This window comes from Gorilla gorilla, chromosome 7, assembly GCF_029281585.2.
Source record: "Gorilla gorilla gorilla isolate KB3781 chromosome 7, NHGRI_mGorGor1-v2.1_pri, whole genome shotgun sequence".
Lineage (NCBI taxonomy): Eukaryota > Metazoa > Chordata > Mammalia > Primates > Hominidae > Gorilla > Gorilla gorilla.
In genome coordinates, this window is record NC_073231.2 from 87,222,278 (window position 1) to 87,294,366 (window position 72,089).

A 72,089-nucleotide genomic window follows, 5' to 3' on the forward strand; every position below is an offset into this window, starting at 1 on the left:
TCAAATAAGGCATTGGCTATCATGTCTGGTGATTAGATTAAAGAAATCTCAGAGCACCTCAAAGCAATTTATAGAAAAACACATTCATGTTTACCTGGGGAGAAGTGACCCAGGTTACAGCTTCCAGATTCCAGCCTTAGTGCCTTAAATTTAATTAATGGAGCATATTGCTTGGTATTAAGCTGCATCAAGCTAGGCTGTAATGAGATGTGCTATTGACAGTGACTTTTCTATTTCAGCAGAACAGTTCAGATGAAAGCACTTGTTTGAAAGGAAATGCACTTGGTCTGAATCCCCTTCTGCTCCCTTTCCTTGGAACCAGGTGTCTGTATTCTCAAGATCCACTTTCATTTTCTGTGTCCCTTCCCTTTGTCTTCATTGCCAAACAACTTTATAAGTGGGTACCAGTCCATCAGTCTAAGAGGGAAAGATCTCAGTCTGGATTCTGTTATTATTTTGAGGAGTCCCCTCTGATGTCTTAAACTCCATTTTTTAACAACCCCTCCAGCCTTTGCACTCCCACACTCAACAAAATAATAATAGCTGATACCTATTGGACATATTTTCAACCAGAATAAAATTGAGACCTTTATGTTTAGCATCTTTTATGCTTGTAAGACACCTTGATAGGATATAAGTCTCTTCATTATGCAAATGATAAAACAAAGGCCTGAGAAGTTAAATCATCTTGCCCAAGGTCAGATAGCTATTAAGTAATAGAGAGTGGCATTCAGGCTTTTTTTTTTTTTTCATTCAATGCAAAGTTGTTCAGGACCTACTAAGTGCTAAGAAGAGAAGCACTACATTAGGAGTAAGAAACACACCCATGAGAAAGATAGAGGTACCCTCGTGGAGATTTTGTTACAGTGAGGGAAAAAGGTAAATAAGGATTAAAATGTTGGCAAATTGTGATGTCATTAAATACAGAATAAAAGGAAGCCTCCAAAGAAGGTGGTCAGGAAAGGCTTTGCGCAGAGGGCACATACAGCCTGAGTCCTCAAAGACAGCCAGTCAGCTACAGGATGCGCTGGGGAGCAGCAGAGTGGAGCTGGTACTTAGGGGACGGGTGGTCCAAGCCCAAGTTCCTAATTATTGTGCAACAGCATTTACTGTTTGACCTTCTCCAGAACAATCTGAAGCATTCATTTCTCTCAGCTTATTCTAACCAACTCACTCACCTTCTACCACCATTTTAAATGTTGCTATATCTTCTCCCCACATTTAATTATTTTTAGTCTAAGGAAAAGAGGTGTCACTTACCCCTTTTCCAATTTGTTTCTCTAAACGATGCACATAGCCATGTGGCTTTCATGGAGCCTTGTTACTCTGGCTGATTTTCATCTTCTATATCTCCATCCTCTCCTTCCTCTTGATTCCTTTCTTGCAGTGCACAACATGCACATGTTTCTCAGACCTTAACACAGCTCTCAAACAGGCAACTCCTTCCAGCTCCAATCCTTGAAAACTATAATCTGTATTTTATCTTCCCATTTTCATTTTTCATTCACTCCATGGACCCTGTGAACTGTTTTAACCTCTTTCATTCCACTGAACAGAAGAGGTAGTGGAATGGAGATAACATGTTTTGAAGTCAAACAAATGGATTAGAGACCCAAGTCCATCTTTACTTGTGTGACTTTCGGGAAGATACTTGACTTCCTAAAATTGAGTTTATAGATCTATAAAATAAAGACAGTGATATTAATACAGTCTCATAGGTTATAGGTAATATTAAAATAAACAATCCATACAAAGAACAGCACAGCATAGAAACTCATCGAGAATTACATGAATGTTAGCCATTATTTAAACTGTACTAGCAAAATTCACTAAATGTTCAACTAATTGTTAAATCCAATGGAATGCTTTCAGACCTAGTCTCTACAGCTTCCTTTTGTTATCTGATGTTATTGAACATCTTAAACTTCCCTAAGCCTTGACCACCATAACACCACTTTATCCTGATTCTCATTCTACACCCTGACTATTCTTTCTTGGTATGCTGCATTGATACTTCTTCCTCTACTTCCTCTTGTTTCCTTGGACTACTTCCATTATCATTCTAGACCTCCCTTCTGGTCATTCACAGGGCCTCAGTTGCCATCTATATGTGAATGACTCTCAAACCTCACTTTCACCAGCCAGTTTCTCTGTGAGCTCTAGATGTATACACACATTCAACTGTCTGCAGGACTTCACCTCCGTGTTCCATGGGTACTTCAGTGTCAATATTGAGAAAACCTTTTCTCTTCCTTGGGTTGCCTGTCTCATATTCTATTACCAAGATGCACCATGTTTCCCAGTTAAAAAAATTGGAAATATCTTAGGTTACTTGCCTAGCAGATAGAGGACAAGTAGCCAGATCTCTTGCCTCCAAACCCAGGACTCTGACTCAGTGCACCATATTCAGCAGTGTACAGCATGTGCTTTCAATCAGTAATAGCTTAATATTATTATCCTGTGATGGTGAATTTATATGTCAATTTGGCTAGCACATAGTACCCAGTTTTTGGTCAAATGTTAATCTAGATGTTTCTGTGAAGGTATTTTATTTTTAGATGTGATTAACATTTAAATCAGTAGACTGAGTAGATTACTCTCCACAGTGTAGGTGGGCCTCATCCAATAAGTTGAAGGGATTAAGAGAAAGAGATGAGGCTCCCCAAGAAAGAAGGAATTCGCCTCTAGACTGTCTGCAGGATGAAGCTGCAATAGCAACTCTTCCCCAGGTGTCCAGCCTGCTGGTCGGCCCTGTAGATTTCAGACTTGCCAGTCCCCACAATCACAGAAGCCAATTCCTCAAATCAATCAATCAACTAATCAATGAAACTTTTTCTCTCTCTTCCTGTCTCCTATTGTTCTGTGTCTCTTCGGAATCATATTGGGTCTGTTTCTCTAGGGAAACATAGTCAATTGGTTTTGTTTCTCTGGGGAACCCTAATACATATCCTATACGTGTGTACTCTATCATTACAAACATATCATTAGCACTCCACGCACGTAACTTTCCTTTTGCATATCTGTATTATTTAATTTTGCATAAATAAACATCTCATACACAGTTGGTTGTCTACTTAGAGAAATAGTGTCTGGAAATATGCTAAATCTTGTGTACAGTAGGTTCTTAGTCTTTAGAAGAAAAGGTATCTTTCAGCTTTTCTCTCCCACTCACTTCTTCTCTTCATCAGCCTCCTAATGCACTAACCCTGCCAGCCTCCTACCCAACCCATCAACTAATGTCAGCTACATCACTCACCCTAGTGTTTGACAAAGATTTGCAAGCCACGTATTTTAGGCTCCTTGGATAGAAAAACAAACTCAATTGCTATCTTGAGATCCAGGTGGCAGAAAAAAATTCAAAGGTAATAAATCACAATTTTGTATCTTTTTTCCCTCTCATACTTCTACTTTATTATTATGTCCTAAATTGATTAATTTACCATGTATCATTGCTCTCAAGTGATAACTTAAGGATTGCAAGAGCTTAGCACGTCACCAGCACTTTGGCTTCTTAGAAACAAGGGACAAAAACCTGACTTGAGAAGAAATCTCTAAGGGATTAATTAACTCAGCAAAGGCATTTATAGCACTGGGTAAAGACTGGATGGTGAAATGAAGGTTGAGTTCATTCCCTATGTGCCACTGGCCAAAATATCTAGTTAACCTAGGATATTAGATAAATACTTTAGGATATAAAAAAGAAGGCAAAGATGTTGTATTTGTTGTTGTTGTTTTACCCTGAAAAAAAAAAATGATATCTCTCCTTTCTTTCTCTACCTGGAAAAGGTAATAGTTAAGAAGTGCCTGGCAAAGACCACAGTAGGGTTCATGTTAAGCTTGGGGCTTTAAGATGATGTTCAAGGATTCTACTCACACTTGCTGAACTGCCAGAAATTTTAATGAATACAAATGTTTTGGAATTCTAGTTTCTGGTTTAAATGGATTACAGTATTTACCTAAGTTAGCCAGGCGTCTGTCTCGAACAAGGCTCTACAACTATTTACTCAAGTAATCGATCTCAGGAGCTTTAACGTCTCCACAGATTCCATCCCCTGCTCCTTTGAATGTCCAAGCTGCTGGAATTGATATACAGAGGGGAACAGAAGAAATTTTTCATACAAAAAGGTAAATAATATATTATCAGTCATGTCTAGGGAGAAGAATATAAATTGGGTCCCCAAAAAGGCCAATTCTTTCCTGCTTCTTTATTGGTTTTTGTTTTTTTTAAGAGAATGCCTTTACTCATTATTTGATAAATGGTAAAATATTTTATTTTACCTCCTACCAATATCCCTTTTTTTTTATTTTGACAATTTATAAGATATCACAAATTTTTAAAGAGTAACATAAAATCTTTACACTTCTGAAATACCGAATGATTTAGTAAAATACATGTTTCCATAGTGCACACGCTGGCCATGGAGACTCATAATGTTAGATTAAAAAGTTCACTTATTTTTACAGAATAAATATCAATTAACTTTAAAAAAAATAATATGCACATATCTTTGTAAATAATGCATATCCTGAGAGGAAGAGGATGCATGAGGTTTCTTTAAAAATCGACTCTGGGTGTAGTATGTTCTATAGCCAGAGGAATGGATGAAATAATCTTTTAATCTACCTTTATCATGCTAGAATTTTAAAACAAAGGAAAATATATTCTGATGACAGAAATGACTTTTTTTTTTAGTATAATGCTCACCAAAGGGAAGAAAGACATGTTCCAAAGCTTTTTTTTTCTTTTGTCTGTTACTACTTTATATTTCCCTCTCCAACAAAATACTATCTCTGTGGATGACAGATCTTCAATATCTTGCTCTTACCTATCTTTTCTTTCCATAAGTTATTGGGGTACAGGTTGTATGTGGTTACATGAATTCTTCAGTGGTGATTTGTGAGATTTTGGTGCACCCATCACCTGAGCAGTATACACTGCACCCTATTTGTAGTGCTTTATCCCTCAGCCCCCTTCACTCTTCCCCCCAAGTCCCCAAAGTCCATTGTATAATTTTTAAGACTGCATCCTTGTAGCTTAACTCCCACATATCAGTGAGAACATACGATGTTTGGTTTTCCATTCTTGAGTTACTTCACTTAGAATAATAGTCTCCAAGCGCATCCAGGTCACTGCAAATGGTGTTAACTCATTCCTTTTTATGGCTGTGTGGTATTCCATCATGTATATATACCAGTTTCTTTATCCACTCATTGACTGATGGGCATTTGTGTTGGTTCCATGATTTTGCAATTGTGAATTGTGCTGCTATAAACATGAATGTGCAAGTATCTTTTTCTAAGAATGACTTATTTTCCACTGGGTAGATACCCAGTAGTGGGATCAAATGGTAGTTCTTCTTTTAGTTATTTAAGGAATCTCTATGCTGTTTTCCATAGTGGCTGTACTAGTATACATTCCCACCAGCAGTGTAGAAGTGTTCCCTGTTCATTGCATCCACGCCAACATCTACTGTTTTTTGATTTTTTTTTATTATGGCCTTTCTTGCATGAGTGAGGTGGTATCCCATTGTGGCTTTGACTTGCATTTCCCTGATCATTAGTGATGGTGAGCCATTTTTCATGTTTGTTGGCCATTTGTATATCTTCTTTTGAGAATTGTCTATTCATGTCCTTAGCCCACTTTTGGAAGGGATTGTTTTTTTCTTACTGTTTGAGTTCATTGCAGATTCTGAATATTAGTCCTTTGTCAGATGTATAGATTGTGAAGGTTTTCTCCCCCCTTTGCGGGTTGTCTGTTTACCCTGCCAACTGTTCCTTTTGCTGTGCAACAGCTCTTTAGTTTACTTAGGTCCCAGCTACTTATCTTTGTTTTTATTGCATTTGCTTTTGGGTTCTTGGTCATGAAATCCTTGCCTAAGCCAATGTCTAGAAGGGTATTTCCAATGTTGTCTTCTAGAATTTTTATATTCAGGTCTTAGATTTAAGTCCTTAATCCATCCTGAGCTGATTTTTCTATAAGGTGAGAGATGAGGATCCAGTTTCATTCTCCTACATGTGGCTCGCCAATTATCCTAGCACTATTTGTTGAAAAGAGTGTCCTTTCCCCACTTTATGTTTTTGTTTGCTTTGTCACAGATCAGTTGACTGTAAGTATTTGGGTTTATTTCTGTGTTCTCTATTCATTCCATTGGTCTATGCACCTCTCTTTGTACCAGTACAATGCTGTTTTGCTGACTATGGCCTTATAGTATAGTTTGAAATCAGGTAGTGCGATGCCTCCAGATTTATTCTTTTTGCTTAATCTTGCTTTGGCTATGCGGGTTCTCTTTTGATGTTATATGAATTTTAGAATTGTTTTTTCTAATTCTGTGAAAAATGATGGTGATATTTTGATGGGGATTGCAGTGAATTTGTAGATTGCTTTTTGCTGCATGGTCATTTTCACAATATTGATTCTACCCATCCATGAGCATGGGATGTGTTCCCATTTGTTCATGTCATCTATGATTTCTTTCAGCAGTGTTTTGTAGTTTCCCTTGTAGAGGTCTTTTGACTCCTCGGTTTATTGCTAAGTATTTTATTTTATTTTTTGCAGCTATTGTAAAAGGGGTTGGGTTCTTGATTTGATTCTCTGCTTGTTTGCTGCTGGTGTATAGAAGAGCTACTGATTTGTGCACATTAATCTTTTATCTGGAAACCTTGCTGAACACTTTTATCAGTTCTAGGATATTTCCGGAGGAATCCTATGGTTTTCAAAGCAAATGATCATATTGTGAGCAAACAGTGACAGTTTGACTTCCTTTTTGCTGATTTGGACACCCTTTATTTCTTTCTCTTCTCTGATTGCTCTGGCTAGGACTCCCCAGTATTATGTTGAAGAGGAGTGGTGAGAGTGGGCCTCCTTGTCTCATTCCAGTTCTCAGAGGAAATACTTTCAATTTTTCCCCATTCGGTATTATGTTGGCTGTAGGATTGCCATAGATGGCTTTTATTACATTAAGCTATGTCCCTTGTTTGCTGAGTTTGCTGAGAGTTTTAATCATAAAGGGATTCTGAATTTTGTTTCATGCTTTTTCTGCATCTATTGAAATGATCATGTGATTTTTAAAAAATTCTGTTTATGTGATGTATCACATTTACTGACTTGCATATATTAAAGAATCCCTGCATCCCTGGTATGAAAGCCACTTGATCATGGTGGATAATCTTTTTGATATGTTGTCGAATTCTGTTAGCTAGTATTTTGTTAAGGATTTTAGCATCTATGTTCATCAAGAATATTGGTATGTGGTTTTCTTTTTTGGTTATGTCCTTCCCTGGTTTTGGTATTCAGGTGATGCTGGCTTCATAGAATGAATTAGGAAGGGTCCCCTCTTTCTCTATCTTGTGGAATAGTGTCAAAAGTATTGGTACCAATTCTTCTTTGAATGTCTGGTAGAATTCTTCTATGAATTCATCTGATCCTGGCTTTTTTTTCCTGGTTATTTTTTAATTACCATTTCATTCTTGCTGCTTGTTATTGGTCTGTTCAGGGTATCTAATTCTTCCTGATTTAAGCTAGGAGGGTTGTATTTTTCCAGGAATTTGTCCATCTCTTCTAGATTTTCTAGTTTATGTGCGTAAAGGTGATCATAGTAGCCTGGAATGATCTTTGTATTACAGTGATGTCAGTTGCAATATCTCCTGTTTCGTTTCTTAGTGAGGTTATTTGGATTTTCTCTCTTCTTTTCTTGGTTAATCTTGCCAAAGGTCTATCAATTTTATTTAACTTTTTGAAGAACCAGCTTTTTGTTTCATTTATTTTTTGTAATTTTTTTTGTTTCAATCTTATTTAGTTCTGCTCTGATCTTGGTTATTTCCTTTCTTCTGCTGGGTTTGGGTTTGGTTTGCTCTTGTTTCTCTAGTTTCTTGAGGTGTGACCTTAGAGTGTCAGTTTGTGCACTTTCAGTCTTTTTTGATGTGGGTGTTTAGGGCTATGAATGTTCCTCTTAGTACCACCTTTGCTGTATCCCAGAGGTTTTGAAAAGTTGTGTCATTATTGTCATTCAGTTTGAATAATTTTTAAATTTTCATCTTGATTTTGTTTTTGATCCAATGCTCATTTAGGAGCAGGTTATTTAATTTCCATGTATTTACAGAGTTTTGAAGGTTCCTTTTGGAGTTGAGTTTCAGTTTTATTCTACTGTGGTCTGATAGAGTACTCGATATAATTTCAATTTTCTTAAATTTATTGAGGTTCGTTTCATGGTCTATCATATGGTCTATTTTGGAGAAAGTTCCATGTGTTCTTGGATAGAATGTGTATTCTGTGGTTGTTGGATGAAATGTTCTATATATATAAATATAAATCCATTTGTTCCAAGGTATAGTTTAAATCCATTGTTTCTTTGTTGACTTCCTATCTTGATGACCTAATACTGTCAGTGGAGTATTGAAGTCCCCCATTATTATCATGTTGCTGTCTATCTCATTTCTTAAGTCTATTAGTAATTGTTTTACAAATTTGGGAGCTCCAGTGATAGGTGCATATATGTTTAGGATTGTGATATTTTCCTGTTGGACAAAGCCTTTTACCATTACATAATGTCCCTCTTTGTCTCTTTTAACTGCTGTTTCTTTAAAGTTTGTTTTGTCTGATGTAAGAATAGCTACCTCTGCTCACTTTTGGTGTCCATTTGCATGAAATGCCTTTTTCCACCCCTTTACTTTAAGTTTATGTGAGTGCTTATGTGCTAGGTGAGTCTTCTAAAGGCAGCAGATAGATGGTTGGTGAGTTCTTATCCATTCTGCAGTCCTGTATCTTTTAAGTGGAGCATTTAGGCCATTAACATTCAATGTTAGTATTGAGATGTGAGGTGCCTTTGCATTCATTGTGCTATTTCTTGCCTGTGTACTTTGGGTTTTGTTTTTTTGTTTTTGCTTTTTACATTGTATTTTTGTTTTATAGGTCCTGTGTGATTTGTGCTTTAAAGAGGTTCTATTTTGATGTGTTTCCAGGATTTGTTTCAAGATTTAGAGCTCCTTTTAGCAGTCCTTGTAGTGGTGGCTTGGTAATGGTGAATTCTTTCAGCATTTGTTTGTCTGAAAAAGACTGTATTTTTCCTTCATATGTGATGCTTAGTTTCACTGGATACAAAAGTCTTGGCTGATGATTGTTTTATTTGAGAAGGCTGAAGATAGGGCCCCAGTCTCTTCTAGCTTGTAGAGTTTCTGCCGAGAAATCTGCTGTTAACCTGTTAGGTTTTCCTTTATAGGTTACCTGGTGCTTTTGTCTCACAGCTCTTAAGATTCTTTCCATTGACTTAATTTTGGATAACCTGATGACAATATGCCTAGGCAATTATCTTTTTTGCAATGAATTTCCCAGGTGTTCTTTGTGCTTCTTGTATTTGGATGTCTAGGTCTCTAGTGAGGCTGCAGAAATTCTCCTCAATTATTCTCCCAAATTTGTTTTCTAATGTTTTAGAATTCTCTTCTTACTCAGGAACACCAATTATTCTTAGGTTTGGTCATTTAACATAATCCCAGAAATCTTGGAGGCTTTGTTCATATTTTATTCTTTTTTGTCTTTGTTAGATTGGGTTAATTTGAAGACCTTGTCTTCGAGCTCTGAATTTCTTTCATCTACTTGTTCAATTCTAGTGCTGAGACTTTCAGAGCATTTTGCATTTCTAAAACTGTGTCCAAAGTTTCCTGAATTTTTATTGTTTTTTCTTTAAGCCATCCATTTTCTTGAATATTTCCTCCTTCACTTCTTGTATCACTTTTTGGATTTCCTTGCACTGGGCTTTGCCTTTCTCTGGTCCTTCCCTGATTAGCTTAATAACTAACCTCCTGAATTCTTTTTCAGGTAAATCAGGAATTTCTTCTTGGTTTGGATCCATTGCTGGTGAATTAGTGTGATTTTTTGGGAGTATTGATGAGCCTTGTTTTGTCATATTACCAGGGCTGGTTTTCTGTTTCCTTCTCATTTGGGTAGGCTCTGTCAGAGGGAAGGTCTAGGGCTGAAGGCTGTTATTCAGATTCTTTTGTCCCATGGGGTATTCCCTTGATGTAGTACTCTCCCCCTTTCCCTGTGGATGTGGCCTCCTGTGGCCAAACTGCAGTGATTGTTATCTCACTTCTAGGTCTAGCCACCCAGCGAGTCTACTCAGCTTTGGGCTGATACTGAGGGTTGTCTGCACAGAGTCCTGTGATGTGAACTGTCTATGGGTCTCAGCCATGGATACCAGTGCCTGTTCCAGTGGAGGTGGTGGGGTGGGTACAATGGACTCTGTGAAGGTTCCTAGCTTTGGTGGTTTAATGCTCTGTTTTTGTGCCGGTTGGCCTCCTGCCAGGAGGTGGCACTTTCCAGAGAGCATCAGCTGTGGTACTATGGGGAGGAATAAGTGGTGGGCGGGGCCTAGGACTCCCAAGATTATATGCCGTTTGTCTTCCACTACCAGGGTGAGTAGGGAAGGACCCTCAGGTGGGGGAGGGGCTAGGTGTGTCTGAGCTCAGACTCTACTTGGGTGGGACTTGCTGCGGCTGCTGTGGGGGTTGGGGGTGATAGTCTCAGGTCACTGGAGTTGTGTACCTAGGAGGATTATGGCTTCCTCTGCTGAGTCATGCTGGTTGTCAGGGAAGTAGGGGAAAGCCAGAAGTCACAGGTCTCACCCAGCTCCCACGGAAACCGAAGAGCCGGACTCGCTCCCACCATGACCCCTACAAAAGCCCCCAGCCCATTTCCAGGTGGAGAATGATAGGGGCTTGAAAATCTGCCCCAGGCTACCCACCTGACCTCCCAGCTGCAAAAGAAAAGGGCTTAGTTCTTCCCCCAGCTGTGCAGTCTGCACGCAGGCTTGGCAGCCTTCCCCAAGCTCTGGCCAGCAGGCTTCTCACCCTGTTCAAACTGTTACAAAGTTCAGCTAGAGATTTCCTTCTCCCTTTGGAGTTTTACTCCCTGCTCCTCTCCTGATAGATCCCTGTGGTGCCAGGCTGGAATGGTCTGCTTGGGGACCTAGCCAGCTCCCATGGCCTTTCTGCTGCTTCCTCTACCCCTGTATTTTGCTCAGCTCTCGAAATTGACTCAGCAGGTAAAGTCGGAAACTTCTCCTGCAAAGAGACCTTCAGGTTCTCCACAGCGGGGGGGTGCGTTTGGGAGAGGAGGGTCTCCTTTTTACTTCTGCAGTTGGGGCACTCACAATATTTGGGGTGTCTCCCAGGTCCTGCAGGAGCAGTCCACTTCCTTTAGAGGGTCTGTGGGTCCTCTCGGGATTGCTGGTTTGTTCTTGCAGTGGAGCTGGAGCTGCAATTCACAATATGAGTCCCTGCCAGCTTCTCTGTCCGGAGCTGCAATCTAGTCTTGATAATAACCACTTTTGATGATGGCTGCAGTGGTGAGACCCTAGAAACGAGACATGTTCCAACGTTGTTGCAATAAAATTAACATGTTTTGCTCTAACTTTAAAATCCTAATCTTTTATTAAAATTATGATTCAATTATTCATTAATTATAATACGCTTAACATTTCAATAATTAACTAGTGTTAACAATAAGAGAAAAATTTTAATTTATTTTCACCCTTTAAAATATTTCATTGTTCTTGCCATTTTCATCTACTTCCTAATGTCCCAGTGACTACAAAACATCAGAAATTATTTGAGTTTCAAGGTAAAGATTCCCTCTTCTTTCTTTTAACTAGTCCCTGAAGAACAATAAGAATTGTGTTTCTATTCATTCTCTCTGTCTCTGTCTCTCTTTGTTTTTCTGTCACTCTTTCTTTCTCCATCTCTCTTTCTCTCCAAAGAGTATTTAGGGCTTAGGAAGATTCAACATATTAAATATATTAAATAATATGATAATACCCAACACTAGTTAAAAAAAAAAACACATGTACATTTCCCTAACAGCTTTGATATGCATAAATAGCAAATTCATACATACAGAGACATACTGAAACAGTTTATGTCATCAAGTAATGCTACCTCAACAACTGGAAAAAGTTCTCTGAGCTGCTAAAAAGCTACTTTTAATAATAGAAGAAGTCTCTTGTGTATTTCTGTAGCTCACCCGGCCTTCAAGTGGAGCTCTCCATGGTAAATACGATTCCAAAGCTCAATCATTAATTCTATTTAGGCTTAATGGGTCATAAAGCTAAGGAAAGCAGGGCCACTTTTCTCTCTGCTGGGGCACAAAAAGTGTATTAACTATTCCAGCCAGTACTATAGATGATTTATTAATACAATTTTGGAAAGTGAGACTGTCAGATCATATAAGCACATATTATAAACAGATGATCTCTCTGAAAAGTTATCTTAGTCTTTCTCCTATTCCTTGTCTTAGCTAAATGACTGACAATGTACTTCACTGCTAAGATTCTTCTCTCTGTCTCTCTCTCTCTCTTTCCCTCTCCTTCTCCCTCTCTCTCTCTCTCCCTCCCGCCCCTAAACACACATTACTCAAATAAGCCAGGGATGGTCAACAACATTCTCTCACATTTGAGGCACTGGAACTGACTCTGAATATAAATTTGAAGCACCTGGAATAAAAGGGAGATGCTTTTCCAAACACAGACCTAAAAATTACTGAGCCAAGTGTGATATGGGGAAAAGAACATTGGTGTGGGAACCCAGTGAGCCAGATTCTAGATCAGGGTGCTCTGCAAAGCACAAATGACCTTAGGCAATTCACTTCACCTGTGTCCTTATCTTTACAGAGTGGTTGGGGGGAGGGCTAAGTGATCTCTAGGTTGTTTCCAACTCTAACCTTCTGTAAACTTATGTTGTAACAGGAATGAAACAGGATGAAATAACACTAGCCTAGGCTCAACTCAACAGCATAGTCTTCTCGATGTAAATTACATGGTACCTGAGAACATCGCGATAGTCAGTCAGTTTCTTCTGAATGATACATCATGAGGCAAATTTATATTTGTATTACCTAACCTTAAAATCCAGATACTGGGGCAATATCGGAAGGAGTGTGTGTGTGTGTGTGCACATGTGTGTATGTGTGTAACCTCCCAGCAAAAATGTTTGCCCAGGGCTCTGTAGTGTTCTGAAATCATTTTTAGTGTTGCTAGTGTTTTAGAATTCTGAATCCATTTGTATTACCTCTTTAAGACCTCCAATCCTTTCTTCAACTCCTTTTTACATACAGAGGAGCTGGGTGTTACTCCCACTGGAATTCTGGGAATTAAAATATAGAGACAATTTTAATCATGTGATGGTGATTCATTTCCTAAGATATTTCACATGTAATAAATATGAGTGAAATCAAAGGATAATTTTCAAGATCAGAGAGCTGTTTGTAATTGTGCATCATGCCAAAAGTACACTCACCTGTTTCCTCACCAAATTATGCTCAATGAGAAATGTTTATTCTTTGTTCCTGACTAGAACTTTTTGTAGGGAATATGCCCATTTATATCTCAGGCAAAAATCTCAGGTGTAAAGCAGTTAAAGTGAAAGTCAGGCAAGGAGTGGTGAAAAGGAAACGGCAGAACCAAACTTGATTTTATAAAAGTAGAAAAAGAGCACAAATTGTTTAATGTATTTTTAAAAGTTATTTATTTTTAGCAAAAGCTGTAATGCTGCTTTATGTGCAAGAGATATTTCAGTTATCAAATTATGTTCCGTGATACCACCTTGGGCACTCTTTATAGGTATCCTCAGAACTAGGTACATATTATATTATGTCCCAAATGTTCAAAATCAAACAAGATAGTCATTTTCAATATGTCTAGGACCTACTTCAATTATGACACAAGAACTACATTCAAATTTAGTTTTCTAAATTCAAATGCAAGTTTATGACTTTATTTTGTTCTTTAAAAAAAAAGGCTATATTTGTTTATTTTTGATGTTTGCACATCCATGCTTATTGCAGCATTATTCACAATAATCAAGAGATGGAAGCAACACAAATGTCTATCAACGGATGAACAGACCAAGAAAATGTGATACACGCACACGACGGGACACCATTCTGTCTTAAAAAGGTAGGAGAACCTGTCCTACACTGCAACATGGATGAACCTTGAGGACGCTAGACCAAGTGAATTAAGCCAATCGCAAAAAGACAAATACTGGGCTGGGCACAGTGGCTCATGCCATGTAATCCCAGTACTTTGGGAGGCTGAGGCAGGCAGATCACCTGAGGTCGTGTGTTTGAGACCAGCCTGGCCAACATGGTGAAACCCCATCTCTACTAAAAATACAACAATGAGCCAGGCATGGTGGCACACACCTGTAATACCAGCTACTCAGGAGGCTGAGGCAGGAGAATTTCTTAAACCCGGGAGGTGGAGGTTGCAGTGAGCTGAGATCGTGCCACTGCACTCCAGCCTGGCCTGGGCGATAGAGACTCTGTCTAGAAACACAAAAACAAAAAAAAACAAAACAACAACAACAACAAAAACAAGTAAAAAGACAAATACCGTATGATTACACCTATACCAGGTATCTAAAATAGTCAGACTCAGTAACAGTAACAGTAATAGAATGTGGTCACTAGGGGATGGGGGAAATAGGGTCAATCAGTAGTTGTTGTTCAATGTCTATAGAGTTTCAGTTTTGCAAGGGGAAAAATTTCTGGAGATCTGTTGTGCAACAACGCACATATAGTTTAACACTCCTGTACTGTACACTTAAAATGATTAAGACAGTAATTTTATGAGTTTTTAACACAATTTTTAAAATGTCATAGGAGGGAAACATTAGCACAGTAATTATGAGCACAGGTTTTGGATTCTGACAAACATGGCTTAAGTCTGAATTCAGTCTCATACTAGCCATGAGGGCCGAGAAAGTTACCTAACCTCTCAGCCAGGTTTCCCATTTGGCAAAATGGAGATAAGAACTGTTTCTATCTCATGTAATTATTATAACATGTTATGTAAGTGTGAAACATGAAGCTCATGGCTAGGCACTTGGTTAGCACTCAATCAACAGTAGCTATAATGTGATGAGTAGGCCGGGAAGGTGAAGTATAGCTGAAGGATTGGGGATGAAGTCTGATAGCTTCCTGAAAGCTTAAGGGATCGTGGGCATGATGAGTATTTGAAAACTAGTTATATTTACATTATTGTTACACCTAGACCTTGGAGTGAACACCTTAACCTAATGTCAGGTAGAGAGCCAGCAGTGCTGCCCACATCCACCTATGTTTCACTATTCAAGGTTAAAGGCTATATTTAAATTACTTATTACATTCATGCCTGGTGTGGAATGAATTATAAACTTCCTGAAATTAAAATGTTAAAAGTCCTAAACACCAGTACCTGTGAATATGACTTTATTTGGAAATAGAGCCTTTGCAGATGATATAGTTAAAAAGAGGTTAGAATGGCTGCCAGTCCAACATGACCGAGCCCTTATAATAGGAGAAATGTGGACAGAGAGACAGACAGACCCATAGGAAGAATGCCACATGAGGATGAAAGCAGAGATAGGCAATAGATCGATAGCCAAAGAATGATAAAGAGTGCCAGCAAACCATAAGAAGCTAAGGGAGAGGCACGGAACAGATTTTTCTCACCACCCTCAAAATGAACCTGTCAACGCATTCATCTTGGACTTCCAGCCCCTAGAACTGTGATCCAATAAATTATTGTTGTGTAAGTCACTCGTTATATTTGTGCTGTTGTGGTACTTTGTCATGGCAGCCCTAGGAAACAAAAGCAATGCCTGCATTTATTGTTTGCATGTTTTTTTTTGTTGTTGTTGTTTACTCAAACATGAGAATGTGTCAAATGCTCAAAACAAAGCACAGAGCTGAGGGAGACTGATTTCACTAATTGGCTGAGCTTCAGTTGAAATGGAGGGATGTTCACTCTGTTGTCTGCGACTTTTGCTGTTGTCCCTGTTGCTTTGGGTTCAGCCTATTAATTTGAGATGATAGCATTGTGTCCTTGGGCTTTAACAAAGAAATCTGAATTAACTGCCAGTTAGACAATAAATAGATACCCCTCCCTGCCCATTTGCTATTCCCTCTTTCTCCCCTTCTCCCATTCTCTCTCCCTTTTGCAGTTTACCCTTCAAATTTCTTTCTACATCAACAAGATTTTGGCAATGTGCTTCAGGAGAACTCAGCCCCAGTGTCTCCAAGGCAGCTGGTCAGTTTCTCAGACAGGCCGCCATTCTTTCCAAGGCCTCACGTGAAGAATACAAAATGGGGTTATCAGAGCGGGCAGGAGGGGTGATGAAACTGATTCCAACTCTTAAGTCTTCTGAAATATGGAGGATGGGCTTCCTGAACCCCTCATATCTTTCTTCCTGTTTCATAGAGTATAAGATGACAAGCCCCCAGGTCACCCATATTGTGCTCTCTGTCATTTCCTCAAAGGCCTGATGGGTGATTCTGTAGTAAGACCACTGCAGAGACTTCTCTAATCCCAAGGCAGAAAGTAAATAATTAAATGCATGTTTCTATCATTCTTTATTTATACGAGGTTGTGAATAGTGAATTAATAGCTCCAAAGATCCCACTCATAATGAAGTAAAACTGGATAACAATTGATTTGTATCTACTGCTATTGTGCTTAAATCACTGTGTTTCTCTATTTGCTTTTCAGTCTCAGACAGGAGTAGTCCAGGAAACATAAAAATAAAAAATTTTAAAATGAGAAGGATTTTCCCCCCCAATGTCTTTGTTTACAGGACATTTTCACATTGATACATCATTGTGAACAGATTTTGATGGGTTTTCAGAGCCTCCTTCACAATCAGTCCTCTGTCCCCCCAAACAAAGAAAAATGTCACAAACCAATAATACAGTTCAATTCTCATCTAAACCTACTGGGTCAGCTAAATTGAACTGTAAATTTCCCTAAAACTACTTCTTCGGAGATTTCTAGTATTTCTGAATGGGCCAGAAATCAGTGAAAATGGCCCCTCTCTCACCATGTTTTGGCATTTGGACTATAAGAAAAAGAAAAAGACACAGATTTATTGGCACTTTTCCCACCATCCTTCATCAAGTGCACTTGGCTCAGCACCTGATCACATGGGGGCTCTGGGGCTCTGCCTTCACACTTGTGAACCAATAGCAAGCTAAGGGAACTGAGCTTTATTTTCCCCGAGTTCTTACAGCAACAGTGGACAGTGGAGGTAAATGTTCTCTCCTAAGAATAGGTGGACAGGAGAGTTACTGTGTCTCTTCTAAGATTTTTCATCCCTTAAGAATCTTACTGGAATCACTTTCATGAAAAGAATAAGTGACCATGGTTAAGTTGCTCATTGGTATTTACTCTCTGCAGACTAGAGAGATGGAGTAGGAGGGAGAATGTTTTCATAGCACATCTATGGACTCCTTCCTCATCCGCACCATAAGGCACGTGGGAAAATGTTTTAGTGTGGGTCGCTTGTCTGTAGAACGATGTTACTCTCTCCAAATCACTGTTTCAGCACCTTTCTGTTGGTGCTTTATCTGGAGAAAGAAATTAGGTACCTGCAGAGAGAATGATGGGTTGGGAGGCCACCCTCCAGGAAGTGACATGGTTGCCCAATTTCCAGGGCTTCTCCAAGCATCTAGTTGAGTCCACAGGTGGGTGGAGTATTGGAGAAAGAGCTTATGCTCACATACTTTGCCTGGAAGGCACTGCTGTACTAACAGTCGAAGCCTTGGCAGGGAGTCTTAGAAAATTACTAGAAATCTCTCCAAAAAGTGGGAGGGAGTGGGGGCCCACACATAGACTGGTATCTGGGCCTTGTTTGCCTGCACCTATAGGATACTCTTTTGGGCCAATCTATTAATGAAGTTTGATTCAAATGTGTGATGAGAGAATTTTACCAGTTGAGTTCAACTGATATTTAATCGCCATCATACAACAGTGAAAAAGAGAAAAAATCACTTTTATTTTATTAAAATACAATGTGAGTGTTGTTCAAATATTTAAGTGTCTATGCTTTTGTACACATGCATATGCTAGTCTATTGCTTGAGAAAATAACTACCTGCATAAATGTATATGATTGGGCAATTTGTAATATGTGTTTCACAAAGTAGAAATGAAATCACTGCATCATTTCAAATATTTGAACAACATATGTTGATGTGTAAAGTGTGGTAGAAAAATGGGCTATTTTTACAGAAGTCCAAAAATGTTGCAGTGATTATATGTGTTGCTAGTTTCCATTTATTTTATAATATTATATGGTAAGTTTTGGTCTTCACATAAACTTTTTTCCTTGTTCATTTTGAGGGAGAAAGAGCAAGTGCAAGGAATTCTCATTTTTAGCACCATGACTAACTAATTCAAAGCAGCTTAAAATGCTGGAAAATATATAAGACATCTTTTTAAATACATATTTGATGAATAAGGCCTAAAGGAAAGAAAGCATATCTCAGAAGTCAAATAAAGATATTAAAAACCACATTATAAAGAGGAACTTGATAATTTTGCTGGAATAGGGGTGAAAGCAAAGCAAACTCAGGAACAAAGGGACTTGGGTTTTAGTCACCAATCCTGTCAAGAGAAAAGGTCTTGAGACTGGTCAAAGTAAAGTAAGAACCAAAAATCCTCCCTACAAAGCCAAGACTGAAGAGCTATATTCTCAAGGAAAAGGTGAACTATATATTTTTTAAAAACATACCAGCACAAGAAATTATAAACAAGATTGCCTGTCTTCACCTGGACTTTGGGTGCAAAAACAATGACCACAAACTCCTCCAAGTAACCACAGGTCTGCCCTCACATGAGTGTAAGGTTTGTTTGAACAACTGTCATAGCTTCTTCCAAACCATAGTGTCCCTCTCCAACATAAAAGCCTCTCAAATTTGAATCTAAAATCATTACATTATTCCACATGCACTCATTTCTTTTTCAAATCATATATACGCCCATGGATTTTTTCAGGATTCCTTAAACATTTTAGCTAGCGGCTTGTTTTCACTTTCTCTAACCCTGTCAACCCTGCCCCAATCATAATTCTTTATGACTTCAAATGAAACATAGATAATCTTCAGTGCAACTGCAGCAATATAATTCCTTGGTGTTCTGTCCTTCAATGATCTTTTTCTTTCACCCAAGCTCAGCTGCACCATCCTGTGTTCTTACCGTATGCCATCTTGGTGGTGAATGAATAAATGAGTAAACACTCCAGAATCAACACAAAGAATTTCAAATGTAACTTAGTTCATAGTTACACTAACTCAGTATCATTTAGATTAATCTATAAATTCAATGCAATTCAAAATAAATTTCCAATAAGGTTTGCCATGTAATTTGACCACCTATAAGCCAAGAATGGTCATGACACTATCATGACATGAATCCTGGAAATTTTGAAAAACAACAAGTCAGAAGATTAGGTTTAATCAAATATCAAATTATTATAAGACTAATAATTAAGACAATGTGGAATCAGCACAGTTATACACAAATAGACTAACGAAGAAGAATAGAGAACTTAGAACCAGACTCACACGTATAAGCAAGCTTGATATATGAAAAGGGTGACAATACAGATCAGTGAAAAAATTCAACAAAATATGCTGAGACATTTGCTTATCCATGTAAAAAATGGACTCCTTTATTATACAATAATTATTTATAAAACTCTAATTGTAAAATGCAAATTTGTACATGAAATATTAGAGAATATCTTAATATGCTGAGACTACAGAAGGAAATTGTCCCATTTCTTTTTCCTCTAAATTTCTCCACCTATTGCCAGCAAATTAGTTATCTTTGAGCACCACTGTTATTATCAAGCAAACTTTCTAGGTTCTTAGCTCCAGACTCCTCTGCCTTCTCCCCTCACTCATTTTCTACAAAGACCAGTTTATGTATATACTTTACAGCAGAGAAACCTGACAAACACTAACTCAGTCCGGTAATCAAGGGAACATCAACACTGAGAGCTCATGTTGCTCATATGTACCCTTGATATGATGCACTGAAAATGGCACTTTACCCCTGTGACCTTCATCCCCAAAACACATAACCCTAGTCTAATCATTACAAAAATCATCAGACAAATCCTAATTGAAGGCCATTCAACAAAATACCTGACCAATACTCTATAAAATTATCAAGATTATTAAAAACAAGGAAAGTCTGAGAAACTGGCAAAGCCAAGAGGTCTCTAGGAGACATGACAACCGAACGTAATGTGGTATTCTGGATGGAATCCTGAAACAGAAGGGCAGAAGTTTAACCCAAAACAGAAAAAGGACAGAAGTTTAAAAGAAATAAAGTAGGGGTTTTAATCAATAATAATGTGTCAATATCGGATCATTAATTGTGACAAACATACCATATTAATGTAAGACATTAACAATATCAGAAACTGGTGAGGTATAAGGGAACTCTATTATAATCTTCACAATTTTTTCTGTAAATCTGAAACTATTCTAAAATGCAAGGTCTATTTAAAATAAACAAACAAACAAACAAACCCTCCAAGGTGATCATTGAATGTCTTGACAAAGGACCTGGAGAGAGGTCTCTGGGATCAGGTACAGCTCAAATGTCAAGCTCTCAGTGAGAATTTCCCTGATGATTTGATCTAACACAGTCTCCATAGTTACTGGTTGCCACCGTATCTCATTTTCTTCTCTTCTCAGAACTTAGCACTGCCTGAAAACCTTGTTTATTTACTTTTCTCATATATCCTGTCTTGTAAAGCAGAACGTAAGTTCTATAAAATGAGGTCACTTGTCTGATGGAGGTTTAATCCCATAGTTTGAAGAGTGTCTGACACTTAGTAGCTATCCATTAGATATTAGTTGGATAAATGAACTCTAAAATCATTTGAAATATTAAATTACACGCCCACACAAGTTGAAACCAAACCACTAACCATTTCATCCTATGAGAGTTACCCTCTAGCAAGCACTTACCCATCCAGGAATATTGACTCCCAGCCACATATTTATTGTCATAGAACTTTAAACGTGGCCATGTCCTAAAATATCATGAAGTTTAGGATTCACCTTTTGTAAATGGGATGTATAAATGAAAAATTGTGGACTTAAAAGTCTTTGACTTTAAATACATGAATACACTATAATTTAACTAATGATAAGACTTATGGAATTCGAAGTACGTTACTAACCATGAATTAAAGGGGAGAGAAAGGTGTTTATGCACTATTTATATTTCAGTGTCCACATCAGTATCATACACAAAGAATAAGGTGGGACAAGTCCTACAAGATTAAACTACACAAACTCGCTAAGCTCAGTTATATGATTCTTTCCCTATATTTCCTGATAGTGGGAAAAAAACTTTATAAATAAAATAATATAACCACTTAAATTTATAAACAGTTTTGTTATTGGAAATCGTGTTTGTGCACTTAAAGTATAAAATGTGTTCTATAAGAATTAAATTTTTTCATTTAAGCTTTGAAATGAATTCCCTAGCCTTGGGTTAATTTATTTCTACTCTACATACCAAATAGATTCTCTTGCTAGCAAAAAGAAGCAAGCAAGCAACAAACAAACAAAATGCAGACCACTAGGTCTAGTTCTCTCCTTGCAGATTTGCAAACTACAACAAATTCAAGTCCAGACATAACATTGACTCTTATTTTTCTTTTTTCAAAAGGAGAAAAATAATATCCTCAATATTTATTGAAGGCTATGAGCCAGCCACTGTTCTAAACACTTTATTAGTATTATTTAATTTACTCTTCACAGCTGCCCTATGGAGTAGATTCTGTAAATTTCCTATTTAATAGGTAAGTAAATTAAGGCACAGAAAGTATAAGTAACTTGTTCCAAGTCACACATCTATTAAGTGGTAGAATGACTTCAGAACCAAACAGTCTAATTCTAGAGAATAAGTGCTTAACCAGTATATGAATAACTTCTTTGGGCCTAGTACTACTTCTGTGATGAGAAAGCTACATGAGACTAAAATAGTCTTGTTAAGGTTTAAATGTGACCTTCCTTGTTTTCCCTCCACAAGTAAGCATGTCTCTCATCAATATAACTCTGAATGTATATCAACTTAATGAACAAAAGATAGTAGTGTTATAAACATGGATGGAAATGAGTAATTTACTACTGACAAATTTCTGTTGATCCATCAAGGTATTTTAAAAGAGATGCCTTCTTCCTCCCGTTCGTCTTATGAGGTATCGCCATATTAATTGTCTTATGGCACAATTAATCAGATCATTACCCTATTCAAATGGTACAGCTCCCTCAACTTGTTGAAAGACTATTGAACAGAGTGCAGGCTTCTTAGCTTAGGATCCACTAATCATCTACTTGCAAATTATATTATAGTTAAACCAAACTGGTTGTCACTCTCCAAACCTGCTATATACTGAATACTAGTACACTAGTTTTATTTATTAGAGCACATAATATTATCTATTTTTAATGTTTCAACTTAAAATTTAGATAAAATGCTTTGGATGGTAGATCCCTTAGCAGATTTTTTTTTCTTTTTTTCATCTCACAAGTAATTCACGTTTGTAGTGGAAAAAATAGAAAATGTAAACAAAAAGTACAAAAAAAGAAAGGCATTATTAGGCCTATCACACAAAGGGAATTGCTGGGCACATGTTATTGTATATTTCACACTATGCATGTATGGTGTATAAATGTGCAAAAACCATAATCACACTACAAATGTGGTTTGTAAACTATCTTTCTCAGATAACACATGAACGTCTCCCCATATTGATAAATACAGATTGACATTATAATGACTGAATATTTCTCCAATCCTTTTCCTAAACATTTAGGAGGCTCACAGTTTCTGACCATTATAAACAGCACTGCTATAAACATCCTTGTACATATTTGTTCAAATATTTAAGAAATTTAAGAGAAATAATTTGATGTGGAATGCTGATTGAACATGTATGAACATTTTAACCATATTTGAAACATTGTTAAAACTCTTTGGAAGAACTGCACTAATTTAACACCCACTAACAGGTAAATTGCCCATTTGTTCCTCACTAACACTGAATATTAACTCTAAATGTAATATTTTGGTATTGAATGAAGAGTCTCTTCTGGCTATTTCAATTTTGTCACAGTTGTTTAACCAAGTTAATATCACAAGTGCCTCTAATTATGAAGGACAAGACCAGCATCAGATCCTTCAGCAATCTTTATACTTAAATCCAGACTTTAATTAACCCTGTTAGAAAAGCCATTTGATTTTTTAAATCAAATAACAACAAAACCAAGCCATGAAGGCTAGCCTTACAGCCCATCTCATTTCAATGAGACCAGCATGGACTCTTTCCTTCTGTGTTCTTACACTTCTGTGCTTCTGAGACTTCTTGTTTTACATGACTCTCATCCTTGGAACTTGCTCAGTTGGAGGGAGAGCTATGATTAAAAGAAAACTTGGACCCTCCACCTTGTTGGCTGTGTTCCTTTCCTGATGGTGTCTCTCTACCTACTTTAATGATCTACTCTTAGCAGGTGGGAGAGGGCAAAGCTAAGCCACGCCACTGTGGAATTCAGGGAGCAGGATCTGTCAATATAATTGGCACCCTATCTGTCAGCGGATCTCTTAGGAACTGACAAGTAAAAGACACATAATTACTGGGCACAATTTTCTCCTCAAAAGTAAGATAGGACTTAATAAACATAATATCCACGGGGTACATAGATAAAACCATTCTCCTGGTACTTTTCTAAGTATTTTCCATCCATCTGCCACTCATGCAGCATGTAATAAAGTGACCTCTCAAACAAGGATGAATGATTTATCATGTTCTTCAAGTTTCTGTAAGGTAGAGTTGCCTGTTATAACTATTTCTGAGTGGCAGTCTGAAGTCTAACTTTGGGGCCACTAACTGTGCTCTCAGACTTTGTCTCTTGTCCTTGTGTTTCAAGGCATTTTTGAACTCAACCTTACTCCTAAGCTTCCTAAAACTCTAAAAGGGAAAAAACAATAGAAAGTTCTGTGCAGGAGAGAAGTAGGCACCAACACATTTTAGCTATGTCCGTTATATTAAAATAAAAAAAAGTGTTGAAACAAGTAAAGCATTGGAAATTGAAATGCAAACAGGACTAAATCAATGAGATATGAAGCCAGATCTAAGGTCCACTTCCTAGCTACATCATTTTGGAAAAGTTACTTATATTTACAATGCAATTTCTTCATTTGTGAAAAGAAATGATCACAGACAAACATTAAATAAGAAACTAGGTGAGGAAAAAATTAATCTCTTATAGTCTGTAGTCCTTTATTGCAGATTATTTTTGACTTCCGATGGTTGGTTCTGTTCTCCTCTTTAATATTATTTTTTCTGTAGATTATACATTCACATGGTACAAAATGAAAAAGGTACAAAAGGAAGAGTAGAATGTAAAAATGATCTCTCCCAATCCTAAACTCCAGACTCCCAGTTTCTCCATTCTGGATCAACAAATTTTATCACTGTAGTTTACATTGTTACAGAGGTATTTCATGCATATGTAATTAACCCTGAATATATATGGATCTACATATATTTACTCTTTTTTATCTCATATTACACAAATATTAGGGTACCAATGCACCTGTTTGCACTTTTTAAACAATTAATATGGGAGCCTTTCCATTTAAGACCATGAATAGCTTGCCTCATTCCTTTATATATTGTTGCATAGTGCTCCATTGTAGGATATTCTGATTTAATCATTCCCCATTAACGGATATTTAGATTGTTTCCAAAATTTTGCTTCTTCAAAAAAAAATGCCCTGTATAATAAACACACACATATAAAATTTAAAATAGGCAAAGCATACATTTAAGATAATTTCTCTTTTTTTTTTATTTTTTGAGACCCAGTCTTACTCTGTCGCCTAGGCTGGAGTGCAGTGGCACAATCTCGGCTCACTGCAACCTCTGCCTTCCGGGTTCAAGCGATTCTCCTGCCTCAGCCTTCCAAGTAGCTGGGACTACAGGCATGCGCCACCACCCACGGCTAATTTTTTTTTTTTTTTTTTTTTTTTTGAGACAGAGTCTCATTGTGACACCCAGGCTGGAGTTCAGTGGCACGATCTTGGCTCACTGCAACCTCTGCCTCTCGGGTTCAAGTGATTCTCCTGCCTCAGCCTCCCGAGTAGCTGCAATTACAGGCACGCGCCATAATGCCTGGCTAAATTTTGTATTTTTAGTAGAGATTGGGTTTCACCATGTTGGTCAGGCTGGTCTTGAACCCCTGACCTCAGGTGATCCAACCCGCCTCGGCCTCCCAAAGTGCTAGGATTACAGGGGTGAGCCACTGCGCCCGGCCAAGATAATTTCTTAGAGGTAGAATCGCCCACTCAAAGGGCATTTTGTTATTTTCTATTTTAATAGCTGTTTTCAAATTGCCCCATTAAAGCAAACTAAATATGGCCTGAGAAGGACTCTGTACTTCTATATTGAGTCCCTGTGGACGAACTGCAACCTAACTTAATAGACAGACATGATACAAGACCTAACTTAGCAGTGTGCGCCTGTAAAAATAGTTCAGTCTCGGCCAAGCCCAGCAGCCATACTTCAACCAGTCATAGGCTACTGAGTGCTTCAACTGTTCAAATAAGGCAAACGCTGAGCTGTAACCAATCCACTTATTTCTGTACCTCACTTCCCTTTTCTTGTCTATAAATTTGTTCTGAACATGAGGTATTCCTGGAGTCTCCCTGAATTTGCTGTGATCTTGGGGGCTGCCCGATTCACAAATCGGTCATTGTTCAATTAAACTCCTTTAAATTTAATTCAGCTGAAGTTTTTCTTTTAACACCCTGCACTGCCACAAAGAGATTACAGCAATTTACATTCTTATCCAAAACGTCTGAGAGTGCCTGCTCCCTCAACCCCTTGCCAACAGCAATATGCATGCCAACCCACTATGCAAAATTGGTATCTTTGTATAGTTTGGTTTGTATTTCTCTTATTATGAGTGAAGTTGAGCATCTTCTCATATATTTGAGCCATTTATATATTTTTTCTGTGAACCATCCTTTTATGCCTTTTGCTTATTGTTTTCCTACTAGGTTATTGGAATTTTTTATTAAAAGAGCAATGTTAAAAACATCAGTCCTTCCAAGTATGTTCTCTTCATTTGTCATTTGTCTTTTGCATTTTTCCTATTATGGGTTTTACATGTAGATGATGATGGTGCTGCTGCTGCTGATCTAGTTGAGGTTAGCAATCTTTTTCCTTATAGATTGGGGTTTTAGATTGGGCTTTTATTTTTCATATATAAATTTTTACATATATAGTTTATATGCATATTTATCTTACATATACAAAATATTCCTATATATTTACCTACATGCAATTCTTCCATGGTGCCTTCTAAAGACTTGATTTCAGTTTGTTACCTTAAATCTATGATCGATCTGTAAATTTTGTGGTATAAGTTGTGAGGTTGAGATCTTATTTTATTTCTCCAGATGGCTACTCAGCTTAGTACCATTAGCTGAATTCTCCAGGGGTCATTTGACTCCAGCATTCATTTCTCATTCAGTATCAATACACATAGTTGTAATGTGGAAGTGTAAATGAAATACATGAAAAACACACAACGGTGTATTAAGCAATTGGCTGAGATTTTTGAACCCCAGGAAGTAGACCTGAATTTATCTGACTTGGTTGAATTTATTAAGTAGTTTTGTTTCTCTACATCCATTATCAGCCTCTTCCAATATACAGTCATCATCTCCATGTCTGCAGGTTCTGCATGGCAGATTCAACCAACTGCAGATCTAAAATATCTGGGAAAAAATGATTAAAAAATAATTCAACATTAAAAACACAAATTCAAAATAATACAATATAACAATTATTTACATAGCATTTTAAATGGCATTAGGTATTAAGCAGTATAGGCCGGGCACAGTGGCTCATGCTTGTAATCCCAGCACTTTGGGAGGCCGAGACACATGGATCATTTGAGCGTAGGAGTTCAGGACCAGCCTGGCCAACATGGTGAAACCTTGTCTCTACTAAAAATACAAAAATTAGCTGAGTGTGGTGGTGCACCCCTGTGATCCCAGATACTTGGGAGGTTGAGGCAAGAGAATCACTTGAGCCTGGGAGGCAGACGTTGCAGTGAGCCAAGATTGCACCACTACACTCCAGTCTGGCCAACAGAGTGAGACTGTCAAAAAAAAAAAAAAAAAGGAGAAAAAAACCCAAAGGCAATCTAGAGATGATTTAAAATATATGGGAGGGTGTGCATACTTGCATACTTTTATATAAGGGACTTGAACATTCACAGATTTTGGTTTGGAAGGGGAGGTTCTGGAATAAATTCCCTGCTGATATGGAGGGATGACTGTATATATATTTTACACACATTGCCAAATTGATCTTTCTAAAACACAAATAGGATTATGTTTCTATTTAAAATGTGTCAATAGCTCCACAACACAAAGTCTAGATTCTTAATATAGTATTCTCCTTCTTATACAAATGTTCTAGACACTTGTTAGATTATCCCCCAATACTGCATTTTTCAGTTTAAATTTTATCAAACTGAACTATTTACCATATTGTTCCAGGAAGAATATATGCTCCATGAGAGAAAGGACAGAAGCCTCACCTAGCAGGTTTGTATATACGTTAGTCCATTTTCATGCTGCTGATAAAGACATACCTGAGACTAGGCAATTTACAAAAGAAATAGGTTTATTGGACTTACGGTTCCACATGGCTGGAGCAGCTTCACAATCATGGTAGAAGGTAAGAGGGAGCAAGTCACATCTTATGTGGATGGCAGCAGGCAGAAAAAGAGAGCTTGGACAGGCAACTCCTGTTTTTAAAACCATTAGAGCTCATGAGACCCATTCACTGTCACGAGAACAGCACAGGAAAGACCTACCCCCATAATTCAGTCATCTCCTACTGGGTCCCTCCCACAACACCTGGTAATTATGGGAGCTACAGGGTGAGATTTGGGTGGGGACACAGCACCAAACCATATCATTCAGCCTCTGGCCCCTCCCATATCTCATATCTTCACATTTCAAAACCAATCATGCCTTCCCAACAGTCCCCCAAAGTTTCGACTCATTTCAGCATTAACTCAGAAGTCCATAGTCCAAAGTCTCATCTGAGACAAGGCAAGTCCCTCCCGCCCATGAGCCTGTAAAATCAAAAGCAAGTTAGTTATTTCCTAGATACAATGAGAGTACAGGCATTGGGTAAATAAAGCCATTTGATATGGGAGAAACTGGCCAAAGCAGAGGGGCTACAGGCCCCATTTAAGTCCAAAAGCCAGCAGGGCAGTCAAATTTTACAGATACAAAATGATCTTCTTTGACTCCATGTCTCACATCCAGGTCATGCTGATACAACAGGTAGGTCCCCGTAGTCTTGGGCAGATCCATCCCTGTGGCTTTGCAGGGTACAGCCTCCCTTCCAGCTGCCTTCATGGGCTGGTATTGAGCATCTGCAGCATTACCAGGTGCACAGTGCAAGCTGTTGGTGGATCTACCATTCTGGAGTCTGGAGAATGGTGGCCCTCTTCTCACAGCTCCACTAGGCAGTGCCTCAGTGAGGAGTCTGTGTGGGGGTGCCCACTCCACATTTCCCTTCTGCACTGTCCTAGCAGCGGTTCTCCATGAAAGCCCTGCCCCTGTAGCAAACTTCTGCCTGGAAATCCAGGTGTTTCCCTACATCCTCTGAAATCCAGGCAGAGGTTCCCAAACCCCAAATCTTGACTTCCATGCACTGGCAGGCTCAACATGACATGGAAGCCACCAAGGCTTAAGGCTTGCACTCTCTGAACTGATGGCCCAAGCTCCATGTTGGCCACTTTCAGCCATGGCTGGAGTGGCTGGGACACAGGGCACCAAGTGCCTAGGCCACACACAGCACAGGGATCCAGGACCAAGCCCATGAAACCACTTTTTCCTCCTAGGCCTCCAGGCCTGTGATGGGAGGGACTGCCATGAAGACCTCCGAAATGCCTTGGAGACATTTTCCCCATTGTACTGGGGATTAACATTAGGCTCCTCCTCATGCAAATTTCTGCAGTTAGCTTGAATTTCTCCTCAGAAAATGGGATTTTCTTTCCTATTGCATTGCCAGGAGGCAAATTTTCCAAGCTATTATGTTCTGTTTCCTTTTTAAAACTGAATGTCTTTAACAGCACCCAAGTCACCTCTTGAATGTTTTGCTGCTTAGAAATTTCTCCCACCAGATATCCTAAATCATCTCTCTCAAGTTCAAAGTTCCACAAATCTCTAGGGCAGGGGCAAAATGCCACCAGTCTCTTTGCTAAAACATAACAAGAGTCACCTTTGCTCCAGTTCCCAACAAGTTCCTCATCTCCATCTGAGACCACCTGAGCCTGGATTTCATTGTCCATATCATTATCAGTGTCTTGGTCAAAGCCATTTAACAAGTCTCTAGGAAGTTCCAAACTTTCCCACATTCTCCTTTCTTCTTCTGAGCCCTCCAAATTGTTCCAAACCCTGCCTGTTACCCAGTTCCAAAGTCACTTCCACATTTTCACGTATCTTTTCAGCAGGTCCCCACTCCCGTTACCAACTTACTGTACTAGTCCATTTTCATGTTCCTGACAAAGACATACCCAAGACTAGGTAACTTACTAAAGAAAGAAGTTTATTGAACTTACAGCTCCATATGGCTGGGGAAGCCTCACGATCATGGCAGAAGGCAATGGGGAGCAAGTCACAGTTTATGTGACTTGGCAGCAGGCAAAAAGCAGAGCTTGGGCAGGGCAACTCCTATCTTTAAAACCATCAGATCTCGTGAGACCCATTCACTATCATGAAAACAGCACAGGAAAGATCTGTCCCCATAATTTAATCATCTCCCACCGGGTCCCTCACACAACACCTGGGAATTATGGGAGTTATAACATGTGGGTGGAAACACAGAGGCAAACCATATCAGTAGGTATTAAAAGACACTTTGTTGAAGTAAAGTTAGTTTTTTTGTAAACAGCTCATCCAACGCCTTCTAGTGAGACTCTCAGAAAAATCTATCTAAGCATTAAGTTCTATAACTGCAGAAAGGAGTTATTAAGCACACCTGCCTCATACCCATCGTAGGAGGAGAATATTGGCTAAAATATGTAGGACCTTGTACTGTTAAAGTACCAGAATTTCCAAAAACATACACAGAGACTAAAAAGGAAAGGCTTGTCCCTTAGATTTAAACTTTTAATATAGCATACTTAGAGTGATAACATTTCTCTGTCTCCCAGTGTTGTACAACACTAACCAGAAAATTACATTCAGATAAGATAGATATGCAAATATCCTCAAACAGACATTATCAGTATCCCAACAGTTTGCTGAATAACCACAGAAATGTGGCAACTACACATCAGATGTTCTGCACTTAAAATCTGCACTTAACTTTCCAGATTGCTGCTTCCAGGCAATCTCCAAAGGACGGTACCTTGTATTCTGTCCGTAGGTTAGCCAGATATCATTCTTTCCTTAGAAGCGGTGAGGAATATAGAAACATTTCATCTTTTTTTTTTTTAATCTGTGAACAGTTTTAACTGAATGACAGGATACCACGGAAACCCATTGCTCTAGGACAGATGGCCACATGGTCTCTGCCAGCACACCCGACAGCACATGTTATTGCCAAGGAACACAGGCTGCAGGGGAAGTTCATGTGCTGTGTTTCCAGAGACTCCTGCTCAAAGAGCTGTCACCTTTTTGGTCTATGTCTCAGTTTCCATTCTAGCCACAGCTGCCGGTTAGTGAATAACTTCACAATTCATCAAATTCACTTGATATTCACCTCCTCCTAGTAAGATAGAAAATGCTCCAATGATTGAACTAATAGTCTGTGTTTATTTCAATTGCCACCTGGCATCAGACTCAACTGACATATGCGGGAAAACCACCAGGCCAGAGGGGCTCCACGCAAGCTTGATTTTTGCCATTACAAAAACATAAAGTCAAATCATGGGCTTTCTAGAGGGAAAAGGGCAAGCGGGAAAGAAGATGTGCGAAATTGTTGTGCTGCCTTCTTTAAAATTACTGTTGATCTTTTACCTTTAAAACGATGCTAAAATACAAAGCTTAAATCCTCCATTTTTAGACGTTAATTCTTCATTTTTATCAGAATACATTATTCCCCTGGTTAAAACTCTTCAATAATTTCCCACTGGAATTAGAATAAAATGCAAAATCCTCACTGTGACTGCATTTCTCTAAATGGTTGACTTCATTTTGAGCTCTTCTTACTGTTTTTTATATCACAGCAATGCTAGTTTTCTTCCTTTTGCTTGAATATTCTAGGGCATTTGCTGTTCCCTCTGCCTCCAGCACCTGCTCCTTGCCCTTCTGTAATTTTTCTTACAACTCAGGACTCAGCTCAAATTTAATTTGATCTTTCTTTGATGACCCTGTCTAAAACCATTTTTGTCCTCAGCCCCTAGTTGGTCTCCATCTCTTTTTTCATATTTCATGTCACTAATGGCACTGGTCTGTCTCTCTCTTACACACACACACAAACACACACACACACTCTCACATGAATGTAAGCTATACAAAAGCAAAAACCTGGTCTTTCTTTTTAATAACAGCAATAGGTGGACAGTGGGCATTCAATAAATATCAAATTAAGTCAATGCACCCAGTAACAAATTTTAATATTCCCTTTAAACAAACATTATTTCCAATAAATGGAAATGGATAAGCACAGGATAATGATATGTTTGAGAAGAAGTGAACTGCTAGGTACACAAACACAGATCCTGATGGAGGAAGCTAAAGCAGCCACGGTAGTGCTGGACCAAGGGGCTCCCTTCCCTTTTCACCTTCTTTTGCACTCCCTTTTGGAAAGCTCATAACCAAAGGCATTTGTGAGAAAGAAAATGCAACACCTGAATTACAAAACTTATTTTTAAAATATTTTTAAATATTTTTAAGATATTAAAACAATTTTAAAATATGTCAGAATGGCATTGCTTTAAGAGTAAATAAAAACAATATGTATTTCAAAACTCTGGAGACATTTCTATTCTAATAACAATCATATTATGTTCCCATTGTAAAGCATTTCAAACCATAACCACTATTTTCAGTTCTAGGGATGAAAATAGAGTTCTGTTCTTTCCATTGTTTCTGGTTTCCACGATTTCAAAAGTGGATTTGTTTTTTCTCAAATTAAATGTAACAGGTCAATGAGCCTTTAATGTAGTCCTGGAGATGCCGGAAAGAAAATAGAAATAGACACGTTATTAATGGCTGAAAATTAGTTCACTCTATCTGCTTGAGAAACTTCTCTCACACTTCAAACACTCAAACCCATCTTCACATCAGGGTGATAAACCATGGAGTGATTGCTGAAAACATTAGGAAACATCACATCAATAAGCAGTCCATTGAAGAAGCCGCCACAATATTCTCAGTGGGTCCCTGATGATTTCTCTCTGCAATGGGGATGGTTAGTTTTAAATAACACAGCATTCTATCTTCCTTCCTCTCATATGTGTGTCTATGTATTGATGATGACCTCTTGGTACACACATGAATAAGGACTCAAATAGATGGCAGAGTAAATCACCAACAGAGTGCTAGATGTGAAATTGGGAGACACAGGTTCAAATTTGGCTCTACTAATGATTAGATGAGTGGCCCAGAGCAAGTGATTTAACTGCGCTAAAACTAGCTTGTTTCTGCAGATATATATTATGAAGAGTTCTAAAGAGAATAACATAAAAGTAAACTACCTAACATACAGTCTAGTAAATATATTGTCAACAAGAGGCTTCTTTCTGTTTTTCCCCCTTTCTTCTTTCCATTTCTTCTTCAAAAGCAAAATAGATTCTATGGAATTAATGTAAAATTGGGGATTTAAAACAATATGTGGAAAACCAATAGAATTTTAGAAATTGGTGTTGAACAGTTAGGGCTGTACTTCTTATAATTCAATTACCTGCTTTTACCTAAGTAAAAAATAAGTGTCATATTTTAAAACTATAGTTGTTTTTTCTTACTTTTTTGTTTGTTTTTGAGGCAGTCTCACTCTATTGCCCAGGCTGGAGTGCAATGGCACCATCTCGGCTCACTGCAATCTCCACTCCTCAGTTAAAGCGATTCTCCTGCCTCAGCCTCCCGAGTAGCTGGGACCACAGGCGCCCGCCTCCATGCCAGGCTAATTTTTGTAGTTTTAGCAGAGACAGGGTTTCACCATGTTGGTCACGCTGGTCTTGAACTCCTGCCTTCAGGTGATCTACCCGCCTCAGTCTCCAAAGTGCTGGCATTACAGGCATGAGCCACTGTACCCAGCATGCATGCATTTATTGATTGATTGATTGAAACAGTCACACAAGCTGGAGGACAGTGGTTGTGATCTTGGCTCACTGCAACCTCCGCCTCCTGGGTTCAAGTGATTCTCTTGCCTCAGCCTCCCGAGTAGCTGGGATTACAGGCATGCGCCACAAAGCCTGGCTAATTTTTGTATTTGTAGTAGTGATGAGGTTTCGCCATGTTGGCCAGGCTTGTCTCAAACTCCTTACCTCAGGTGATCCGCCTGCCTCGGCCTCCCAAAGCGCTAGGATTACAGGCATGAGCCATCGTGCCCAGCCTTTTCTTACTTTTTGCTACATTTTTTTTCTTATAGTACATTTCCAATGAGTATAAATGGGCATTTTTTCCAAAACTGTGATAATATTTATTTTTGGCCCTTCAGCCAATTGAGGTCACAATGAAAAGATGGCTGTCCATGAACCAGTGAATAGGCCCTCCTCACCAGACACTAAATTTGTTTGCACTGTGGTCTTGGACTTCCCAGCTCTAGGACTATGAAAAACAAAAATCTGTTGTTTATAAGCAAAAAATAAATAAATTTAAAAAATTGAATTCTCTTATGTATTTTTACCTTTACACTATTTCAGCACATACTGAAAAAATATGACTGTAGGGCCCAAGCTCTTTCACAATCTGGAGACTATAAGATCCCTGTTCTTAACTAGATTCTGGTCCAGTGGTAAAAAGGATACGTAGATCAACAGTTGCATTGCAATGAGGTGAACATTATAAATAAAAGTATGAAACAGGGATATTGAAACACATAGAGCATGTAACTTTGGTCAAGTGCAGAGGGGAAGATTTAGAAATCTTCCTGAGATGGAATGACTTTTGAGTTAGGGTTGGAAGATGGAAATAAGCATCTAAAGCTCAGAAGAAAGGTAGAAGTTTGAAATATGTACTTGAAGTCCTCAGTGTTCTAGAGGCAAGAGTATGGATAAGGTTGCTCAAGATCAGTGTGTAGAAAGAGAAGAAAAATAACCCCAGGTTAGATTATTGGTTTATTAGGCAACTTTTCCTGTTGTAACAAATAACTCTAAGATACCTGTACCTCACAGAAAAAGGCACTTATTTCTTGTTTACTCATTTTGTAATGAAGCCTGTGGTTGACCTGAGCTCTGTTGGTTATTACTGGGCTGGGCTGGTCTTGGTTGGGCCCCACGTTTTTGGGGTTTTGTTTTGTTTGTTTGTTTGTTTTTTTGAGACAGAGTCTCACTCTGTTGCCCAGGCTGGAGTGCAGTGGCACAATCTCAGTTCACTGCAACCTCCGCCTCTCGGGCTCAAGCAATTCTCTTGCCTCAGCCTCCCAAGTAGCTGGGATTATAGGCGCCCACCACTGTGCCCGGCTAATTTTTGTAATTTTAGTAGAGATGGAATTTTACCATGTTAGCTAGGCTGGTCATCAACTCCTGACCTCAGGTGATCTGCTCGCCTTGGCCTCCCAAAGTGCTGGGATTACAGGCGTGAGCCACTACGCCCAGCCCCAGTGTATTTTCTCATTTTAGCACCCAGAGTAAAGAAGAATCCATAATCTTAGAAAGGCAAGGTTAGAAGGAAGACAGAGTGAAATCACACAAACACAGTTAATCTTCTGTTCAGATGTGGCAAATGTCACACAGGTGTGTCACATGCTGAAAGTCACGGGGGCAGAGGCTAGTGAACACAAATAAGCAGGACAGTCACATGCAATGGGTGAAAATATAAAATCCTGTAAACACTAGAATTTTTACAGGATTCATTGGAGAATCACTGGAAACAATAACTCTTTTAAAAACGTTTTTGAATCTACTTTTACTTATGCTTATTTTCATTTCTGAAATTTTCCTTTTTATTTTTGTTTATTAACAATTCTGATTAGCCCGGACAGTGAGCATAGTGCTTCCAATCTACTTTAAAAAAAATGGGGGCATAATATTTGTGCATACTTACAGGGTGCCTGTGATATTTGTTACATTCATAGAACATGTAATGATCATGTCAGGGTACTTAAGATATCCATCATCTTGAGCATTTATCATTTCTACTTGTCGGGAACATTTCAAGTTCTCTATTCTATTTTGAAATATGTGAAACGTTGTTAACTATAGTCACCCTACTCTGTTATTGAACATTAGAACTTATTTCTTATATCTAACTGTATCTTTGTACCCATTAGCCAAACTCTTTATCTCCACAACACACACTGCCTTTCCAGCCTCTGGTAACTAACATTCTACTCTCTGCCTCCCCCAGACCAACTTTTTTAGTTCCCATACAGGAGTGAGAACAAGTGATGTTTATCTTCCTGTGCCTTGTCTATTTCACTTAACATAATGACCTTCAGTTCTATTCACGTTGCTGCAAATGACAGGCTTTCATTCTTTTTTATGACTGAATAGTATTTCATTGGGTATATATACCATATTTCATTGATGTATTCATTCATTAATGGACACTTAGGTTGATTTCATAGCTTTGCTATTGTGAATCATGCTGAAACAAACAGAGGTGCAGATATTCCTTTGATATACTGATTTTCTTTCCTTTGGAAAGAAAATTGAGTTGGCATTGCCAACTCATACGGTAGTTCAATTTTTAGTTATTTGAAAAATCTCAATACCAATTTCCACAATGTCTGTGGTAATTTACCTTCTCACTAAAAGTATATAAAGTTCTTTTCTCCATATCCACACCAGCATCTATCACCAATCTACTTTTTAGTGTCTCATCCTGAAATATCAGCAGACAACCAAGGATCATCAGACACTGAAGTCTAACACACTTTTTAAAAAAACAAACACAAATAAGAAAAAAGGAACTCAAAGGAAATAAAATGCCAATATTAGAAAACTAAAAAAATATATTCAAAGAGAAGATACCCTATTTACGTAAGAACGGGTGCTTTACAGAAAAGAAAAAAAAATCAGAAGAAAAAAAGAGCTCTTAAGAACAAGTGTTCTGTAAATATTTGCTGAAATAATCTGACGGTAAAAGCACATATTAAACTCAAAAATAAATATTATCACTGCTTTGAAAAAATTATCATGTACACATATTGGAAAATAATAGAAACTCAAGAATAGATGGATTTACCTCAACTTGATAAAGTATGTATAGAAAAAAACTTGCAACTAAAATTATACGTAATGGATAAAGACTAAATGCTTTCCCCCTAAGTCTTGGAACAAGGCAAGGATGTCCACTGTCATCACTCTTAACAGTGCTAAGAAGTTATAGCCAGTACAATAAAGAAATATAGAGAATAAAATCATATATATAAGAAAGCAAGAAGTAAAATGATTTGTCTTCTACATGACATGTTTGTTTATGTAGAAAATTTTAAGGAATCTATGAAAATATTCCACGACTAATAAGTGAGTTCCACAAGGTAACAAAATATATAAGACAGAAAAATCAACTTTATTCCTATATACTATCAGTAACCAAATATAGCAGACAGAAAAATCAACTTTATTCCTGTATACTATCAGAGAACACACAAACTCTGATATTAAATATACAATACTATTTAAAATCTCTCAAAAAATTGATTTGGGTGTAAATCTAAGATAACATTTACAGGGTTTACATGCTTAAAACCACAAAATACTTATAAAATAAAGTAAAATCTAAATAAATGGAGATACATGCCATTTTCATCAATTGGAAGACTCAACACAGTAAAGATGTCAAATCTCCTGGAGTTGACCAAGACCAAAGCAACATTTTTTGTCTACATAGACATTATTATAAATTTACATGTATGAAGGGCCAAAAAAACTAGAATATCTGAAACAAGATTGAAAAATAAAAATAAAATGTGAGGAATCTGTCTACTTAATTTCAAGACTTATACTGTATAGCTACAGTGATCAGACTGTGGCATTGGCAGGGGAGTAGACACATAGATCAATTGAATGCAGGAATAGATCCACACAATTGCTGAACTGAATTTTTGACAAAAGTAAAATAGCAATTCAATTTAGGAAAGATAGTCTTTTCAGTAAATGGTGCTGTAGCAATTGGACCTCTATTGGTGGGGACAAATATTTGACCATTGTATACTGTTGGTTGATGGTATTGTTGAATTGATCCATGTCATTAGGGATTTTCTGTGTAACCATTCTATCAATTGAGGGAGTGTAATTATAGACTTCTCTTTTTTTTTCAGGTCTATCAATTTTTTCTTCACATATTTTGTAGCTCTGTTGTTGCAGGATTGTTACGTCTTCACGGTGGGTTGACCCTTTAATCATTATATAATGTCCCTCTATGTCTCCAGTCATTTTCTTTGTGCTGAAGACTGCTCTGTCTGATATTAATATAGATTAATATCATTCCTACTTTTTGTTTGCATAATTCTTTTTTCATTTTTTTCTTTCAACCTGTGTATACCATTATATTTGAGGTGAGTTTCCCACAGTCAGCTTATAGTTGGGTCATATTTTATAATGCACTGTTTATGTTTTTTAATTGGTATAGACTATTTAAATTTAATGTAATTGTTGACTTGTTAGGGCTTACATCTGACATTTTAATTTTGTTTTCTTTTTTTTCTGTCTAGTTTTTGTTTCTCTCTTTAATTTTTCCTGCTTTCCTATAGGCTACTTGAAAATGTATCATGGTATTTGAGAGATGCTCTTTGTATAGCTTTTTGATGATTACTCTGGGTATTACCTTATGCATACATAACTTATCACACTCTATTAGTGTCACAATTTCACCAGTCTGAGTGAAGTATAAAAAGCTGTCCCTGATTTACACTCCTTTACTCTCCCTAAATGTTTCTCCACATACATTTATAACCACATCAACCAGTGTTATAATTTTCCCTTCAAGCATCAATCACCAAGAAAATTCAAGAGGAGAAGGAAAATGTATTTATTCATATATTTACTGTTTCTATTGTTCTTTTCTCATTTTGATCTTCCTATCTTCTTTCTTTTACTACTTTCCTTCCTTTTCAGAGAATTTCTCTTAGCCATTCTTTTTAGGTGAGGTCTGCTGGTGACAAAATTTCTTAGTTTCCCTTCACATGAGAATGGCTTTATTTTTCTGTCATTTCTGAAGGATATTTTCACTGGATATAGGATTCTGGGTTGACAGTCCTTTACTTTCAGCACTTGAAAAATGTCACACTACTACTTTCTGGCCTCTGTGGTTTCTAATGAGAAATAGGATAGGTTGTCACTTGAATGTTTTCCCCCCAGATAAGTAAGGTGTATTTTCTCTCTAACCATTGTTTTTAAGATTTTTTTCTTTGTATTTAGTTTTCTGAAGTTTGACTATGATGTAAATTTATTTGGGTTTATCCTGTTCGGGATTTGCTTAGTTTTTTGACTCTGTAGATTAATATCTTTTGCCACATTTGAGAAGTTTTTAGACATCATTTCTTTGAGTACTTTTCAACCCCAACTGTTTCTCCTCTCATTTCAGGGGTCTGACAAAAAAATTTTAGATCTTTTGTTATACTCCCATAGGTACCTGAGGCTGTGTTGTGGTGTGTTTTTTTCCCAGTCTATTTTCTCTCTGTTGTTCAGATGAGATTATTTCTGTTGTTCCATCTTCCAGTTCACTAGTTCTTTCCTCCATTCTGCTGCTGAACACGTCCACTGGTTTTTTCTTTTTAGGTATTATATTTTTAGTACTAAAATTGTCATTAGGTTATTTTTTATATTTCCTTTGTTTGCTGAGGCTTTCATATTTTTCACTTATTTCAAGTGTATCTGTATTTGCTTGTAATGCATCTTTTATGATGGCTACTTTAAAATCTTTGCCGGATAATTCTAACATCTTTTTCATCTCTGTGTTGGCATTCTTTGTTTTTGGTTCGGTCAGTTTGAAATCTTTCTGTTTTTGATATAACAACTGATTTTTTTTAATTGAAATCTGGAACTTTGGGGTACTATGTAATGAAACTGTGAGTCTTACAAACCTTCTGTTTTATCTTGCTTTCTCTGACATGGCTCTGATAAATAAGTGGTAGGCACTGCCTCACTACTGTCAGGTGCTTGCAGAAGTCCAGATTTCCTACTCAGCTTCCATTGACATGGGACAGAGGTGAGCACTTTGTTCAGGGTTACTGCTTGATAGAGTGGGAGTTCTAGTTCCTCAGGAGGCTTCCACTGCATGATAGTGAGGAGGATGACCTTAATACTATTTTGTGGTGTTAAAAACCCAGATTCTCCAGTAGTTCTCTCTGACATAATCCCAACAATGACTGGGATCATTACTGCTGGCAGTGGGGGGAATTTAGTTTCCCCATTTGGGCTCCACTGACGTTATAAAAAGGTGAGGGCTTATTAACATCCACTGAGGATAAAAGCCCCAACTCAGACTTCTCTAATACAACCCAGATGAGTGATTGGGGCACCTCAGTTTACCCTGGTGAGACCTCAGTTTACCCTGGTGAGGATGGAAGTCTAGATCCTCATGAGCCCTTTACAGGTGGGGTAGGGGTATAGACAGTTTTACTATGTGGTGTTTGTTAGAGTAGAGTTGTTATTGTCTAAAAGTTTTCTATCTTACTAGTCTCCCCCTTTCTTCATCCTTTGATTGTAGAAAGCAAGCTTTTGTTGGAGCTTTTATTTGTCTGTAATCATTGATATTTGCAGGTTGCTGATTTCTTCAGCCTTAAGTTTGGGATACGGAAGGTGAAAAGAAAGGAATCCTAGGGAATTTACCACCAAGTAATTCCTCAAGTTCCAAAGGACCCTAGCTCATCTGCTTTCTTCTCTCTACCTTTCAGAATTGTACTATGACACAATCCAGAGTGTTTAGTCCATACTTAGGTAGAAGAAGCAAAGTACGTTGTATTAGTTTGTTTTCATGCTGCTGATAAAGACATACCCGAGACTGGGTAATTTATAAGGAAAAAGAGGTTTACAAGACTCACAGTTCCACATGGCTGAGAAGGCCTCACCATCATGGTGGAAGGTGAAAGGCATGTCTTACATGGCAGCAGGCAAGAGAGAAATGAGAGCCAAGTGAAAGGGGTCTCCCCTTATAAAACCGTCAGATCTCGTGAGACTGATTCACTACCATGAGAACACTATGAGGGAAACTGCCCCTATGATTCAATTATCTCCCACTGGGTCCCTCCTAAAACATGTGGGAATTATGGGAGCTACAATTCAAGATGAGATTTGGGTGGGGATACAGCTAAACCATATCATACATCTACTCCACCTTTTCAGAAGTAGAAGTCTCTGTTGAGTTTTTAATTTCCGTTATTTTTATTTTTCTCCTCCAACAATTTTTATTCATTTTCTCTAATTGTTAATATCTATTCCATTGTTGCATCTGTTTATCTGTCTTATCTTTATACCTTTTTTAACCTGCACTTTGTATCTGCTGATGTCCTTCCATTATAGTTCATTTCCTCCTATGACTTGTAATTTTTGAATGAGTTTTTATCTTCAACTTGAATGTATTTTTTCCTGTGTGTGTCCCTTGCCTTCTGTATTGTGGAAGCCCTAAAGAGCTGTTTTGTTTTGCTTTTATTGGGCACCTCTGAAAATTCACTTGTCCAGGATCAGTATTTACATTTCTAATTTATCAGCTTAGAATTCATGCCTGTATACAGAATGTGAATTGGTATTCCATACCTAGGCATGGCATAAGCTTTCAGTTTCAGTTCTTAATTGGATTTTTTTTCCCCAAAGCATAAGGGAAAGACTTGCTTCCTTGTTAATTCTTAGTATTTACGGTGTTTTCTTACCTATTTGACAAACTGGGCAGCTCTTACGGGGTCTCAGCTTTTTGCTGGTGTCTGGTTTCAGCAAGCAGCCTCACAGCAGTGCCCACTCTCCTCTATATCCCCCTCCTCCATAGCCATATATCTTACTCTGAGTGGACATTAAAATCTCAGCCACTATTCGCTAAGACCTATATCTATTTGCATGCCTTCGGGTCCAACTTGATATCTCTTATTAATCTGGGTATAAATTATTTCTGGTACCTCAGAATTGCAGTAATGTGTGCTGAAGCCAGCTTGTATAGGCTGGCAAGAGTTAATGGTTAAATGTTCAGAAATTTATGAGCTACTATGAACATGCTGATTAAAACATGGATATATAAATGTTTTTCATGTTGGAGGTTCTGTGTTAGTTCAGAATGTCATGATGGTGAAATTAGAATTTTGTCATTGATTTAACAAAACAAGAAATTACTTAGAAAATGATTTTACTTTTCATTCAGGGCAATACCCTTCCACCCACCCACCTACCCCATCCCCAACCCCATTTAAGAGATGAGATAACTAAGGCTCACTGAGATCAAATGGCAAGAGACCATGTGAGGGCTTTCCCCACTCCTTATGGCAGAACTACTCTGTTTCATCCTGTGTCCTGCCTATGCTTGTTTTGCTGAAAGATTATTTCCCCATTTTTCTTCTAAAAGAGCTCCAATAAAAGGATCTAGATGCCGAGCCTCTTGGTTCCAGGTGACATGGTGTTGGAAGGCACCACCAATTGCTATCCAGGCACTGGTATCTCCCTTGAGGGCCCCTGGCTGGATCAATCAAAAAACTACTCCTGAAACACAGATTTCATTTCATGTTTCCCCACAGGACACCATTTATCAAACAGCCCCCAGGCCAATGAGAGACCCCAGACATCAGATTCATTAAGCCTTTCCAGAGCCAAACAGATGTCACATTGAGCCTGTTTTATTTTTTCTCATTCTCTATCTTTATTCTTGCCTTTCTTTTTATTGCTTTGTCTTTGTACCTCTCTTCATTACATTGCCCCATTATTATTGCTTTACTAAAGCAATCATCATTGAAATGCCTATCCAAACATCCATTAACATGCTTTCTGAATCCGCTGTTTTCCAACTGCTGCTTATTGTAAGGAAATAGATTATCCATTATCAGCAAGAAATGTATCTGACCTAAAAACCAGAAAAGTCCATGGTTTAAGACATATGAAGAACTTACAGAAAATCAGAAAAGAGAAATATTGTCAATTCACAGTACATTTGTTATCCTTATTAAGGATCATCATTAATAGCTTTAGATCAATACACAACTATGATGCTGATAAGATTTAGCTTTTAGAATGTTATGTAACCAGGGATTATTCAGTCTAACCCCCTTATTTGATAAATGAACAAATAAAACTACAAAAGCAAGTACCAAGTTCCTCTACTTTGAAACTCTGTGATCATGCCAATCCTCCATACTACCTTTAGATGTAATAAAATCTGCTTATAGCTTTAAGAATACAAGCTGAATTCACTTGAACATCACTTATGTGAAAAAAACAGCTTAAAAGATTGTGTTCAGTGGTCCAAAGACCCAGCAATAACCAAATATTGGTATGCTGGGAACATTTAACCCTTGGTTCATATCTCATAATAAGTACTCCTTAATTACCTACCATGATGCAATTTATATCAAAAAAATTAACAGTATAATTTAGTAGTTATAAACACAGACTCTGAAGCCAGATTGCCTGGGTATGAATACTATTTTACTCCTTTAATATTTCTGTGACTTTGAGCATGTCAGTTATGCTCTGTGCTTGTTTCCTCATCTATAAAATCTGAATAGTGATAGTAACCATGTGTAGGGTTGTTTTGAAGATCACATCAACTATACAGGTAGAATGCTTAGAAGAATTTCTGGAATGAAACACATACTACATAAAGGTTAGCTATCATAAAATATTATTTTTTAATTGGCTGCAATTATTCCCTTCCCTATCCCCAATGCCCCTTACAAAGTGACTGTACAGCAACACCCATGAGAGGTAAACTCTATCTCTGGCTCTGAAACCCGGCCTGGCCTTGACACTTGCTTTGGCTAGCAGAAGTAATAACTTGCCAACTTTGAGCCTACCCTTCAAGTGGCTGTCCATGCTTCCACACTCTCTCAGAATTTTTCACCATAGAAACAGGCTAGGGAGAAAGACCAGACAAGATCAGCAAAACTGACATAAAACTGACTACAGACGCACGAGGGAGCAACAGTCACCTAGCTGAGCCCAGCCTAAATTACTAACCACAGAATGGTAAGCCAAACAAATGGTTCTTATTCATATTTTATTTTATTTTTTAGAGACAGGTTCTGGCTCCGTTGCCCTGCTTGGAGTGCGTTAATGCCATCATAGCTCACTGCAGTGTGGAACCTCTGGATGGGCTCAGGTGATCCTCCTGCCTCTGTCTCTCAAGTAGCTTGGATGATAGGGGTGCACCACCATGCTCAGATAATTTCCTTTTTTTTTTGTTTTTTATTGTTACCAAGGCTGGTCTTGAGTTCCTCACTTCAAGCAGTCTTCCAACCTCAGGCTCTCAAAGTGTTTAGCTTACAGGCATAAGCCATCACTCGTGGCCCCTCTTATTTTTAATTTTATCATGGTTAATTGTGCCACAATAGCAAACTGATAAAACTATTACTACTCTAAAATACATTTTAATGTTATCAAAAATTATTTGATTCTTTTCTCATCATGAAGAAGGGGGAAGACACTCCTTTAATATTTCTCCAATCAAGAAGGGATATCTGGGCCCCTTCCTTTTGAATCTGGGTGGGCTTGTGACTAAGAGAACACACGATTAGTGATGCTGTATGACTGTCAGGTCAAAAAAAGACCAGGCAAGTAGCCCCCCAGTTCTCTTGGAACATGAACTCTAGGGGAAGTCAGGCATCAAATAAGCTGCCTCACTATACTAAGGCTGTTGTACTGGAGAGGCTGCATATAAGTGTTCTGTTCAATGGCCCCAGCTGAGCTCCCAGCTGATAGTCAGCATTGACTTCCAACCACGTGATTAAGCCATCTCATACAACCAGCCCAGTCAAGACATCCAGGCCAGGCATGGTGGCTCACACCTGTAATCCCAGCACTTTGGGAGGCTGAGGTGGAAGGATTGTTTGTGTTCAGGAGTTTGAGACCAGCCTGGGCAAGATGGTGAGACCCTGTCTCTACAGAAAATAAAAACTTAGCCAGATGTGGTGGCTAATGCCTGTGGTCCCAGCTACAGGGGCAGCAGAGGTGAGAGAATCATTTTAGTCCAGGAAGTCAAGGTTGCAGTGAGCGCTGTTTGCACCACTGTGCTCCAGTCTGGGTGACAGAACAAGACCCTGACTCAAAAAACAAAACAAAAAAAGACTTCAGATGACACCAGCCCCAACTGACATCTGACTACAACTTCACAGGAGATGCCAAGTAAAAATTATCAGTCAAGTCCTTCTAGAATTCCTGACCCAGAAATCTGTCAGCAAAATTAAATGATTGCTTTAAGCTGCTAAATTTTGGAGTAAGAATTCATACAGCAACAGGAACCAGAACATCACTATGGTGTGACAGATTCATATTAGAAAAATCAAGTGGTGTTTGGAGGATGTGATTTCCCATTAGAAAATCCAAAAACCAAAATGATCCCTCAAAAGACTTAGAAATAAATGCAGGTTTATCAACAATACATGAAGCTGGAAAATTACCTGGTCCATTACCCACGAGCTCACCATTCCCTGACAGTTCCTACTGCTTAATTCAAAGAAAGCTACTTTGAACAGCAGAAGGTACTTTCTTCTTTTGAAAACAATCAAGATTTAGGATTATGAACACTCTTCCCCAAGGTAACTTGGAGCCGAAGAACTTGTAGTCATATAGAACTGGGTCCATATTGTCCTCTGATTTGTGCTTGTCTTTAAAGTTCTATATTTTACAGCAACAAACACATTTGGGTCCCATGGGCTAAAGTGGAAGTATTTTTTTATTATACCCTCAAAGCATTTGGCTTGTATTTCCATAGAAACCTGCCTGAAGAGTTCTCTTGGGAAGCAAGGATCCATGGAGTAGAAAATGAAACACTAAATGTCATGCAGAGACACACTGGTGTTTGCATTTTAAACTTCATCCAATTGAATAAAGTGTATGTCTATAGGTCACTTTTTCATGACCGAGAAATACTGGTGACCAAACATCAGCATTTGAGGGCAGAGAACTAAGGTCATTTGATATTTCCCTTGCTTTTTATTTATTTATTTTTTCTTGTGATGCTAAGTTTCCAAATATCTCACTAGGGAAAAAAAATTCCAAAAGCACTTTACTAGAAAGACAGATATATTCTTCATGGCAGGCAATGCTCTTGTGAATTTGCTCACTAATGGAACTAACTTTAGGAAAGGGCATGTCATCTAGGTTTGGACCTATTAGCTTAAAGTAGATGGTGCAGCACATCTATGCTGAATTCGGACAGAGTTGGGGTTTAGCACTGGCTCTAACACTAACGTGCTACAAGATTTTGGAAAAATCATTTACTTATTTTATGCTCCAGTTTCCTCATCTATAAAATATAAGACATAATGCTTATCTGGAGGGACCCAAATAATATTGTGTATGTAAAGCAGCTAGTACAGTGTTTAGCACAGAGTAATTGTTCACTAAATGCTTGTTTCAGAGCTGACATTTAAAACCAATGCCAAGTTTCTTATCAAGCTTGTTATCTGTGCAATTCTGGGTAAATTATTCACTCTGGACCTTAGTGTATCCATTGTTGAACAATTTTTTTTTTAAAAAAGCATTATCTAGTTTAAATGTAAAAATATGTACAGCACTTTTAAAAAATATAAGGTATACTACAAATGGGAAAGAGGTTAATGGTGATTATGATCATAATTGTAAAAACTGTTTATAATAATGGCATTTACTTGGTAACTATTTGAGAGTCTTCTACAGGATTCTCAGCAAGCATACCTTAAATGTCCTTTTGAAGGATGCCCTTACATATTATTGTTACGAAATTAAAATGTCCAAGCCAGGATCCATCCTGAGCAAGAATACAGACGTAAAGTTTGTCATTATAAGCAACCCTCAACACATATGGACTTGCATATACCCAGGCTTAACAAATGTATTTCATGTTTTTCCCTATTTACCTTTTTTTTTTCCTCCATACTCATTCTATACCCACACAAACTCGAATGTGCCCAAATTTCTCACGATGTTCTGAGGCTCATCTATCTGAAAGCCAGAGTCACCCTTGAAATTAGTATGTGATTATCTGGGGCTGATGTAACTTAAGACATTGAGGCTGTTTGTTGGGGTGTGACATTTTGAGCAGAAGATCCCAAAATACACTGCACTAGCTGGGAAACTGGGGATTGAACTGGACTAAAGATGGTGAAAGTGGAAACGACATGTTTATAGGTTTTCGTGGGGAGAAGAAAGAAGAGATTCGAGTTACTAAAGGAATTCCTCTTCCCCAAATGTTCATCCTGCTTTAGGTGTCCCAGGACCAATAATGGCAGAACACTGAACCCCTTTACATCTTGCAAGATTTCTTCACTTTCTGAGCCTCTGATTTCTCATCTATAGGACAAGTATAATTATACACAGTGGCGTGCTGGTAAATGTTTTAACAACCAACTCTACGAGGAATAAAAAAGCCTTGATTGTAACACTTTCCTATTTCTGTGGTGTATTATAAATAGACCCACAATGGCCAATTTGAAACCATAATGTGACATAATTGAACACAGAATTGGGAAGAGATTTGCTCTAGTACATTGTATAATGTTTTCACTATACAAAAAAATAGCTTTAAATAACCTCAGAAGCACAGATATTAGTAAATATAGCAAAATAACTATGAATTAATAAGTTTTTTTACTACCATTTTAATATATTTGTTTCCATAATTTAATTTTGAATAATGTCTGTATTTTACAACCAGCTCTCAAAATTCCTGAAAAATGTGACAATCCACTCTTGCTAGCTGGTATGACCCTGTTGCAGCACTTCACTGATTTTATTTGCTTAAAAGTCTCTTTTGAGAATTATCATGTTACATTTTATATTTAAATCTTAAACCATATTTAAACTGATTACTTCATATCTTTCAAATGTAACAATCTCAAATAACCTTACCAGTAATTCTGGTAAAAATTTATGCTACTCAGATGTCAATTGCCTTGTTAGTATAGTTAAGTCTAAATGCTTGCCATCTTATCAGATAATGTTAATGCAAACTTCAACAGCTGCAGCAGTGACTGGAATATGTAACTGTGATGGCATCAACAGCAAGAAGATAGTCTAGGGGAGGAATAAATCATGATGGTCCACATCCGTGCCCCTTTTACTCACCCAATGCATGTCTCTCAGGCCTCATGTGGAACCAAAAAAGGATGTAAAGGAGCTGGCAGTTCTGTGGCCTGGATAGTTAAAGACAGGTAAGACATCATTGTTTGTGACTGTGTTTTTGTTTGTTTGTTTGTTTGTTTTGTCTATTGTGTCTGGAAAGGCTTCTAGAATCCCCTTTCTCAGTCAGGTAGATTGAAGAAACCTGTTATCACGTGAAAAAGAACAATGTAAGAAATGGACTAGACAAATAATTGGTAACCAGAAAGGATAAATAAGAAGTTGATAGGCAAAGGGGGTGAGAAGTGGAAAGAGGAAGAAGAGAGAGACAAGGAGAGATGTTTCATTTACTGCCTATCCTGAGGCTAAAGTCTAACCTAGCTTATTAAACAGAGGAACCTGTTATAGAAATCAGGCTTCCAGGAAAATTCCTCTAAGCCAAATTGCTACCTTTTACCCAAGCAATGCCTTTCTGTCTGTATTTAAAAATGAGCAATAACAAAGATCCAAAGATAGGAAACAGTGGAAAGACTTTTGGTAAATTTAAGAGATTCCTTTCATCCTTCTACTACTAATACTGAAAAGATCTTTCTTTGGGCAGGCAGAGGCTCAAGAGTAACATTACAATTTTATGTTTTTTAACAAATGCACTAAGCACTTCAAGAAAAAAGACAAACTCTATGACAGATGTCGTAAGCAAGTTTTTATAATAACAGAGTATGTGTTGAGTGTTGCTGTCAATTTGCTTCTGTTTCCAACCATCCAGATAATTTCCCAAGTCTTGAAAAAACAAAGCCTTAAGTTGATGGGAACTGAAATATCTCAAACTAAGTCAGCCTGGTAGAGCCACTTGATCCAGCCAGCTGAAATGCAGATGGAGGACTCTGAAGACTGGTGTGAGCAGTCACTTTTATTTTTAACAGAAAATGTATACAACCAAGTCTGAAGGTTAGACAAATCTGAAAGACAGGTAACGGTAGAAAAGAGCAAGAAACAGGGGATCCACAAAGTTTTAGAAACAAGAGAAAATCATGCTCTGGAAATAGGGGAGGGTGACTGTTCTTAATGTGGTGTGTGTGTAACTACATGCACATATGCGCACACATACACACTCAAAATGTAACAGTTGAGATCAATTGGCAGTGATCAATTAATGCACTTTTCCTTTAGATAATACAAGGAGGAGACTTTCTTCACTTCTTTAAATAATGAAAAGAGAAAACAATTCAAGTTGTTCATGCATCACTAGGATTTAAGTAGAACTCCACACAACTAAGAAATATGGGGGGGGAAATATGGTAGAAGCACAGTTTGCTATTACCACTAATTACCCTGCAGTATAGCTCCAAGAATGTTCCTCTGCTTTTATAAACTGTTTTCTTTTGAAGTCTTAGAAAATAATTCAGTCAATAACTAGCCCCATATACACGCAGAGAATAATGGCAAAATCTATAGCTACAAAAGGGACTGTTATGAGGGAGAAATGCACAATATAATTCTAAAGAGATGAAGAATTTATTTATCAAGCGTGGTAAAGGCACAGTGTCTCCACCTACTGTAGAGTAGGAGGATTCAAATCTTCAGTGTCTTGGTGTTTGGTCTTTTTCCTGTGAATTTTCTTCCTCTCTCTGAGCGTGTCCTTCAGAGGAAGATGCCCTTGTGTACATTGCAGGAATGCCACACCCTTATCCTTTATTTGTGAATGGACACCAACAATAAAGCATGAGGTAATTCCTTCCTTTTTCCTCCCCCAGCTAGTTGATTTCTAAGTTACCTCCCTCTCTTTTTCTTCTGTTTCTTCTACAATTTCCTCTCTGTTTCATCTCTCTGTTTCTCTTACATTTTCACCTTTTTAATTCTTCTGTTTTTACCTTTCAGAAACTTGTAATTTGGACCTAGGTTTGCTACTCTGGTTAATATCAGAACATACTGAAGCCAAGAATCCATGGTTTGGTGTCTAATTCTGGGTTTAGCATTCAATTTCTTCAAAGAGGAGGACAGTAGAAGAGACAAGTTTCCTTTTGAGTGCAAGAAAACCAAATTTAGCAAATAATCTCCCCAATAAGGTATGTTCGGTCAGCTATGAGTTGGACCCACTAATTACTGTGGTGTAGTTCTGTTGTGACCCAGCTTGTTAATGCATAGTTAGAGAAATGCTTCAGGGCAAATGATGCTTCCAAAAATATGATAGTTAATTTATACACTAGCCAGAGTCTATAAGGTTTATTTTTCTTATAGCTCTGACTTTTGCTGCATGCACACAACGCATTTGCTGCTGTCCAGGCAATGCAGCATGACTCCAGCTTTGTGGGAATTCACAAGGGTCCCAAGGGTCAGCCTCACCAGACTCAGAAATTGAATACAGAAAAGTACCTCAAGGGCAGATTCTCATCAGACTCATTCTCCTGAGTATGACATGCCATTTTTGTGACAGAAATACCACTCCCCAGTACTGCTAGAGGAAGAAAATCTATGCAAATATTTCCAATATGCTGAATAAAGCTGAAGGCTCAGGGGCAAACCACGTTTGATGCAGGGTATTATTTATCCATTCCTGTCTCAATGGGCTACCATTTACAGAAGGAGTCATATCTAATAGCTTTCTGGATGGAGATGGGGCATTGTGGGGATAAGTGAACTCAGAAGATATCAGAGTGACTTTTAAGAAGTCCAAGATTTTGAAAAAGCCCTGAGTGTGGAGTTAGCTTACCTGGATTTAAGTCCCAATACTATCACTTGAATATTAGCTGTATGATCTTGAATAAATAGCTTATCCTTTCTCAACCTCGGTTTTCTCATCCATAGAGTAGGAATGGTGTTTCCTACCTAATAGAGTTATTTCAAAGTCTGAGAGAAACATGTGAAATAATCCACAATTTCCGATGCACTTTTCATTTCTTTATTGTTACAGTAAGAAAATTTGAGACTACCTACTACAACAGACCCTCGAACAATACAGGGGTTAGGAGCACTAGCCTCCCATGCAGTCAAAACTCTTTGTATAACTATTGACTCCCCAAAAACTTAACTACTAGTAGCCTAGTGTAGACTGGAAGCCTAACCAATAACACAAACAATCATTGACACATATTTGATATGTTATATGTGTTATATATACTGCATTCTTACAAGGAAGCTGGGAAAAAGCCCAAAATCTCCTTAAGCTGATAAGCAACTTCAGCAAAGTCTCAGGATACAAAAACAATGTGCAAAAATCTCAAGCATTCCTATACACCAATAACAGACAGAGAGCCAAATCATGAGTGAACTCCCATTCACAATTGCTACTAAGAGAATAAAATACCTAGGAATCCAACTTATAAGGGATGTGAAGAACCTCTTCAAGGAGAACTACAAACCACTGCTCAAGGAAATGAAAGAGGATACAAACAAATGGAAGAACATTCCATGCTCATGGGTAGGAAGAATCAATATCGTGAAAATGGCCATACTGCCCAAGGTAATTTATAGATTCAATGCCATCCCCATCAAACTACTAATGACTTTCTTCACAGAATTGGAAAAAACTACTTTCAAGTTCATATGGAACCAAAAAAGAGCCCGCATTGCCAAGTCAATCCTAAGCCAAAAGAACAAAGCTGGAGGCATCACACTACCTGACTTCAAACTATATTACAAGGCTCCAGTAACCAAAAAAGCATGGTACTGGTACCAAAACAGAGATATAGACCAATGGAACAGAACAGAGCCCTCAGAAATAATGCCGCATATCTACAACCATCCAATGTTTGACGAACCTGACAAAAACAAGCAATGGGGAAAGGATTCCCTATTTAATAAATGGTGCTGGGAAAACTGGCTAGCCATATGTAGAAAGCTAAAACTGGATCCCTTCCTTACACCTTATACAAAAATTAATTCAAGATGGATTACAGACTTACATATTAGACCAAAAACCATGAAAACCCTAGAAGAAAACCTAGGCAATACCATTCAGGACATAGGCATGGGCAAGCACTTCATGTCTAAAACGCCAAAAGCAATGGCAACAAAAGCCAGAATTGACAAATGGGATCTAATTAAACTAAAGAGCTTCTGCACAGCAAAAGAAACTACCATCAGAGTGAACAGGCAACCTACAGAATGGGAGAAAATTTTTGCAATCTACTCATCTGACAAAGGGCTAATATCCAGAATCCACAAAGAACTTAAACAAATTTACAAGAAAAAAACAAACAACCCCATCAAAAAGTGGGCGAAGGACATGAACAGACACTTCTCAAAAGAAGACATTTATGCAGCCAACAGACACATGAAAAAATGCTCATCATCACCAGCCATCAGATAAATGCAAATCAAAACCACAATGAGATACCATCTCACACCAGTTAGAATGGCGATCATTTAAAAAGTCAGGAAACAACAGGTGCTGGAGAGGATGTGGAGAAATAGGAACACTTTTACACTGTTGGTGGGACTGTAAACTAGTTCAACCATTGTGGAAGTCAGTGTGGTGATTCCTCAGGGATCTAGAACTAGAAATACCATTTGACCCTGCCATCCCATTACTGGGTATATACCCAAAGGATTATAAATCATGCTGCTATAAAGACACATGCACACGTATGTTTATTGCAGCACTATTTACAATAGCAAAGACTTGGAACCAAGCCAAATGTCCAACAATGATAGACTGGATTAAGAAAATGTGGCACATATACACCATGGAATACTATGCAGCCATAAAAAATGATGAGTTCATGTCCTTTGTAGGGACATGGATGAAGCTGGAAACCATCATTCTCAGCAAACTATCGCAAGGACAAAAAACCAAACACTGCATGTTCTCACTCATAGGTGGGAATTGAACAATGAGAACACATGGACACAGGAAGGGGAACATCACACACCGGGGACTGTTGTGGGGTGGGGAAGGGGGTAGGGATAGCATTAGGAGATATACCTAATGTTAAATGACGAGTTAATGGGTGCAGCACACCAACATGGCACATGTATACATATGTAATAAACCTGCACGTTGTGCACATGCACCCTAAAACTTAAAGTATAATTTAAAAAAAAGAAAAAAAAGAGAAAATTACTAGGAAAAGAATACTTACTATTCACTTAGTGGGTGTGGATCATCATAAAATCTTCATTCCCATTGTCCTCATGTTGATAGGCTCAGGAAGCGGAAAAAAGCGTGGAGTTTTTCTTGCTGTCTCAGGGTGGCAGAGGTGGAAGAGGTGAAGGAGGTGAGACAGGAGAGGCAGGCATACTCAGTGTAACTTCTACTGAAAAAAAATGTAAAATGGAATCCATGCAGTTCAAATTCATATTATTCAAGAATTAACTGTATATAGTTTTTTTACTGCCAAAGGTATTTCTTGATACAGAGCATCGAGAAGAGACAACAAGTTCAACAAATGACAGTGTAACCCTCCTCAAAAAATAAAATAAAATCAGTTCATCAAAATACCATGTCTATTTTTTATACCAATGGAAAGAACAACTGTTTTACTTCACATTCCTTGGGCAATACCTATAATTTTACCATTACTGTTGGCAGAAATTAAAGCCTTAAGCTAATGCTGTTACCCAGAAGTACTTGTAGATTACTAATCATTTACATTTTAACTTAAAAGAGCTTCAGATCCTGTACCAGAAAAAAATGTTGGGTATTAAGGGCCAGAGCCCCATCTAAGGTGCAATGTAAAGAAAGAATCCACCAGACCCCATTAAATGTCTCTCTTGGGGACTCAAACCTTTGTCACAGAGAGTAGCCTCAACAGTGAAAACCTGATAGACACAGTAATCTTGTTTGTGTCACGCTCAAAGTCCTACGAAAAGAGGTGATGCTGCCACCTGAGACAGCTGAGAAAACTCCTCCAATAATGACTTAATACTATTTTTAGCTGCATCAGTACATTCCTGCTTAGCTAGTCCCTTTTACACACAGTTAGGAACCATACAGTTGTGAGGTAGAGTAGGGCATGATCAACTAATTAAAAAGTTGCTCTCAGCAACAGGCTTAGTTAGTACAACTGATCTTTGGGGGCATAAGCTCTCCCCTCCAGCCTTGGCTCAGCTAGTACATGATTGATTATGTTCTCCTCTGTCCCAGGAGAGGATATAGAAGAAAGAAAGTCTGCGTCCTCAGAATGGTGTAGTCAGAGTAAGTGCCCAGTTGAGTTGTACAGTGAAGCCAAAGGCAAAAGAAAAACTAGGAACACTGAGCCTATCCTTATTGAGAATTTTGATTGATTCACATGGACTTTTTTGTCATTAATTTTGATTTTTAAAACGACTGTATTAAAATCCTGTATGTCTTGATAATTGGGTTTTGGGGCAGCCCTGTGAATGCCTTACTTGGCTCACCCTGGTCACAGCCCCAACTCAGGGTCTCCATCCTCAGAGGAGAAAATGTATGCTCTCAGAGAAGAACACAGGGCTGGCACTTGCCACTGCAGCTCAATCACCTTCCAAAAAACAACATTCTGAACATCGGCCTTGGGAAAGGATTCATGACTATGTCCTCAAAAGCCATTGCAACAAAAACAAAAATTGACAAGTGGGACCTAATTAAATTAAAGCGCTCCTGCACAGCAAAAGAAACTATCAACAGAGTAAACAGACAGCCTACAGAATGAGAGAAAATATTTGGAAACTGCAACCAACAAAGTTCTAATATCCAGAATCTGTAACTTTAGCAATCCCGCAAGCAAAAAACAAATAACCTCATTAAAAAACGGGGAAAGGACATAAACAGATACTTCTCAAACCAAGGCATACATATGGCCAACAAACATGAGAAAATGCTCGTCATCACTAATCATCAGAGAAATGCAAATCAAAACCACAGTGAGATACCATCTCACACCAGTCAGAATGGCTATTAATAAAAAGTCAAGAAACAACAGATGTTGGTGAAGCTGTGCAGAAACCAGAATGCTTACATACTGCTGGTGGGAATGTAAATTAGTTCAACAACTCTAGAAAGCAGTTTGGAGATTTCTTAAAGAACTTAAAACAGAATTACCATTTCACACAGCAACTAAAATAAAATAAATGGTTCTACCAAAAAGACACATGCACTTGCATGTTCATCGCAGCAACATTTGCTAGCAAAGACATGAAACCAACCAAGATACCCATCAGTAGTGGACTAGATAAGGAAAATGTACATATACACCAGCCACAAAAATAGAACTACTACACAGCCACAAAAAAGAGTGAAATTATGTCATTTGCAGCAACCTGCCTGCAGCTGGAGGCCATTATCCTAAATGAACTAATGCAGGAACAGAAAACCAAATACCACATGTTCTCACTTACATGTGGGAGGTAAACATTGGGTTCTCATGGACATGAAGATGGGGACAACAGACATGGGAGACTACTAGAGGCAGGAGAGAGGGAGAGGGGCAAGGGCTGAAAAAGTAACTACTGGGTATTATGCTTACTACTTGGGTGATGGGATCAATCATGCCCCAAACCTCAGCATCACGCAATATACCCTTTTAATAAACCTGTCCGTACTCCCTGAATTTAAAATAAAACTTGACATTATAAATAAAACAAAACAAAATAAAATAGGAAAACATTTTTAAATCATCTTCCAGGCTGGATGTTGGGGCTCACGCCTGTAATCTCAGCACTTTGGGTGGCTTAGATGGGCAGATCACTTGAGTTCTGGAGTTCAAGACCAGCCTGGACAACATGGCAAAATTCTGTCTCTGCAAAAAATACAAAAATTAGCCTGGTGTGGTGGTGGGCACATGTGGTAACAGCTACTCAAGAGGTTGAGGTGGGAGGATGGCTTGAGCCCAGGAGGTGGAGGTTGCAGTGGGCTGAGACCATACCACTACACTCCAGCCCAGGCAACAGACCCAGACCCTGTCTCCGATTAAAAAAAAAATCGCCTTCCAGATTCAGAGGTGACAGAGGCACCTCTTCAAAGGGCCAAGACAGGCCAAAATGTGAAGTCTGCCTTTTGATAAGAATGCCACCAGCTCTAAGGGAGGGCAAGAGGCTAAATGCCCACAATGTCTAGCCAGACTCATGGCCAGGTGAAAAGCCTCAGACCAGGGCCAACACCATGCCTTGTTATAGGACCACTAGGTTCAATTGCATGTTGCACAGCAACATACCAATACATCAAAACAGCAGGAGTTGCAGCAGAGAAACAGTTTAATAATTGAATGGCAGCCAAAAAAAAAGAGGTGGGAGAAATTTCAAATATGCTTCCCCAAGGAGTTTTGGCATGGGGTTTAAAAGGGAATTTTGGTGGGTAGTGGGCTGAGGGTCTGGGTGTTGCTGATTGGCTTGAGCATGAGGCATGAAATCATAATAATACAGAAACTGCATTCCCGTGCTGAGTGTGTTCTTCAGTGGGGGTCTTCAGACTGGCTGGCGTCAGTGGACCCATTGGAATGCAGGATCTGAAAAAATATATCAAAAGGAAAATTTGGGGTGTCTTAATGTTAACGATCTTATCTATAGAAGGTAGGACTCTATGATAGGGGCTATGTGACTTCTAAACAGTAAGCAGCTATAAGGAAGTGGGCTATAGAGCAAGCTGGTTAATGCTTAGCTATGCTTCTAGTCCAAGTTTTATTAATTTCACAAGGACAGTTTCAACCTGATTTCTGGAACTGGCAGAGCAACTTCTCTGTCAAAAAAGTGGTGCTCGCCATCACCTGAAGACCAAGCCCTTCTGCTTGAAATTTTGCCTCAAGGCCTCTGTGAATCTACTCAGATAGTTTTGACTTTGAGTAATTCCTGAGCCAACTAATTCCTAGCCAGAGCCCATGTATATTCACGACTTTAGTTCCCCTTGCTCCTGCTGGTTCCTTACCTCCACCCACAGCCATGCCCAAGAGTGGTGGCCCAGTTCTCAGGTTCACTCTATGACAGAAATTAGCATGCAATATTGCTGCTTCTCTCTTCTCACGGCACAGAGCAGCTAACAGAGAGTTAAAAGTATCACTTGAAAGATGCACCTTATTTCATAAAATGCACACATTAATGAACTTGAATCTCTTCTAATCCCTGCTAGAAGGAGGGGATCTGATAAAACATGCATAGCCACATCTCTCCCTATGTTAATTCCCTCATTTTAGAAGCAAGGAGGCAGGCTGCAACACTTCGGGTTTCCTCCAAAGGTGACTCCCAGCTCAGTTCTGCTGTTGATACAGTATCATTAATGCACCTAAACTACTTAATTGGTTGTACAGACATCCAAAAGAGGGGAAAAAAGGGAGACTCAGATTCTGTCTGATCACTCATCCCAGACACTCCTCCTTGACTTTCTCCTTTTCTACTGTTTCCTTCTGTTTCTTCTTTGACTCCTCTGTCTGCATCTCCCAGAGTCTAATTTATGATGAGGCAGAAAGTACACGTTGTACCAGTCTCGGACACTTGAGCTGCCAGATCTGATTTCCCTGGTAGATGTGGAAGACTGGGGAAAGAACAACTGTGGCTGACAATTAGATTTATTTTTCTGCATGTGTCCCAACCCTTGACACGGAACCCAGCAGGCCACAGGTAACCTACTATCTTCTGCAGAACTGGGAGGATTTTATTGGCTCCATGAGTGGGGAGACAGAGTTTCCCAGAGTCAGGTCAGGCCCTCCCTGCTGGCTTGTCAGCTCACTCAGCATCAGTCATAACAAGTACGGCACATCCTTGAAGAAAACACAGGGAAGAAGGCAGTGGGATATCTCTGGGAGGCAGAATGTGCTAGAAGAGGCACATAAAACTTCCACTAAATGTTACATTTTTTTCTCTTATTCCTGACTCCTTCATCATAGACTCTACTGGCCAAAGTGTTTTACAAGCAAATACGACAGTGACTGTACTCCACAGCATCATTCCCAAAGTCCCTTTCCATTCCTCATTCTTGTCACTTGGCTCCTTAAGAACAATTATGGTTTGGGCAGTCATTAACACATTAGTGAAATGTCATAAAAATTTCCTTTGGGTTGGAAGGAAATCAGAATATGGAATATAGAAAAGCAACAGTACTTTTTTATTATTTTATTTTGCCAAAGAAAGTGAAAAGAAAGAGAGAATCAATTTGTTGTTATTTACTCTGCATCAGGCACTGAAATGGAGGAAAGGGGCATAACACCTTTTTTTTCCCCCCCAAAAAAAAGGGTTCCTCCTCAAGGAGAGACTGAATGTCAAACAGAATTAAAGAAAAAGAAAATGAGCAAAATAAGCAAAAACTAATGAGGGTAAAATCAACCTGAGATGCCTCTGCTAGACGGATATAGTGCAGGGCCCCTTTTATTATTTGTTTCTGCTCCTTGATACAAATTTTCTTGCTAAAATAGTCTCACATTTTGGCTTATTCATACTCAAATTTTATCTTAGTCTTTTAGAAAACCTAAATTAGGCCGAGGGGCCACGGGTCCTCCTTCCTTTCCCATACCTCCCTGTTCCTACCGGCATCTAGCTGGAGGTGCAGCCTGACTCACAGAGAACTCCTCCAGTGCCCCCCTGCCTCTGAATTTTGAGTGGCTTTGCCTCCTTCCAAGGTTAAATAGATTTTAGATCCAGATAATATATTTGAGAATTATAACTGGACACTAACTCTGTGGCTCACATTTATCTGATTTGATACGAATCCAAAGGCTGAGGACTCCAAGGAAAAGGGCACTGTCAGAGCCTTAATACCAAATGCTGCAGCCTGTAAATGGACAAAATGATATTGGTTTTGGTTGCTCATTTTATACAGTAAACACACTTGGCCAGAAGACGCAGGTCTTTTTATATACTTTTCCACTATTATTTTATGCATCAGATGCTTCTGAAACCTAATTTGAGATGCCCAGATTCCTATTCATTTTTCATCTTTAAAAATCAAGTACCCATTAGAGAATTCTGCCATTGCTCCACAGAGACTGGAATGGAAATGAATAAATAAACTTTTAAAGATAATTGGCTTCTAAAATATCCTCATGCCTCTCCTTCTCTGTTTTTTGACAACCCCTCCGGGAACTGCATGATAAAGCAACCTGGGAATCTTTGGGTGTATGATGTGTGAAAGAGAGCCAGTGCACAGAAACTAATCTCTTGGGAATTAGTGTAGTCTGCGACTTGGCTACTGCATGCTGGTGGAAATGCACTAGCTCCATTCAGATGCCTGATTCTGATCTGCTTCTGCTAGATTCTTCTTATCCACATCTTGCTCCAGTCCACACTAGCCACTTGTTCTGACAGTTCAAAACACATATTTTGAATTCTCAAATCAAAAGGCTTTCCTGCAGTTTATTTACCATAGGATACATTTTCCATTTGTTCCTGTTTAACGTGATGAAGTGAACTGTTTACAATCTCTTTTCAGGAAACTCTCAGGACACACAACTCATTCACTTAACACATATTTGTTGATTAATTATTTTGAGGCATTTTCTCCGATTGTTGAAGATACAGCAGTGAAAAAGCAAGTGATGCTCCTGCCATTAACAAGCTTGTATTCTAGAAGAAGTGGTCAGAAAATAATCAAGAGATCAAGGAAATAAGCAGTAATAATTTCAGATTATTCAAAGTGCTAGAACTAAAATGAACAGGGTCTTATACTAGGAAGTGATGTTGAAGAGAAGTGTTTGCTGTATGAGACAATACCAGAACATTTCAATTTTAGATCTGGTAGGAAAAAAAATGGCCCCTCTGCAAAGGTAATATTTTAACTAAAATATGAAAAATTTAAATCAATGAGCTCTTCAAAGCACCAGGGACAAGGACTGTAGGCAAATGTTACAATAGAGCAAAAGATACCAGTCAGAACAGCTATTATTAAAAAGTCAAAAAATAACAGATGCTGGCAAGGTTGCAGAGAAAAGGGAATACTTACACATTGCTGGTGGAAATGTAAATTAGTTCAGCTGCTGTAGAAAGCAGTTTGGAGATTTCTCAAAGAACTTAAAACAGAACTTCCGTTTGACCCAGCAATCCCATTACTGGGTATATACCCAAAGGAATATAAATTGTTCTACCACAAAGACACATGCATGAGTGTGCTCAGCACAGCACTATTCACAATAGTAAAAGCATAGAAGCAATGTAAATGCCCATTGATGGTGGACTGGATAAAGAAGATGTAGTACATATGTACCATGGAATACTATGCAGCCATAAAAAAGAATGAGATCAGCCAGGTGCGGTGGCTAATGCCTGTAATCCCAGCACTTTGGGAGGCTGAGGCAGGCAGATAATGAGGTCAAGAGATCAAGACCATCCTGGCCAACATGGTGAAACCCCATCTCTAGTAAAAATACAAAAATTAGCTGGGCGTGGTGGCATGCACCTGTAGTCTCAGCTACTTGGGAGGCTGAGGCAGGAGAATTGCTTGAACCCAGGAAGCAGAGATTGCAGTTAGCCAAGATCACACCACTGCACTCCAGCCTGGTGACAGAGCGAGACTGTGTCTCAAAAAAAAAAAAAAAAAAAGAAAAGAATGAGATCATGTCCTTTGCAGGAACACGGATGGAGCCATTACCCAAAGCAAACTAACACAGGAACAGAAAACCAAATACCACCTGTTCTCACTTATCAGTAGGAGCTAAACATTGAGTACACATGGACACTTAGAAGGGAAAAATAGACACCAGGGCCTACATGAGGAAGCAGTGTGGGAAGGTGAGGATTGAGGATCAAAAAACTATGTATCTGGTACTATGCTCATTACCTGTATGATGAAATAATCTGTATGCCAAACCCCCATTGCACACGATTTACACATGTAAAAACCCACACATGTACCCCCGAACCTAAACTAAGTTGGAAGGAAAAAGAAAGTGCAAAGGCACTGAGGTAGGGAAGATTGACAGTTTTAGGGCAAAAGTAGGCTTCTCTGGCTGAAATATTGTGAGAATGGAGAAGTAGGCAGTAGATCTTGCAGGACTTTGCTTACCATAATGAGGAGGTTAGATGTTATCCTAAATATTATGAGAAAATATTTTAGCAGCTATATAACCACCAGCACACGCCCACGGTTAGCTGAAAGTATCTCAAATACACATGCCTGTAACCAAGTGCAGGGGAGCCACCATCTTACAGCAGAGCTCCCACTGAAATTGACAAAAACTAAATGAAAAAGAAGAGAGGCTGTAAGATGTATAAATGAACATCTGTCTCCACATCATTTTCCTTTAGCCTGTAAAATGAGCTCATCCAATGTGGCCAAACATCTCTAAAATAACATCAGTTTTTAGTGCTGAAAATCACAGAACATCCCTTAACCTTGACTAATTTGGACTGCTTTAGGGCATGTGTTATTGGATAATTTTGTCAATGATAATAAAAAGTTGCTGTTTAATTAGCAGGGAAAAGGCCAGCATTTGCAGCAAGATAATAAAGGAATCCAATAAAAGTCCATGATGATCATAATAGGAGACGGCTGTCCCCAAATGTTCCCCATCCTAGGTATTGTTACTGGAAAGCTGTCGTGTACCTGCTGAGCAAGAGGAAACACACCCTAGCCAAACACCTGGAGAAAGGTCTTCCTGGTGAAGATCAGCTACAAAATGGGGAAGAATAAACTCAAAGTAAGCATACTTTGAACTTTTGTTATGCTTTCTGCCAGAACATACTCCCCAGATGATGTGAGTGAATCACAGAAATGGAGGAGCACAGGAGCTGAGAGTTTGGGCTGTGGGATCAGGTAAACCAGGTTTACACTCTCACTACCCCACACTTACTAGCAATGTGACCTCATCTTGCACTGCTCCTCATTTCAGCAAATACCTCCATATTTCCAGGGATTTAGAATCATCCTTGATGCCTCTTTGCATCCCACAACCAATCTGTCAGTAAATCCTATTAGGTTGTATTTTTACCATATATCCAGAACCCAACTATGTCCCCCTGCCTCCACTGTGCTACCCCAGTCAAAGCCACCACAATCTCTTGCTAGATTTGTGCAATGGTTTCCTAGACTTTTCTCAGCACCACAGCCAGAACAATCTGTTAAAAAGTAGGTCAGGGAGGTATAAATTAATTCACTTCCCTTTAAGTGTGGGCTAGATTTAGTGACCCAAATCCAAAGAATAGAGAAGGTAAAGAGACAAATAGTAACCTTACAGTAGAGAAATCAGGCAAACACCACCGTAACCAAATGATCAAGGTTCACATAACCAGTGACACATCATCTGGATATTATGTATCTTGTGATATGTTGTGATGAAAAGAGCAGCTTACCTCTGTGACATTCTTCTCCAAAATCATAAACCCAGACTAATCATGAGAAAACATTAGACAAACCCAAATTGAGGTATATTCTACAACATAACCAGTACTCTTCAAAAATCTCAGTCTTGAAGTAAAAGAAAATATTGAAGAAAGATCCAAAAAGACTAAGGAGACACAATAAATACATGCAGCATGTTATCTTGGAACAGATAAACAGTGGAAACATGGGTGAAGTCCAGATAAAGTTTGCAATTTGGGTTACAGTAACATAACAATGTTAATATCTTGGTTTTGGCAAATGTATCATGGTCATATAAGATGTCAACATTAGGGGAAACTAAGCAAATTATGGGAACATCGTGCTATCTTTGCAACTTTTCCCTAACTTTAAAATTAACCCAACTTTTTTAAAAAATTAAAATTATATAGAAAAGTTTGTTTCATTCCCCCACTCGAATTCTCAAAGGCATCCTGTCTTACTACATAATCTAGCCCTCGGTAACATCTCTGATTTCATCTGCTCAGTCCTGTCACATTGGCTTCTTGTATGTTCTTCAAACACTCCTGGAATATTCCTAATATAGGGACTTTGCATTTACTTTATCCACTTCCTGAAATGCTCTTCCACCAAATGCATGCATGGGTGGCTCCCTCAGTTTCTTTAGGTCTCTACTCAAATGTCATTTTCTTAGGCCCTCCCTGGCCACTCATCCAAAACTGCAACCTCCCTCTGACACTTCCGAACTCTCCTGCCTGCATTATTTTTCTCCTTAGCACATACTGCATCTATTATATGTTTTATTTATTTTGTTTATCCTTTGCCTCTCCTGCTATAATGTAAGCTCCAAGAGGCAGAGATTTTTCACTGCTATATTGACTGCTATATCCCCAATTTCTAGGGCACATGGTAGGTACTCCATAAATATTTTCTAAGAATGAAAAAGACCTTGGGTATTTACCTAACCTCTGAATCTGTTTTCATATATAGTGAAATAATTACCTGTACCATAGGCTTATTGTAAAATTTAAATGTGCTAAAAAATGGAAAGTGTTGTATACAATGTTTTTTAGCATGTAAGAGATTTAGGAAGTTATATATTACCACTCGTTACATTTTCATTACTATGATCACTACTATTACTAGCTACTATTTCCATTATTGATTGTTCACAAGTGACTATAGATTTTACATTAAATTGGGACTCAGTTGGAAGATTTATAACTTTCAATTAACCCCTAATACACACAGGTCCATAAATGTGGAAAAAAATCTATGGCTTCTTCCTCCATCAGAATAAATGATGGTCTGGCTGTGTCACTGCTACAGGAGAGAATGTTGAGGGAAAGGACTGAGAAATGCGAGTTTTAAGTGAAGACTTTAGGATTTATTTCCGGACATTAAAAAAAGTTCTTTCATTCTTCAAATGGTCTCATCCCCTAGGAAGTTCCTGAGCTCCTTTTCAAAATGGCAATGGTGGTACCCACCCTGACTTCTAAAAATGAGCCCTAACTTGTTTGTGTCTGTCCATACCTACCCTCATGCATAACCATCTAATTGGCACCCTCTGTCCTAGAGTGGCTTATAATCTAGTTTAGGGGCATACATGAGGGAAAAATAAATTTAATGTTATCATACAAAGAAAAGATTAAACAAACTGCCTTTGTTTTGAGAAAAAGAAAGAGAAAAAAATATCTCTGTGAGAGTCAGAAAGACTTCACGTCTGTGACTGTCTTTTAGGTCTTTGGAAAAACAGTTGTGTGTGTATAATGATACATTTTGTCTCACTTCTTGGCCCTTGATAATGACGATAATGATAAAAATGTTTATTATTGATATTCTTATTATTGGTATCCAGGGATGTAGATAAAAGATATCATTGCATATTTATTATTAATTGTTAATATGTTATTATTACTATTATTATTCTATTATTAAAAACTATGTACCAGGCCCTGTGCTGATACATTGCATGCTATGTTCTCATTTAATAATCTCAACAAAGTCATGAGACAGATACTACTTTTATCTTCAGTTTGTAGGTAATATAACTGAAGTTTAGCAAGGTTGAGTAACACGCCTAGAGGGAGGATGGAACTAGAATATCTCCTAGGCTTCAGTCTCTTCCCTGTATTTAGGGAGTACAAAGGTGAGCCCCAGTGCTTGGAGCACAACTGTTTATACATGCTAATTGGGATTAGGCTTATATTTATTCTGCTTAGGTCACAAATCTTATTGTCCAGGCATACATGTCGAGTCTGATCAGCAACAACTGGAGCTTGGAATTGAATTTCCTGTGCTCTTTGCCCCCAACAGCTTGCAGGTTAAAGCTAAACGTATGTGTTATCCATCTCCACAGCTGGGATCCAGGGACATTTATTGGCCTAAAAGTTAAATAGCACAGGAGACATTCTCATCCAAACCAGACTCTTTTGTCTTCTTCAGTCAGACTTGTGGTGACATTCAAGGAAACCGTGCCCCAAGCAAAGTAAAGGTACTTTTCCAGGGATCTTCTCTGGGAAGGAAAAAAAAAAGATGCCTAGACAGAAGCACAATCATACAGTTTTGGTAGTCCCTTTCCCTTCCTGATAGAAGAAACTGAGAAACAAGGTGAAACTAATTTATTGATAGACATCAGATACAACCAGATTTATGTTGCATAAATGAACACAGGTCTGGTGGTCCTGGCCCTTCCCTGCAGGATGGAAATGTTAGTCCACAGCTCACAGTGCCAGGTGATTGATTGCAGGGTATGAAAGAGGCCTTCGTCAGGGTCAAGAGTGAGTTACAGAAGCAGAGTTCTATGTGTGTGCTCAGTACCAATGATGGTCAGCCCATAAACCTCAGGCAGCTCCAGCCCACATTCGCTCCCACATGTGAATACTGATTTCATGCTGGTTGATTTTATTCTTATGGGCCTAAAGAGAGGACAAGAATGAAGAAGAAACCATATAACTAGAACAACAGAAATCATAATGACTGGTGCATTCCACACAATATTATACACCCTAAGAATGGCAGAGAGAAGACAGAACTATTCCTCGTTGGTTTCATTTTTCTCTATCAAGGTTAGTTTTAAAAAATACATAAAGTATGGGAACAGAAAACAAGACTGAGAAGGAATTACAGCCTGATATGGTTTGGCTGTGTCCCCACCCAAAGCTCATCTTGAATTGTAGCTCCCAGAATTCCCATGTCTTGTGAGAGGGACCTGATGTGAGATAATTGAATCACGGGGGCAGTTTCCCCCATACTGTTCTCGTGGTAGTGAATAAGTCTCACAAGATCTCATGGTTTTATAAGGGGTTTCCCATTTTGCTTCTCATTCTCTCTCATCTACCACCATGTAAGATGTGCCTTTCGACTCCCACCATGATTGTGAGGCCTCCCCAGCCACATGGAACTGTGAGTCCATTAAACCTCTTTTTCCTTATAAATTACCTAGTCTTGGGTATGTCTTTATCGGCAGTGTGAAAACGGGCTAATACATACCCCTAGCTAGAATAAAGCCTCATAACATAATGTAAACTGATCTCCAATCCCAGAGGAACCTCCTAGGTTTAGATGAGGTCACAGGAACATTTTTGGTTAACCTTGTTGACAGTGAACTCTGGCATCTCTCCAAAGTTGCATACTTATTTAGAAAAATTTTGTCCCAATTCTTAATATACAAATATAGAATCTAAAAATATTACTTTATAATGTCATTTCCAGAAATAATGGGAGATGTATTAATGAACAAGTGTGAGAACAGAGGGACCCTATACTGCTTTTCAATAATTATTACACTTTTTCAGAAACTTCTATCCAAGTCCTGTCATTCCCTTTTGTGTGGCTGTGATGGAGCCAGCAAGAGGAATGCTGTGTGTGGACACCATCAAACATCTTGCTGAGATCTGGAGACAAGAAGTCTCTCCAAGTGTTTTTGTGAAAAAAAAAAAAAAAAAAGAGAAAGACATTCATGAAAGATAAATCACTAAGTTACATTTATTAGCAAACTTTGAATTGACTAGCAGTAGAACCTCAAATACCAAGACTCTGACTTTTGCCTTATTGGGGTCTATGTTTCTTGTTTTGCATTTTTTAAAAAGTCTTTTGAAAAGGTATCTTTTGTCTAATTTGCAAAGTAAGGCAAAGTTGAAAATCAAATAATAAAGTATTGAGAAACAGGATGCAAAAAGGACTGCCATATTTGTAAAGTAAAATCATGAATTAAAAACTGAAGTTCAGCAAGGCTAAGTACCATCAAATAACACTAAGCTAAGAAACATATTTGTAAGAAATGCACAAGAAAAGAGACAATATTCATAATATGTAAAGTTTTCCCACAAGCTAATAAGAAAAATACTAAAACTCCAATAGATATAAATACATAATTCATAAAAGAAAAAAGATTATATACTAAGCTGTTCAGGAAATATGTTGAACTATACCAATTAAATAGTAAAAATAGTAATATCCTATATTCTCCCATTAAAATATCAATAATTAGGAACTTATGATGTTTCATTTTAGTAAAGATAGATTTGATGAACTTATGATAGATAAATTTAACAATCCCGGTCAGTATACATTTGGCACAGCACTCTAATCCTTTGACATATTTTTTCACTTCTAGGAATCTTTCCTAAAGATCTATAAAACCAGGCCAAGATTTACATGCCAAAATGCCCACCTCCAGCATCATACATGCAAGCAAAGAGAAAGAAGAGAAGGAGAAGGGTGTGGGAGAGAGAAAAGCAGTAAGAAAGAAGAACAGGTGAGAGGATGAAAAGAAGTAAAACAACATGTCCAAACTTAAGAGTATGGTTAGTTAATTATAAGACATTCATTAAATGGAACTTTATAGATGACCATAAACCCAATGCTTTTCAGTATGTTAAATTACATGAGAAACTACTATGATTAAGGGTTATTTAAATCCTAGTGCCAAATTTTCATTAATCTCTATTAAAAATCATCTCTACCGATATCATTTAGCAAAGCTGTGATTTAACAAAATTTTGTATGTAAAAGATGAATAATTTATTCCTGCTACTAGACTGTGAGCAAGTTTCCAAGTAAGTGCCACAGCTTTTTTACACATTATCTAGACTGCATGAAAAGCACTTAGTTAAGTGTTTGTCGCATAAATGATTACAGACTCAGTATATGGCTTAGCCCAAGCTTCCTAGAAGACAAAGCCCAAGACAAAGCTTAGATGCTTTGCTTTCATAGAAATACTAGGGCAGCAAGATTGGAGATAGGGACATGAGGCGGGGAAGGAGAAAAGCAAATAAAAGCCTGTAAGTAATAACGTCACCCATATCTGCACAAGAAAACTTAGCTGATTGTTCCTTCATGCAGAATGTCTCCATGCACTTTGAACTGATTAAACACATTAAAACATCTCATCAGAAGAAGGAAGGACAAAGAAATATACTGGCTCTCTTCTTTCGTCTGTCATTGGTCAAATTTTGTCCTGGGGGGGTATTAATATTCTCACACATCTATCTGTATCACCTGGCCCTTCAAGTGTCCACTGGAGAAGCCAGATCTCATGCCCCAGGGCACTTCATCTGGGTCCTAAAGCCATGAGTTGAACCAGAGCTTCTCTTGCTGTAGATGGGTTGAGTCTGAGTATTTGAGGAGCTGAGACTTCTGCCACAGGGGAAACAACAAGGGCAGTGCTGGAGAGCAGCCTAAGAGAGGGGAGGGAGGGATGGCTGGAGAAGTCATGAGAGGTGTCAGCTGCATCAAGACTCTACAGAGCAAGTGGCAGAGAAACCTGAAGGCAGGTGGAACCAAGCAAAACTGGAGAGGTACATAATTTGGGTCTGATATAATTTGTGTTATTATTTTGATATCACAAATCTGACATATTTAACTGCAACAGTAGAAATTATATCCTGGACAAATCTCGTAATCAGCCTCTTGTGACTCTCTAAAGTCAAACCATAGATGGAGCATTGGGTTCACTTCCAGTTGTCCTAATATAAGAAAAAATAAACACAAAAAAGACATAAAAAGCAAGTGACAGCCATAATAAGGGAAAGTCAAAAACACACTATTTGGGTAAATGTTGAAGGCACTGTGAGTATGTGTCAAGGAGAATAAGAGGAAGAGGAGGAAGAGAGAGAAAAAGAAGGGAGGAAGAGGAGAGAGAAAAAGAAGGGAGGAGGAAGAGAAGGGGAAGAAAAAAGAGAAAAAGGAAAAATTGTTAATAGTCTTTAAATTCTCTATTAGCTATTATATTATGAGGTTATTCAGATATTCAACTGTGATGTATGGAATTAAAGAATTTGAAGCCTGGCTAATTAAATGCAAGCAGGATCAACAGGAGGTGTTTCTTATTCAGAGAAGCTAATAAAATTTTTACCATTGCTTTCTTTTACTGGGCATCAGTTACCTCTGACAATATATAATGCTATTTCCAGAAAGAACATAAAAATAGTAAAATAATAACAAAATACTAATAACAACAACAATCATGAAATAAGGTGATTGTTTTGCACACATACAGTATACGAGAGGTACAAAGAATATTGATGCCCTATATCTTTTGTTTTTTAACAACAATCCTGTCTTAAGCAGAAGAGATGAAACTTGGAGTGATATAAAAGAGGAAGAATGATTCTGGAATACGGGGATTGTAAAAATGACTGCAGCCTTAGGAACAAGAAAACTACAGTAATTATTGGTTTTGTGTTAATCTTACAGGCAGCAATGTCTTTGTTCCTGGGTTAAATGTGAGAGTGTCAAATCATCTATTTCCTATATTACCCTCTCAGGCTGTCAACTGTTAATACCCATGCTGAACTCCAACTAGTCATTTTCCTAGGCTTCTAAGAGACATCAGTCATTTCTGATGGGACAATTTCTGCAAACTTCCTTGAGTATTTTCATGCAGTTTCATTCAAGTACTGATCACCTCTCCATCCTGTCCATTTATCTGAGCCCCATCAAGATTGGATTATATTCCTCTTTCCTTGACTATCTCCAATGCTTAGCATCTCTTATCTGCCTCTTGTCTAATGCTTTGGGAGAATTTTCTCCAAATCTGTTTTACCCAGAATCCATTAGATGTAATGTTAGCTTGCCTGATCTCAAATTTGAATATTCAAACTGAACCTATTATCTTTGCTGCTGTTGCCTTTTTTTTAGTGGTATATGACATTTTTAGTGATATATGACTGGAAAGCAATTAACCTATTGTTTTAGTCCATTCTCACACTGCTATAAAGAAATGGCTGAGACTGGGTAATTTATAAAGAAAAGAGGCTTAATTGGCTCATGATTCTCTGGGCTATACAGGAAGCATGATGCTGGCATCTGCTTGGCTTCTAGGGAGGCCTCAGGAAACTTATAATCATGGCGGAAGGTGAAGGGGGAACAACAATTCACATTGCCAGAGCAGGAGGGAGAAAGAGAGTGGAGAGGTGCCACACACTTTTAAACATCCAGATTTCATGAGAACTAACTGTTGCCACAACAGCACCAAGAGGAGATGATGTTAAACCATGAGAAATCATCCCCATGATCCAATTACCTCCCACCAGGCCCCAGCTCCAGCACTGGGGATTACATGTCAATATGATATTTGGGTGGGCACAGAGATCCAAACCATATCATCCACCACGATTTAAATTTTGCAAGACGTATCACCTCCAATAAACTATGTGCTCCTACTCGGCTGAGAACTGGTTTTATTTTAACCTATATTTTAGGTTCAGGGGTACAAGTGCACATTGTTACCTAGGTAAACTTGTGTCATGAGGGTTTGTTGTACAGATTATTTCATTACCCAGGCGTTAAGCCTAGTACCCATTAGTTGTCCTCCCTGATTCTCTTTCTCCTCCCACCCTCCAGCCTCTGAAAAAATCCCAGTTTGTGTTATTCCTTTCTGTGTGTCCATGTGTTCTCATCCTTTAACTCCCACTTATAAGTGAGAACATGCAGTATTTGGTTTCCTTTTCTTATGTTAGTTTCCTAAGGATAATGGGCTCCAGCTCCATCCATGTCACTGCAAAGGACATGATTTCATTCTTTTTTATGGCTTTATAATATTTCATGGTGTATATATACCATATTTTCTTTAGTCTATCATTGATGAACATTTAAATTAATTCTATGTCTTTGCTATTGTGAATAGTGCTACAATCAACATACATATGCATGTGGCTTTATAATATACCCAAAAGAATATAAGCCTATTATAAAGAACTGGTTTTCTTTAAATACTTTCTTCTCATATCACTATTCAGACAAAGCCTCTCATGAGGCCATTACACCTGCAGAATGACATCCCAAAGCCTGAGCTGGCAATTCAGGAGCTCTGCAACTCTTCTGCCCCTTCATCAGCACCCTCCACATTGCCCAAACTAAATATGTCTGATCACATTAGACCTGCCGCTGTTGTGCCTTGATTTGTGCCCTTCCTCCTTCTCATGGTGCCATCATCTTCCCATAACTTTCTAAATTCTCCCAATTCTCCAAACATCACCAAGTCAAATGTTCTCCTGGCAGCCCTCCATGATTCTTTTATCTCACAGTGGTGTCTCTCTCTCTCTCTGCTTAAGATTTGTTACATTTATTTTTTGGACCATTCCTATGATAAAATGGTCAAGTTCTGCTTGGTTTTGCAAAATACCTTTTTATGGATATGAGTTTCATTTGTGTCCACTAGATTTACTATATGATATGTTTCCTTATAATCTCTAGAAGTTGTAGCACATATTTGTTGCATAGGATTCAATTTAGAATTATTCAGGTGTTTATTATTTTTATGCCAAAGTTTAATCATTTTATATATACCATACAAACATACGCACACACACACACACACACACATACACACATCAATAAGACATATCTAAAAGTGCAATTTATTACTGCATTCTCTCACTACTATAAAGAACTACCAGCGACTGGGTAATTTATGAAGAAAAGAGGTTTAATTGGCTCACATTTCTGCAGGCTGTATAGGAAGCATGGCTGGAGAGGCTTCAGGAAACTTTCAATTATGGCAGAAGGGGAAGTAGGCACATCTTACATAGCCGGAACAGGAGAAAGCAGAGGTGGGGTGGGTGGGCACACACTTTTAAAAAAACAGATCTTGCGATAACTCACTCACTATCATGAGAACAGCAACGAAGGGGAAATCCACCCCCGTGATCTAATCACCTCCCGCTAGAACCCACCTCCAATACTGGGGACTATAATTTGACAGGAGATTTGTGTGGGACACAGACCCAAACCGTATCATGCAATAATAGTGGTCTTTGGGAATGAGAGGGGAAAAAAAAATTCTCCTCCTTCCCAAAAAAGTCTGGCCTGAAAAACTGTTTACCAAATGAGCCAGTTCTTAATTGTTTTGTCTATATATAGTATTATCTAATTTAACCCCCACTCTAAAGCCTAAAACACAAGTCTTAATCTCTCCAAGATTCCATTCCCTCACCTATAAAATAAAGATAAGAATTTTATCATTACACAACCAGTATACAACAGAGCAAAGATCTGAACCAACTTTTGTCTGACCCAAAGTCCCTGCTCTGTACACCATACTATGCCACTGCCTGTGAGAATTAGGAAACCTAAATTCTAAACTTACCTTTGGCCACCAACCTTCTGGGTCATGTCCTTGAGCTTCTGAATCCTGAATTCTAAAATAATAGAGGCTAGACTACATCAACAGCTTTAAAATATATATATTTTAATATAACCCACAGTAAGAAATTGTACATTAAATTTCAATTCTCTCTCTATATATAAATACTTATAAATATGCATATATGTACATATACACACTATATTAGCCCGTTCTCATGCTGCTATGAAGAAATACCTGAGATTGGGTGATTTATAAGGAAAAGAGGCTTAATTGACTCACAGTTCTGCATGGCTGGAGAGGAAATGTGAAACTTACAATCATGGAAACTTACAATTATGGCAGAAGGCACCTCTTCAAAGGTGGCAGGAGAGAGAGTGAGTTCCAGCAGGGGAAATGCCAGGTGCTTATAAAACCATCAGACCTTGTGAAAACTCACTCACTATCACAAGAACAGCATGGAGGAACTGTGCCCATGATTCAATTACCTCCTACTGGGTCCCTCTTGAGACAGGTGAAGATTACGGGGATTACAACTCAAGATGAGATTTGGGTGGGGACACAGCCAAAATTATATCACATGCATATGTAAAAATACGCAATTATATGGAGAAAATGCAAACCTTTTTATTAACATTTACTATATGAATATGATCTATTTCCTATTATTCTTTTTTTATCCTATTCTATCCCATTTTTTAAAATGCTTATCTACAATCCACTAAATTCATTTTAAAACCACTTAGAATTTGACCCCAGACTAGAACACTTCTGAAATCCTTTTTTTCTGTACAGTGTAAGGTTCTGACTTTGACCTGGATGACAGCTACAGGGTAGAATCCAAGTCCATGGACTCAGTCTGCCTTCACTTACCAATAAAAATACAGGTCAACAAACTGATGGAGCTCTGGACCATGAGGTTTCATGCAAGCTTAATCGCTGACATATCCTGTGGACTAAGGCATACCACCTGTATCTAAACCTTTATCTATAAATTGAGAAGAATGAAAACCCTCACTGATCTCACAGAATTGCCACAGGGAAAACTCAGGATGTCTGCAAGCCCTTTGGAAATGCCAAATGACCCCTTTCGAAGTACTTCTTTCAATGCAACAAAAATGTTCTATAGCGAGC